At 44.9% G+C, this 71,529-nt stretch overlaps 2 protein-coding genes and 2 pseudogenes across 13 annotated transcripts in view; 2 read left to right on the forward strand and 2 right to left on the reverse strand.

Annotated features, from left to right (window-relative positions):
• Positions 1-835: 835 nt before the first annotated feature.
• On the forward strand, positions 836-55,408 carry FEZ1 (fasciculation and elongation protein zeta 1). 4 transcript variants are annotated; one of them, XM_061592609.1, is made up of 11 exons: positions 836-966; positions 12,043-12,384; positions 16,836-16,935; positions 27,213-27,299; positions 37,954-38,122; positions 40,720-40,743; positions 44,728-44,999; positions 47,243-47,323; positions 50,172-50,247; positions 53,315-53,380; positions 55,076-55,408. In XM_061592609.1, the coding sequence occupies exons 2-11, from the start codon at positions 12,074-12,076 to the stop codon at positions 55,090-55,092; spliced, it is 1,203 nt and encodes a 400-aa protein (XP_061448593.1). In that variant the 5' UTR covers positions 836-966; positions 12,043-12,073; the 3' UTR covers positions 55,093-55,408. The 4 variants fall into 4 exon arrangements, with proteins under 4 accessions (XP_061448593.1, XP_061448594.1, XP_061448595.1 ...); XM_061592610.1 differs by lacking the exon at positions 40,720-40,743; XM_061592611.1 differs by lacking the exon at positions 27,213-27,299.
• LOC133368854 (5S ribosomal RNA) lies at positions 24,408-24,526 on the reverse strand (annotated as a pseudogene).
• LOC133368903 (5S ribosomal RNA) lies at positions 32,079-32,197 on the forward strand (annotated as a pseudogene).
• A 13,154-nt stretch (positions 55,409-68,562) lies between the features above and the next one.
• The window catches only part of PKNOX2 (PBX/knotted 1 homeobox 2), a 467,254-nt gene continuing 464,287 nt past the window's right edge, over positions 68,563-71,529 (reverse strand). For all 9 annotated transcript variants that reach the window (XM_061592847.1, XM_061592840.1, XM_061592843.1 and 6 more), the window contains one exon: positions 68,563-71,529. This exon is cut by the window's right edge and continues 1,226 nt beyond it. The gene's annotated coding sequence lies outside the window, so the exon portion shown is untranslated.

The raw sequence follows: 71,529 nt of genomic DNA on the forward strand, positions 1-71,529 counted from the left end.
CAGAAGTGCAGGTCCCTTCATGGCAGCCATGCCCCCTTTTCCTCTTTCCCTCATCTTCCTTGCTCTCCCTGTCATCTTGTGAGCCCACACTGCACTACAACAGACGTCCCTAGGAGCCAGTCAGCATGGAAGGGGAGACTGTTAGCTACTGAGAAGTGTCTTCTCTGTGGCTGACTCATCTCCTTTAACTCTGATAGGCTCCAATCAGCACGAAAGGACAAGGACCCTTCTTAGTGGCTAACACACTCCCAGCATTTTTTGAAATGTCACCAAGTGTGCGTTGGTCAATGCTACCTGCAGTGTTTTACCTCCTGATCTTTCCTATTCATATACCTCCCAGTCATATGAATGGTGCATTCCCCCAGACTTGGAAAAGTCTCATTAGGAGCAGATGTGGTTTGGCTCTGGCCCTGTTCAGAATATTCTTTTTTGTATTGTGATGACTCCATCTCAGTACAAAAAAAGCAGGCTGTTGGGAATGGGGCACTGTCAGGGTTGGCATAACTGCACAACGACAACACAGCATTTGGATAAAGAGAGCAGGGGTGGGTGGGAAATCTCCCCCCCCATTGGCTGCCCTTGGTGATCTCAGCGAGCATCTTGAGTTAGCCCCCTTTCTCTGAGTGTCTTGCCTCCTGTGTCTTCGGAGAGGGGCCTGGCATCTGGGTGGGAAGCTCACTGTGTTGCCGGAGTCAGGGCCTTGGAGCTCATACATATTGATGAGGGAGGCTGAGCCCACAGCTTGCTCGAGTTCTCTGCAGAGAAGGGAGGCAGCAGAGTGGCTGGCAAGAGCACTGTTCCTGTGCAGGGAGGGAGGGCGGCAGGCGGATAAGGCAGGCAATTGACGCTGCCTGGTTCCCCTAATAAATTTTGGGATATTTCCCTCCTCCCTTCTACTCTCCTTTCTATCACCCAGATCCATCGGATGGGATGCTGAGCTAAGAGGAGAGCTGCTGCCCCACTCAGGTGTGTATTTGTGGACATGAGGGGGTGGATGGGATGGGATTGGGGGTGGGAAGGGATAGTGCTGGCGATGGCTCATGTGCCAGGGCTCCTTTCAGCAGCCGTCTCCTTTTGTCTTGCTGCCAAAAGGCCAGGCTGATGATGATTGGGAGCTTCCCACATTCTGATGCGGGAAGAAATGACAGCTCTGTTGCTTGGGTGGAAGAATGTTGGCAATTGGAAGGGAGAAGGAAATGTACTATTGCATATGTGCGCCCTGCATGGCTGTGTGTGCTGAAGGGGAGAAATCAGAATGATGTGCGTGTGTGTAAAGGTGGTTTTGCCTGTTTGGAAAGAGGAAAAGAGGAAAAGAGGTTTCTGCTTTGTGTGTGTGTATATCTTGATGGCCAGGCTATGTGTAAAGAGCTATGTGTGCAGGTGGGTAATGTGTGCATATGCATAGGAGGCTGCCCGGGACCGTAAGCAAACGGAAATGGGAGATGTGATTGTGGGTATACTTTGCACTAGACAAAGAGGATTGCTTGGGAAGTGGAAATGCAGCCCCCCCGTTGCTGCTGCTGCCGCCGCTGAGGCAATGAGGGTTTTGTTTACGTGGCTGCATGGAGGGGTGGGCTTCTTATGGGATGATGGTCGGCACTGAGGCGGTCAGAGGAGGTGACAGATATATCTAGGCTTCTTGTTTGTAGAATGGTTGTGCGTGTGTGTGTGGGCAATGATGAGCTGCCGTAGTTGTTCCAGCACTGAGAAGAGAGCTGCAGTGCCAGCTGGTGAAATCTTTTTTGTATGTGTGCTTCTGAAAGAGGATGGCAGCGCAGCTGAGAAAGAAGAACAAGTTTGTATGATGTGCAGGGACGGGCCTAGCTGTTGTATTTGTGGTGAGATGGGCAAGGTTGTTCACGTGGGCACCCAGGGGGAGGCGGGTTGGGTATCTGTGCCAAAGGATGCTGGATAAGCAAAGAAGAAAGGCGCATGGGGTATGGCTTTTGTGTTCTCAAAGGCATTTTCTAAAGTCAGCATTTGGAAAGGAGTTCATTCAGTCGCTACGCTGCTTGGCTGGCTTATAAAGCAAGGTGACCTCATGTGCACTGTTGTCCTGGGCACGTTGTTGCTGTGATGGGCCCTGGGGAGACCTGTGGTTGCGCAATGAGAGCACGCTTGGCCAAGGTGGTCTGTGGATGACAGGACAATGTAGCACAAAGGACCTGCCTTCCATCCAGACATCTACAAAGCACACGTATTTACAAAATGGCCTAATGGACTGGTGGTGTTGGATGGGAGAAGTGGATTCATATATCACATTCTATGGAGTCGCTCACTGAGAGACTTGGGGCCTGTTTCTCAGTCCCAGCCTTGTAAAATGGGAATAACAGTGATGGACCTTACAGGTTTGTTGTGGCTGGTGGCTCCACATCAGTGGGATAGTGGAATCCACTCTGGGTTTTAGTCCTAACTTTCAAAGAGGTGTCCAAGGTGCTCAACCCCACTGATATCCAACTTCAGCATCTTGGACAGCTCCTTGAAAGTTCAGACTAAAACCCAGAGCGGATTCTACTGTCCCACTGACATGGAACAACCAGCTGCCACTGGTTGCGGCAATCCAAAAGGTGTTGGGGTAACAGTGAGGGGGAGTGCCTGTCACAGATGCACCCCTATTTAACAGGGACAACATCTGTTTCCTCGTAGCAGTCCTCCTGGAAATTCACTGTCCCTGTTTTGTCCTAGTTATTTTTACCTTTTTGGGATTGCTGAAGTCTACATTGTTAGAAGTATACTTCTTCAGGGTCCAGCTCCTTCCCCAGAGCCTCTAGAAGTTACATTTCCAAGTGGAGGAGTGGAATCATAAATAGCATGCACATTTATTTATTTATTTAATATCCCACCCTTCCTCGTAGAAGGAGCCACGTGAACACTAAGGCACGAATGTAGAACGCCAATAACGATTCGACTGTCCTGCAGTTGCTGAGGTATATCTTGAACTGTTGTAGGATCATGGATATATTCCCCAACCCTTAGTATATCTTTAACCGACAAATTTAAGAATTTAAGAAACAAGTAACTTCTTGGCTTTTTACTTGATGGAAGATGGGCAATGGCAGGAAGAATTCATGCAGAATAAAGTTGGCAGAGTAGAGCCTTCTGCATTGTGAAATTGGGGGGAGGGAGTGCATCTAGGTGTGAGGAGAAGTAGGAAGTTAAAAGCAGTGGCGGCTGGTGCCCTTTGGGACTGGTGGGGCGGAAGGCAGGGAGCCCAACAGTAGGCAGAGCCAGAGTCAATGACAGGAAAGCCAACGAATTCTCGTTATGTCGCCATCCCCTTCCCTGCTGGGTTCTATAAGGGCAACATTGAAACCGAGGACGAGGAAGCTGACCAGCAGCACCTGCCCCTGGGCAACGCCCCACTTGCCCTAACGGGCCAGCCCCTACTGGTTAAAAGCATGTCCCGGTTGGAGGGGAAGGACGATGCCCGGTCCTTCACAGCTGGGGATGAATTTTGCTCATCGTTGGTTGTGAGGGAGTCCTGCCTGATGATGACATTTGAGGTCTGCATGGAATTTTCTTCCAGGTCACTTTAGCTAGCTATCCTGAGGAGGTTGGATGGGCTTGTTCGTTTATTTATTTATTTATTGCATTTGTATACTGCCCCATAGCTGAAGCTCTCTGGGCGGTTTACAACAATTAAAAACATTAAAAGCAAATACACAAATTTAAAAACACATTTTTAAAAAGCAATTTAAAAACACATGCTAAAATGCCTGGGAGAAGAGGAAAGTCTTGACCTGGCACCGAAAAGATAACAGTGTTGGCGCCAGGCGCACCTCGTCAAGAACATCATTCCATAATTTGGGGGCCACCACTGAGAAGGCCCTCTCCCTTGTTGCCAGCTTCCCAGCTTCCCTTGTGTTGCCTTTCTTTGTAGCAGCATGTGAACTGGCCCACTTGTAGGAGTCATCTGGGATAGTTTTTGTGATTAGCAGCGTCCCACAGAGCGCTGGCTCTCTAACTGTGACTTAAGGAGCAAAGGAGGTTGCCTCACACTGAGCTGGAGCATTGGTCCACCCAGTTCAGTTTTGTCGACAGCGACTGGCAGCGATTCTCTAGGGATGCAAGCAGGGGGCTGAACCTGAGGCCTTCTGCACGCAAAGCAAGATGCTCTACCGCTGAGCTCAGGCTCTTCCGTCACAAAACACGGCGTGACCACGTTATAGGTTTGTCGATGAGAGGTCAAATGGTTGGGCTGCTGGGAAGCCTGTCTTTGGAGCAAGGAACCGGACCAGTGCTGGCTTCAAACGTGTTGGAAGGGGGAGCTTGGGCAAGAGGCCCTCAACGGGTCCCCATCCCACACTGTTGCTTGTCTTCCCCTAGCAGACTTACCTCCTCTTTGCCAGCTGCTTTTTCTTGCTATTTCTGCCATCTGGTTGCTTGCCAGGAGACAGATGGTGAAGCCAGGAATTAGCAATGTTGAGGAAGAGGAGCAGCAAGTCCAGGCAGGTGCCTGGCCATGCTGGTGACTGAGTTGGACTAGATCTCTGGTGGGGAACTGGGGGCTGAATGCGGCCCTCCAGGCCTCTCTATCTGGCCCTCGGAACCTAGGCCATAACCCTTCTGCCCAAGCTGCTTCCCTCATCGGCCCTGCTTTGCACCCCAAGTGTTTTTGCCTGGCTCGGATGTGTTGTTGAACTCTGATGATCGGTTCCTTGCCCGGATGGCGGATAGAAGATGTGTGTGTGTGTAGAAACCAGCCTACTGTACAAAGGTGACATCTACATTTCTTGCTCCTCCCACTTTTGCCTCTGGCCCTGGCCACCACTGGCATGCGGCACTTGGGAGGTTGCTCAGAGGGGAATACGGCTCTGTGGCTAAAAAAGGTTCCCCACCCATGGCTAGATGGTGGCTTGTTCTTGGCTTGGTGAACTGCACTTCTCAGGATACTAAGAAGTACATAGGTCTCTCTGTTGGGAGGATGCTGGTGATCATGAATCTGGAGAAGATGAGGGCCACATGCATGCCATACCTTTATTCTGCTACGATTCCACTTTAAACAGTCATGGATTCCCCCGGAAAATCCTGGGAAGGGTAGTTTATGAAGGGTGCTGTGAGGTGCTAGGAGACCTGCATTCTTCTCACAGAACAATAGTTGTCTGAGTGGTTTAACAGTCAGTCCCTCTTCCGAGAGAACTCTGGGAACTGTAGCTCTGTGAGGGGAAGAGAGGTCTCCTAACAACTCTCAGCATTCTTCACAAACTACACTTCCCAGGATTCTTTGGGGGAAGCCATGATTGTTTAAAGTGGAGTAATAGTGGAATAAACTTATGGTGTGAATGTGGCTGAAACAAAGCAAAGACATCAGAAGCCCCTCAGACAGAAAAGCAGAGATCTGTGCCTTCACCAAAAAGTATGATGGAAAGGTTGTGTGTGTTTGGATCTTGTCCATGTCGAAAAGCAGGTGGCGGTTGAGTATGGAAATATTTTCTGGTTCCCTGTTATCCTTTGACTTCTACCTTCAGCTGCTTCTGTCACATTGTGTTTGGCCAAAGGGAATTTGAGTCTGCATGTGAAATGAAGCAAGGGCATTGGAAGCTCTGCTACTGCTGTGTTGCCTGCCCGGAAGCCGCAGGTCCCCTTTGAATTGGAGGTCATTCCTGCTACTGGAGAGGGAATTCAAGATGAACGTAGATGAAATTAAAAATCAAGGGCTAGAAAGATCAGTGGCCCACGGTGGGGAAGGAGCCAGGAATGTTTGGCCTGCATGCATAACAGAAATGGACAAACGAAAGCTCTCTCCCCCCCCCCCCAGTTTGTTGGGAGGAGCTGTGTGAAAGAATTCAGGACTTGAAGAATAAAAGCTGTTGGTGGAAAGTGAAGCGCAGCTATTGTTGGCACAGTGTGGCAGGTGGGCTGGGGAGGGAACAGGACATGGAACAGCAGGGGGGTTATGGCTTAGGATGCAGGTGCCCTGGCAGAGCTGTGCCTCTTGTCATAATAATAAAGTTTAATAAAATAATAGTTCACTCCAGCCCTAACGAATATTAGGCTGTAGCCCTAGGCATCCTTCCCTGGAGGTAAGTCTCATTGGATTCACAGGAACTTGCCTCTAAGTAGACAGGATTTATTATGCACATAGTTTACAGAGTTTTATGACAAAGTGGTCTACAAATCTCCCTAATGGTGGTGGCTGTTGGCTCTGATGTCAGCAGGGCAGTGGAATCTGCTCCGGGTTTTAGTCCTAACGTTTGAGGAGCTGTCCGAGGTGACATGCAATTTCAGCATCTTGGACAGCTCCTTGAAAGTTTGGACTAAAAGCCTGAGTGGATTCCTCTGCCCCACTGACATGGAGCCATCAGTCGCCACTACTCCCTAAATTAAATAAAAATGCGATTGCATTGTCAGGCTGGCAAAGGTGAGTAGATCTATCCTAGTATGATTACAAGATTTTGTATCATGTAGAGACTTTTTACCCTGTTCTTCAGCCCTGGAAAGATTCCCAGGGCAGCTGACGACAAATCAGTGCAAATGCCAGAGTCCCCGTCCTCAAGCTTACAGTCCAAAAAGACATGACACAAATGGAAAAGGGATGAGGAGGCAAAAGGAAAACAAGCAAACGTCGGCACCAAATTCTTCATGAAACAGGCTACTTATAATAACCAACTAGGATGGAAATGGGCTGCTTATAGATCAAAAAATGGACCTTGTTGGTGCCTCTGAGAAATATTCTGGCGACTCATATCTTTCTGGAAATGCTGTTCTCCTTCACAAGGCCATAGCTCAGTGGTTGAGCATCTCCTTTGCATGCAGAAGGTCCTCAGTTCAATCCCCGGCATCTCCAAATAGGACTGAGAATGTCCCCCATCTGAAATCCTGGAGAGCTGCTGCTGCCAATCAGTGTAGGCAGTACTGAGCTAGATGGACCAACAGTCTGACGTGGTATAAGGCAGCTGCCAACGTACTTCTTCACACATCATGTACTTTCCTCACATCTCCCTCTCTTTTTCTCTACTAGAACGAGGAGTCAGCCAACTGAATACTGTAGTGGGAGATTCGGGACAGACTAAAGGAAGGGTCATGGCTCAGTGGTAGAACATTTGCTTTGCATGTAGAAGGTCCCAGGTTCAATCCCCAGCATTTCCTGGTAGGAATGGGAATATCCCCTGTTTGAAACCCGGTAGAGCAACTGCCAGTCAGTGTAGGCAGTATTGAGCTAGGTGGGCCATTGGTGTGACACGGTATAAGGTACCTTCCTGTGTTGGTTCTGAAAACCTCTGTGACAGTAGGACAGAGATCTAGCCCAGCTAGGGAGAGCTGCAGTGAGTGGAGATGGCAGTCCCTTGCTGTCCACTCTTACTTTTCTACTTTGCAGGGTGAGTGGAACCCTTTCACATATATGCATTAGCTCTGTTTAACTGCACATACGCCAAAGTCCCTCTATTTACCAGGGACACCATTTGTTTTTGGATTCTTATCCCTAATAAAATACAGTTCCTTTTGGTGTGATTTTGGGGAATTGTAGTTTTCAATCCCTTTTAACCAAGTCTCTAGTCCAGGGATGGGGAACCTCTGGCACTCCAGATGTTGTTGGACTTCAGTTCCCATCAGCCCCAGCCAGCTTGGCCAATGGCCAGGGATGATGGGAGTCATAGACCTGCAACATCTGGAGTGTCACAAGTTCCCCATCTCTGCTGTAGCAGTTAAAACCTGGCTGGTGGATGGATGCACCTTGCTTCTAGGATCAGAGAAAGCTACCTTATACCAGGAGGGGTTATTTGCACATCTAACCCAGTATTGTCTGCTCTGACAGGCAGCTGCTCTCGTGGGTCTCAGGCAGGGAGGTTTCCTATGCCCTGCTAAGCGAGGAGAACAGTTTATGCATCTGATGAACTTAGCTCTAGTCCACAAAGGCTTCTGTTACAATAAATCACATTGTCTTTAAGGTGCCAAAAGACACTTTGCTTTGCAAGTTATGACTCGCTATAAATGAATGTTTATTACTGCAAGTGTACCATAGGAAGCTGCCACATGCCAGGTCAGACAAATGTGTCCATCTCGCCCAATACTGCCTGCTCTAACTGGCATCACCAGGGTTTCAGGCAGGGGTCTTCCCCATCGCCTGCTAACTGACCCTTTTTAAACTGGAGGTGCCAGAATTTGAGAACCCAGGATCTTTTGCATGCAGAGTGGGTTCTTTGCTATTGAGCTATGTTGCACCAGTGCATGCATGCATGGATATAGGATGTGTACTGCTTCCCTTCCATCCTCACCACCATTGCTAGAAAGATCTTTCTGGAGCATAAACAAGTGTCCCCATTTCCAACTGTGAAATGTTGGTGGATATACCATTGAGCCCCGGAGCGTGGTCTAAAATGTGCTTGAACATGATGTCATTCCTTAAGGTGGGGATGGAGAACATTTCTTTTCTGTTGAGAGCTGCATTCCATCGGGATGGGGTAACCTGTCAAGGGCCAGACTTGAGCAGAGAGTGGGCAGGACTCAAGTCAGAAGTGGGAGAAGACAGAGCCCAAAGTGAGTGGGTCACCAATTTCTCTTCCCCACTTCCTCCCTGCCCAGAAAGGACAGAACTCTGAACATTTATTATTATTATTATTATTATTATTATTATTATTATATCCCACCCTTATTTCCAGGAGGAATAAAGAAGCCCAGGAGGGCAAAATGTATCAACAAAACAATTTAACAAAGAAAAGCATTCTGAAAAACAGTTTAAAACATTCTAAAACACAGTTACAGTGAAAAGTATTCTCTCATCTGTGATCTTTGGATTGCCAGGAATGGTCCTCTTCAGCCATTAAATGCCTGGGTAAATAGGAATGCTTTCATATTTCTTCTGAAAGTCAGTAGTGATTGTAGAGAGCTTACTCTCCCTTCTCCTTCCCTCACTCCATTTGCTTCAGCTTCCCTCTTTCTGTGCCTCCAGACTCCCTCTGCATGAAATTGGGCTGCAGATCCTCCACCTCTGGGAGAAATTTGATTCAGTTTGCATTTAAAGGCAAATCGATCAAATCCACACTTTCTGAAACAAGATGAGCACTGGAATACAGCCATCATTCAAAATTAGCATTTTTTGCAATTCTCCAGCTGGTGCTTACAAAAATGCATACATTGGGGGAGGGGGGAAGTGCATAAACATGAATATATTAGTGAGAACAACATACAAATTCCTTGCAAAAATATATACATAAGATAAAACTGCAGACAAAAATGTGTTTAGTAGAAGAAATTCACTGAAGAATTGTCATGAGGATTAAAAAAAAGGCAGATTGCTGTAGAACTGAATTTCCGTTTGGAAAAATGGAGACTGGAGAAGACCGAAATGGGCAGATCTTTCCATCCCTAACCCCTGGTCTAAGGCCTTGTGTGGTAGTGGGATACTAGTACTTAGGAAGTCTGTGTATACACCCCTCTGAGCTATGTATAATAAAGCAGTGGTTCCCAAACGTTTCCCCCCATGGACCACTTGAAAGTTGCTGAGGGTCTTGGCAGACCACTTAATTTTTCTGCCTGTTGTAGCAATTGCAGTTTATTATGCTAGATGTGGTATGCTTTTTAATTGCTGTATGAATTTTAATTTTTAATCCTTTTATTTCTTACATATCCTATTTTATTGCATCCCGTAGAATTCAAATTGTGATACCACAAAATATAATGTATGAAATAAAAGAAGAAATTAAAATACAGTGAAGAAATCAGTGTAAATGTTCAATATGATGGACGTGCTGTTTCTTGTCTTCATCTACAAATCCACAGACATGCCGTGCACCACCTGAATGAAGCTCATGGATCACTGGTTGTCCATGGACCACAGTTTGGGGACCCCTGTAATAAAACATTTGCTAATGCAAATTAGCCAGGCTTCCAGGGAAGCTTAAAGTACTTTAAAATGATCTGCAGATCCCCCAGAAACAGCAGCAACAGTTGTCTCTTTGTGCTGCACAGAGTTGTCACAGAAACAGATCAACAGTCAAATGATTCCTCACATTTGTAATGGCTGCTGTGACAATGAAGAAAATTTAACCTAGAAGAAGAGCAACAGGGCTAGATGGAACCAGCAGGCAAATGGGCACCTTCCTTTTTAGACTGGATGAAGCCTGTGGGCTATAGAGCTTTGGCTGCATCTCATGTGTGGCTGTTGTAATGAACTCACTGTGTAGGTTGTAATATCCAAAGTGCTTAATAACAGCATACTTTGGAAACTGAGTTGGTTCAGCCTGAGGAAAAGACACAGACACACACACACACACAACTGTAACAAATTGAAGTAGATTGGAAGCACGCTGAGTTGCTGCTGGCGGAAGAGCCTTTATGGACCATGTTTGTTTTTATTTTTTTATTTTAACCGCAAGCGTTGTGCAGTTATGACTCAGTTGTTGTTTTATGGACCAGGTGTCTTTTGTTGTGGGGGACATCACATTTCCCCATGGCTCAGACTGATACTATCCTGTTGCTGGGACAATGCAGTGTGTGCCTCCAGATTGTGAATCAGTGACGCACGCTGCATGTCCCTTTTTGCTTTCTTTTTTTTAAAATGGGCTCCCCCAGTTAGGAATGGACAAAGCTGTCAATTTCAGTTTCTCTCAATTTGAGCTTTTTCCAAACTTAATTACAGTCTGCTGCATTTCTGTGCTATTTTAACACTACTTTTAGCTTTTTTGCATGTAGCATGTTTGTAAATGGCCTTGAGACGTATGCAAGAGGCAATAAATAATATTTATTTATTATTTTATTTATATCCAGCCCTTCCTCCTAGCAGGAGCCCAGGGTGGCATAATAGTTTGCCCTTCATTGTTCCTCTTTCTCCATTTTGCTCAGGATCTATTATGGGGAGATAAGCTGGACCATTTATGCTCCCCTTTTGCTCAGTACCCCCGTTTCTCTATATTATTGGGTAGTTTCATATTTAAACTCAGGGATCTAATTGGGTGGCTTCACTGTTACTATTTTGTTGACGGTACTTGATGGACCTGGCTATTTATTTACTTACCTGTCTGCTGCTACAGGTCTATACCCCCCAATAACTGAAGGTCTCGGGGCAGTTTACACTAAAGGTAAACACCATAAAGCAGAACAAATACCTAAAATCTAAAAAAAATAGCACAATACAAAACCAGAATAAAACTGACAATGAAGGATAACTGCAGTTTAAAAGATCAAAGGAATCTTAAAACACTTTCTCCAAAGCCTGTGGGAACAGAAAGATCTTCAGCTGGAATGGAAAAGATGACAGAATTGATGCCAGACAAACCTCTTTTGGGATGGAGGGTGAGGAGAAGCATTCCATGACTGGGGTGTCCCATTGAAAAGACTCTCTCAAGTAGACACCTCCTCATTTGAGAAATCCTCATTTAATGGAGGATAAGGCTATTCGTGGCTACTAGCTATGATAGCTATGTTTTCCTTCCATTGCTGGAGGCATGGACATGACTAACTTAGGTCCATTAATTTAAATGGGTCTACTCTGAGTAAGTCTTAGAACCCAATGCCACTTGCTGGGAATCACAAGTGGAGAGAGTGCTGTTGCTGTCACGTCCTGCTTTCGGGCATCCTATAGGCATCTGGCGGGTCACTGTGAGAAAGGGATGCTGGACTAGATGGGCAATTGGAATTGGCCTGATTCACCAGGGTCTTCCTATATTCTTACAATGAGGACACCCAGAGGAGAGCCTCAGAGGGTAACCTTAGAGTTCAGGCAGGTATGTATGGGAGGAGATCTCTTTCAAGTCAGCTGGCCATTGAGGGCCTTAATGATCTCAGTGGCACTCACTCCCATTGCTAGTGGAATTCCTTGTGTGCTTTTTGACCCTCTGGGTCTTCTTCCATTGGCTCCTACTGTTTTCATCAGAGGAGGTGCATTCACCAACACAACAACAGGGAGTCAAGGCCCTCCTTATTTGCTGATGTTGCAGAAATGATTTGTCCTGCAATGTTCTACCACAGAGTAACTTTGTGCTAAGGCTGACAGTGCTGACAGTATGGTGACACATCTCCAATGCGACAAGTAGGACTGTAGGATTCTTCTTGCACAGTTGATGGTATGTTGCCATTGGCTCATTAATGTTCTTTGTTTTCCAGACGTCACCTCCCTTCCATTAGGCAACCTACAATGGAAGCCCCTCTGGTAAGCCTGGATGAAGAGTTTGAAGACCTGAGGCCATGCTACATAGAAGACAGGGAAGAGAAATCTCATTATTTTTATGGCTCCTCTCCTCGGCATTTGGAAGACCCCTCCCTTTCTGAGCTTGAGAACTTCTCCTCTGAGATCATCAGCTTCAAGTCCATGGAAGATTTGGTCAATGAATTTGATGAGAAGCTCAATGTCTGCTTTCGGAATTACAATGCCAAAACGGAGAACTTGGCCCCTGTGAAAAACCACCTCCAGATACAAGAAGAGGAGGAAAATTTGCAGGATGAGGAGTAAGTAGATTAAGGGTCAGTTGCAAAAAGTGAAGGTCATATACAGAAGTATACAGTTATACCTCAGAATGAAGTACATGCATTCCTGGACATTACTTCTTTAACAGAAACTTTGGTGCCAGAGGTAGGAATAACATGGAAAGAATAGGGATAGGTTCCTACACCCGCTCATAGATAATGGAGCAGCTTCAACAGGGGTGTCTAAGGTGCCTACCATTCACTCCCTTTCCTTCCCTCTTCCCTCCTTCTATTCTTCTGAATGTATTGGATCCTTCTGGGAGAAAGCAAGAGATCTCTTTAATGCAAAGCAAACATACAGCTTGTCCATTTCACCCTAGCAAAGCAAAGGCAAAGGCTTGAAAGTTTATCCATAACAAAGCAAAGACACAGGCTGGTCAGTTTCACGTTAAAGCAAAGGTAGAGTCATGTCAGTTTATTGATAGCAAAGCAACCACACAGGCTGGTCAGTTTCACCTTAAAGCAAAGGCACAGGGCGGAAAGTTTAGGTCCATAGCAAAGCAAAGCTGATCAATTTACCGTTAAAAAAGCCTTCATTAAAAGGAGCTTTGTTCCTGGAGGATTCATTAACTGACATATTACTGTATAGTTTCAGCAGTAAGCTGCCCTTTATACACCTCTGCTAATTCCCTATTCCTCCAGGGTGAACTCTAGGGAGAAACTCTGAGTTTTCTGCAGAAATTGGAGTTGCACAACACTAATTGGCCAGCCTTTGTGTCAGTCACAAAGCCTCTCCTTCTGTTCTCAGCAGAGCTGTGCAAAGCGTGGATTGGTTGGCTCTTGTCTCAGTCACAAAGCCGGATCACGCCCTACACGGAGCAGATGTGTAAGTGTATAAGCAAACTTTTAAAGAAGGAAAAAGACAATGTCATACAACAGGGAAGAGGAAACATTTTGCTGCTGAGGAACATGTGCCCTCCAGGGAAAATCTGCGGAGGGCCACATATGGCAGTGGGCAGGGCCAGATCCCAAAGTGGGCAAGCTAACCCATTTGTATCTCTCTGTGCCACCCCTTTTCTTCATTTCTTCCTCTCCTTGCCACCCACATTAAATTAGGTTATTGACCTTGGCCATATTAATTAATTAATTAAAAGAACGTCTAATCTGCATTTAGGTCACGCTTTTATAGAAAACATTTGAAAACACATAAATGGGTGCACTTAAAATGAAATAAAATGTTTATAAAGATATTTGCAGAGCTTGGAAAAGTTACTTTTTTGAACTACAACTCCCATCAGCCCCAGCCAGCATGGCCACTGGATTGGACTGATGGGAGTTGTAGTTCAACAAAAGTAACCTTTCCAAGCTCTGGATATTTGCATGTCCCTTTCAATGCAAATACAAATTAAACTACCCATTCAGGAAATAAAAGGGCCAGTTGCAGCTGTGGTGGTGAGGAAGATCCTCCCAACACCGACCCTATAGCTTCTACAGAGCTGTGATGGGGCAGGGCGGCGGTGCAGTGGGCATTGTGCAGATGCAGTGGTGGGGGCACCAGACTAGCTCTGCTGGTGTGTCTGTGTAGACTTGTCCTCCCTGTCCTAGCCACATCCAGGTCAACTTCAGTCTTGCCAGTGTCGAGAAGAAGGCTCTGCACCAGCACATTGGCCGCTATTGAAAAGACAAAGAGCACTAACATGAAGACCGGTAGTAGCTGCGGCAAGGTCCTGAAATGGGGCATTTCAGGGGTGGAGCAAGGCTGGACAGAGATCTGCAAGATCCTAAGCCAGCCCACTTGCTGGAGAAGGACTCAGCATGGCACCTTTGCTGAGCCAGCCTTGAGTTGGCATGGCAAAACAGAAAGAATGCCTCCCCCTCCACTCTGACTGGAGCCAGCTAAGGTTCTGGATGGGGCTTTGGTTTTTATTATAGTTTATGTTTATTTCAGCTCTTTACATACCGCTTCATCATCAACGTTTCTAAGCGGTGTACAATGAGATCACAAAAAGCATACAGTGGACAAAATCAGTTAAAGTGAACCATGAAAACAGGAAACTGACTTCAAATACCTGCTGAAATAGAGAGAACGTCATCAACTGTTGCCTGAAGTCCAACAGGGAGAGGGCCTGTCCGGGGCTGGTGTCAGGCATGACTGGGCCCTTGGGTACCCGCCTGCCCTGGGCCTACAGCATCTTATGGCCGAACACCTCTGCCTGATACAGGTGGCATGGGGCTTAAATAAGCCCACCTGCCCCACCTAACTTTTGCATCAGTGCTCACACCTGTGCACGGCACACACACGCCCACCATCATTCAAGATGGCGGCAGGGGTGTCAAACCTTTAGGGATGCCCCCACTGCAATCTTGGGTGATGGTAGACATGGGCACACAGCACATGGGGCGTTCACACTGATGCAACAGGTAGAAGGGGTGGGCAGGCTTATTTAAGCCATATGCAACCTGCATGGGGGCCTGGGGTCCCTGCAAGCTCCCACTTTGCAATCCACAGCAGCCTTGGGTCGCTGAGTCACTGAGAGGGAGCCTAAGCAGGGGTCCCCTCAGGGCTGCAGGGGCCCTTGGCCAGGGTCTAACCTGGCCACCCACTGGCACCTGTCTGATCTCAGCCAGGAGGGAGTTCCACACAAATGGGCCCACAATACTGAATGCACGGTTTCTGAATGCATGGTTTCAAGATATGAGCCTTGCATCTGAGCCACGGAGGACTACTAACAGAGAATCTTCTGAAGACTCCCTGATTGGGTAGGGATATAAGGGATCAGGCAGTCCTTAAGGTATCCTGGACCCAAGTTGTTACAGGCTTTGTGAATTAATGCAAGAACATTGAACATGGGTTGGGCAGCCAGTGTGAGCTTTTAAGCACTGGTTATGTGCTGGTGGTAGTCTGTCCCTACCAATAGTCTTTTTTTTGGGGGGGGGGAGATGAGTAAGTGGCCGCCCTATTCTGGACAGGCTTTAGTGTCTGCCACCTTCCATTCAATAGTACATGCGGAAATCTCTTTATAGATTATCAGTGACACAGCATGCGTTCCAGCTTTCAAACTTCAAGGTTGGTGCTTTCCTATATTCCTCACCCACCCCCCAACACCAGCAGGTGAGCATTCCCTGAAATGGCCTGGTTCAGACCTAACAATCTTGAGCTAATAAGTCATGGTTCATTAGAATGGGATGGTTACACCTGAAACAGGCCTTTATCGAAGTCGTCCATAGGTGGTTCGCATCGCTCCTGCTTCAGGAAAGAGAGGGGGGCTAGTTCTATGGAGACTATTTCCATGGGCGTAAAGCAGTGGCTGCTGGTGGCTCCATGTCAGTGGGGCAGTGGAATCTGCTCTGGATTTTAGTCTGAACTTTCAAGGAGCTGTCCAAGGTGCTTCAGCTCCTTGAAAGTTTCAACTAAGACCCTGAGAAGATTTCACTGCCCTACTTACATGGAGCCACAAGCCACCACTGGCACAAAGTTCCTTGGGGCAACATGCGCTGCAATCCAGTGCTCTGGTCAAATCAACAATTTCCCCATTGATTTCTCTTGGAGTGGGATCCCTCTTACAGTGTTATCGGACAACAAGGTATTTTGTAAAACCGAGTTTTAGAAAAATGTGAGGTTCTGCTGACATATTAGTAAATAATTAGTAATTATTTACTATTTATATTAGTAAACAATTAGTAAACAATATGTCAGGAAGGGGAGAACCATTTCTGGGATTAAGCCAAGGGGGGGACCCCTCTGCCAGCTGCAAGGAACGAAACAGGGAAGAAAAAAGATAATGGAAATCTGGGCCTTGACTTGTAAAACAAAGGGAAATGTATGCTTCCTTCCATGAAAGACGCCCTGGGTTTACTGTGGTTGTCCAAACACTGAAGAAAGTTTTTGAAATTTTGTTGTTAAGCAATTGGGATTTGGAAACTCTGGTTGATCTCATGCAAACCACCCAGAGATCTACCAGATCTAATCTGTCTTCTGGCCATCCTTGGTGCAATATGACCCTTCTGTGCATGGAAGACACCTTTTTCAAGCAGAAGGGCACCTGACAAGCCCTATTCAGCATAGATCTATTAAGTGAATGAACATGACTATAGGTTCATTAATTTCAGTGGTTCTTCTCTGAGTAGCAGTTCACTGGATACAACTCATTATTTTTTAGACTGACGACTTTTTGTTTGTTTGTTCATGGTAAAGCTGTGAACTCAAACCGCTCCTGTCCTTAAATGTTTTTGGACTTCATCTGAGCAAAGCGGGTCTAGAATTCAGTTCGAATCAACTATAGCACAGTATTCAGCTTGGACTCTGGAGATGGCTTTGTTGTTTGCGACTGGGGCCATTTAGCCGAACTGGATGTGGCAGCTTCATCATTCCCATTTTCGTCACGCTCTCTTTTGAACTCTGCCTGCTGAGCAAATTGCCCTGCAGGATGCACCCCTGTTGTCAAGGCAGCTTTCCTCCATTAACAACCTCTTGCTTTTTTTTTTTCTCCCAGGGTTTGGGATGCTCTTACAGACAACTACATCCCATCCATCACCGAGGACTGGAGGGATCCTAACATCGAGGTGCTAAACGGCAACGTCTCCGACACAGAGGTACTTGCCTGGATTTATGTCCTCCCCCTCCCTTTCCCCTCCATGAATCATAAGATGAAAGAATCATTGGCAAACTTGAGTGGAAGCACGTTTTTTTAAACATTAAGACGCTGCATTAATGCGTGCAAAATAAATGTACCAACCCGCTGCTGTTCCAGGAAGCAGGACTAATAGAATACGAGAGCAAAGCTCTTGTCGGGCAGCTGAACAGATCTCCCAGCAACCCTTGAACTGAGGTGGTCGCCCCCTCAGTCATGGGTGAGGCATGTATAATGAGAGAAAGAGTGAATGGAGCAGCCTGATGTGAATGTGCAAAGGGAGGCATTGTCCTCTAGGCTGTTGTTTGCCCTGAGACTGACATTGACGATGTTTGTGCCGCCTTCTACCCTGACACATTTGGAACAATAGCTTGGCCAGCCTTCTGAACAATGGTGACTGTGGTGGCTAAAGGATACACACATGGCAGAGCACTGCAAAGGATCAGTGCTCTTTTGGAGGGTTGTTGGAAGCCTAGAGGTAGGCTGCTCTCGTTTAGGCCACTGTGAAGCAGGGAGGGGTTCTGTTGCCTTTTCCTCCCCATAAATCTCTTCAGCTGATGGGGGTGGGGTGGGGTGGGATAGGATGTTTCCAGACAAATACGTCAGAAATAAGATTCACTGTAAGGCTCTGGTCTATGTTAAGGCAGAGCATGCTGAGATAAGAAACACCGATTGCCTTCGCAGCTAGTGATTTTCTGGAATGAAGGACAAACTTTTAACCCTCTAACGGAATGGAAGTTTCTGGAGACAGATAAATGGGGGGATTTAGGAATAAAGGAATCTGCCTTGCATCAAGTTAAATGATTGGTCCTTCTAGCTCAGTACTGTCTGCACTGACTGGCAGTAGCTCTCCAGGGTTTCAGGGAGGAGTCTCTCCCAGTCTTACTGGGAGATGCTGGGGACTGAACCTGGACCCTTCTGCATGCAAAGCAGATGCTCTGCCACTGAGCAGCAGCCCTTCCCCATGGGCATCATCTATCAGTTCAGGACGAGACTTTGATACTGAACAGGAGGATTTAGAACAGTGATGGAAAGTGTGGTATCCAGAAGATCCTAATGACTACCATCTGCAAGTGGTGTATTAACCAGCCACTGGATTCACTTTGTTGTGAAACTCCTACGCATCCCAGCTGAAATTAAACAGCAGAACTATTTCACCTTCATCCCTGCCAGCCAGCGTGTGTGTGTGTGTGTGTTGGCTTTGTGGGCTGACTCATGGAAAAGTGCAGCTTCCATCCCTACCTCGTTATCCTGCTCACTCAACAATAACTTATCAGGCCTGAAATTATTAGTGGATTAGCTGGTGTGAAGAGCTAACTTAATCAGGACAGGAAACATGAAGAACAGATGGCCAAAGAGATGTTCTTTTCAGTGGGCAGTGGAAGCCTGCAGGTGACCCAGAATTCCGCCCTGCTGTATACAGGCGTACAATACAGGGCTTTTAGGAAGCTCTTAGTGGCCATCGTCACTGTCCTCTGTGTGGCTTTCAGAGCTTTGGATAATGCCTTGAAAAGGAGAAAAGAATGGCTTGTCATTGATGTTCTGAAGTTCAGTCCTCAGATGATGGCACTTTCATATATATTAAAGCCAGTGTTCAGTTAGTTTAGAATTCATTAAGTTGTAGCTCAGTGTTCCCTGAGAGGTTGCCCTGTAGGATACACATCCAGGATTCCAGTGGTGTGAAGTAGCTATAGCTCAGTGGTAGAGCACATGCTTTGTATAGAGAAAGTACTAGGTTCAGTTCCTGACACTGCCAGGTAAAAGGAACAGGTAGCAGGTGATAAGTAACACCTGTCTCTGCCTGAGACCCTGGAGAGCTGTTATCCTGGGCACAAGTTGTTAAGGGCCGTATAAATTAATAGAAGAACCTTGATCTTGGCCCGGTGACATTGAATTAATGACCTCCTGATCCTTCTTTAAATGAATGAAATTACGTGCCTGAAATTAGGGAGCTCTTTTGAGCAAAAAGAAGGTGTTTTTTTCAGGCTACACCAAGCCTTATGTTGAACCACGGCCAGCCCTACTATTAGGCAGAATGAGACAGCTCAATAGGCAGCAGATGCTGAGGGAGCACAGATTGGCAGCAAGGTAGTGGAGGACAATGCTGTGTGATGTGGTGGAAGATGCTGTCCCATTGCCAGTGCTGAAATGATATTTGACTGCCACTCCAGTCAAGTTTTGGAGGTGGAATAGGATGGAGCGCCGTCTTGCCCTTTGCCTCAGACAGCAAATTTCCTTGGACCAGCCCTATGTTGGACTTTGCCTGCAAAACTAGTGCCAATAGTCAGTCTTTAACGTAGGTACCACCCTTTTCCAGACTTAGAACCCACCATTATCACTACTTTGCAACAGGGAGCCAACTTTTCATTTGTTTTCATCATGTGCCTATCTTTCTCCCTTCATTATAGCCCTGTTCACATGCCTATATCTGTGGATAACCGCTTGAGTAACCTTTCATTTAGACTACTAAAGTGCATTATTTACAGAGATATATAGGGGGCAAAAGATGATGCCCAATGCTAGTCCTACTTATGAATAGACTCACTTAAGTCAATGGACATGACTAACTTAGGATCATCAAGCTGCTTTTAGCCCAGGGGGAAAAGCTTTGCCCCTGCAGAAAGATTTTTACTTCTCCCCGTCCGCTCACAATCCCAGTGGAAATTGGTTTCTCCCACAGTGGCTATTAACTGTAAATAAGACAGCTTCAAGTAATGCACCAGGTTTGGAATGAAGTAGTTCATTTTCATGAAGTCCACTGAATTAGTTCAAGGATCTCTGAACTACGCCTGAAAGTAGTTCTCTGAGTGAATTGCACATGAATTATGTTTTTTTTAGGGTACAACTTTGAATAATTTCTAGTTCATCTTCAAGTTCATTCCCTTACATGTATTTTTTTTACTCTTTAGACTCTTTGTGCCTTTTACCTGAAAGATCATAATTGTTGAGAAAAATAAATTAAACAGTTCAAATCCTACTGTGTGTGTGCTTTGATGTTTTCTTAGGGCAAATCCACACCATACTTTTAAAGCACATCCAATGCATATTTAAAGCACATGATTTTCTCCAAAGAATCCTGGAAACTGTGGTTTTCTCCTCACAGAGCTACAAATTTCTAGCACCCTTAACAGTTTCTATGATTCTTTGGGGGAAGTTGCATGCTTTTAGTGTGCATTGGATGTGCTTTAAATATATGGTGACTTAGACTTCTTTAGTATATTTTATACTTTATCCCAGCAGTCTGTAACATTCTGAATGCTGGAAAAAAACACCAAGATTCATTTGAATGAAGTTGAATTGAACTGTGAATTGAACATGAACTCAAGTAGTTCACTTTCTAAGGGGACAGATGCAAAGTGAAATTAGTTCCTTTTGGGGCATGTTGAGCTTGAACCAGAACTAGTTCCTTTTCAAACTGAATTTCCCAAGATCTGATGATGCATCCAGCACAATGTCTATTCTTCTTTGGGCCCTTAGATTGTCTCCAAAGGTTAAGGCATCATACAAATCTGCTAGCCACATTTGCCTGCTGAAAGCTGAGAAGAATGCAGTCTTAAGCAAACCTTGAATAACCCTTGCTGTGATGTAATTTCTTCTGCCTGAGGTGCCTTGCATTGGAGCCAGAACCTGCTGACCTTGAAAGTAGCTGAACGGGCATAAGCACTCTTCAAGACCAACACAAATAAGAATAGAATGTCTTTCAGCCAGAAATACTAGATGTACATGAAATGGTATTACTCGGAGAAGAGCTTTTTATGAAATAGATTTTTAAGTTCCCTGGGGAAAAAAATTCCAGAGAAACCCCTTTACCCTCATGGTCAAGTGTTAAGGCTATACATTTGTCAATGGAAAAGTCTCAAGCAAGTGTGCCATTGCTTTTCGGGGCTGATTCAGATGGCGAGCATTAAGGGGAAGGCCTGCATCTCAGTGGCAGAGCACATACTTTGTATGCAGAAATTCCCAGGTTCAGTCCCTAGCATCTCTGAGTAAGGCTGGGGAAAACTCCTGCCTGAAATCTTGGAGAGCCTCACCTGATCAGTGTACACAAAGGTTGGAAAACCTGGGGCCCTCTAGATGTCTCTCTCCCTTGCTCTTTTATTTGTGGAGATATACAGTAGCGTCCTTCCACTCAGCAGTTCATTGGGGACTCAGCGTCAAACTAGGACCTGTGGGACTGGGTTTCGAATTTCTACTCAGCCATGAAGCTCTCAGGGTGACCTTGGGCTAGTCACAGTCATTCAGCCTAGCCTACCTCACAGGGCTGTTGTGAGGATAAAATGGGCAAGGGGAAAGCCATGTTTGTATGCCACCTTGAGCTCCTTGGAAGAAAGGTGGGATATAAATGTAATAATGTTAAAAACAAATACAAGTTTTATTGCTGTCCAATATTATTTTCAAATTTAATGTGGATTTACCATTTCCATGGAAAATCCAGTAAGCAGGGACATTGGAGAATTGGTGATGTTCACTTATTTATCCCGTGTCTAGAACAGAAATCAGTCCAGTGAATACAATTAGCCGTTGTTGCTTTCAGTCTGTAAATGCTGCATTAATTGATTATTTCCCCCCATTTGCATTGCATTTCCTTTGCACTGAAATGAATGGGGTGGCATGATGTAATGACAATGTAATTTGTATAGTTTTGTGACAGTGAGAGGAATAACGTAGTTTGCGGCAGAAGACAAACTGCAGTGGAATGGCAACAGTGCTGCCTGTGATGAATACAGGGTGGAACAGAAAATGATGTCTTACATCTCTGCTGATAAGTCTCACACATACACAACTGGCAAAAAAGGGTAGATCCAGATGAAATGGGGAGAAAGTATGGGTGGCATTTTAATGAGAATGGTGTTATGTGCATGCTCTGAAAAACCTACATGCATGAGCAGCACTCAGTCCACTGTAAAACACTCATAAAAGTGCTGCCTTGGGCTCCTACTGGGAGAAAGTGTGGGATATAAATCTAATAAGCAAGCAAACAAACACAAATAAGGAAGTGCTCATGAACAAAAAAGGTGTGGAGGCAGGATTCCACCCAATTGCCCACTGAGAACTTGCTCCTGAGCTGTCCCATGTTCTGGCGCATGAGTACGAGGGGTCAGAGGCAAAGTGGGTGGTGCAACAGATGGAACTATTACCTTGGTATTGCAAGTTTCAATCCAGCCTCACAAAAACCAGTGGTTTCAGCAGTCTGCCCTTGCATCTCTCCACCCTCCATCAAGGCAAGTAAGAGGCATTATTACAGTCCAAAGACTCATTCCGGCCAAACAAAAGCACTTGAAGAGGGCATAGAGCAGGGCCAGTGAGGGGTGTGGTCTGGGGAAAGACCTGAGGGCCAGAAAGAGAGGTCTGGAAGTAGTGATGACTGGTGGCTCCATGTCAGTGGGGCAGTGGAATCTGCTCCGGGTTTTAGTCCATACTTTCAACCTATAGGTTTCAATACCTTGGACAGCTCCTTGAAAGTTTGAATTAAACCCCAGAGCAGATTCCAGTGCCCCACTGACATGGAGCCACCAGCTACCATTGCCTGCAGGGTGGCTGTATGTAGCCCCTGGGCTTGAATTTCCCACCCTTGATTTAGGATAGATCATGGCCAGGGCTCTCTGATTTAGGATGAATCATGTTTTGGGCTCCTGGACAAGAGACTCCCCCTGGGAAGAAATCTGCCCCTTTCCTAGCAGGATCTGGAGCTGGAGGAGGGGAAGCGTAGCAGTTTCCTCAATCATCCGTAGGCTCCCAGGCCATGATCATTGTATGCATGGGGCCATTTGCTGGGTAAAGAGCAAAGAGGATGGTTAGTATCCAATAAATAAGACCTTCCTTCTGGAAGAAAACCATATTGTAGGCACCAATGTTTTCTTCTCTTGTAAAGAAAAAACCTGAATCAGGGCTGGCTCCAAGTTTGTGGGGTCTCTTGGCAAAGTAGTGGTTCCCCACCTAAGTGGCCCTACCTGATGGTGGTGACAGCATACAGCAGTACAGCAATTAGCACTGGGAGGCTGGGATCTGCTATGTTCATTTCCCATTATGTCTTGGAGTGATGTTAGGTTGTTGGAAATTGACATGGTGGCACCAAGTCACCCAATGAGATTGCTCAGGACAGTTGTCATCATAACGGTGGACCCTGCCAACATGTCAGGTCCCTGCCAACTGCCCAAGGAGGCTGTGTGCTGGTGCCAGTAAAGCAGGTGCATGGCAAGCACCGTGGAGTCTGGAAGTAGCACAGGTGGTGCTTTTGTAAGAATTAATAGTGACTCTGGAAAGGTAGATCCCGAGACACTCCTCTGCACCCTTTCACAACCTCTGCAGCGGTGATCTCTTCCTGCTGATGTAGTGCATGTTATGCTATCTCAGCTCAAGAGAAGAGATAATGTCAGTAACATCAGCCAGTGCAGCAGTTCAGTCAAATAAACTGCTGGAGCTAGTGAAACTGTGAGACAAGCAAATATTAATTGCCTTCCCAAATAAAAGTGAAACAGGAAGGGTGGATGTCCTGGCTTTTACAAGCTTGATGCTGAGTGTCAATCTCTAGGTCACCAGAACTGATCCCTTCAGACCCCTCCCCACATTTCTGGCGACAACCTATCCCAACTAAGCTGCCTCACTGTGCTCCTTGCTGGGCTTCCTTTCAGAGGTGGACAAGTAGTAGTGTTGTCTTTGAACAGGAGCTAAGGTTGGCTTCCATCCACAGTGGCCACCCACCATTTTAATTTACCCATAATGCAATGCCCCAGCCTATAGATCTATGAAATTCAGAGTTTGGAAAAGTTACTTTTTTGAACTACAACTCCCATCAGCCCCAGCCAGCATGGCCACTGGATTGGGCTGATGGGAGCTATAGTTCAAAAAAGTAACTTTTCCAAGCTCTGTGAAAATCCTGGCCAGAGTTCTGGTGAGGAGAGTGCTGCAGCAGCAGAGGAGAAAATGTGCCCACACTGGGAGATGGCTGTTGTGGGGTGGAGACTCATCAGTGGCATTGTTCCAAGGACCCCCTGAATCTGGTACCAGTCCTGCTAATATTTATTTATTTATTAAATTTCTATTCAGCCCTTCCTCCCAATAGGAGCCCAGGGCATCAAACAAAACCACAAAAACCACACTAAAACACCATAAAAACAAACTTTAAATATATACTAAAACAAAGCAACTTTAAAAAACATGTTAAAACATCTTTAAAAATATCTTTTTTTAAAAAAAGCTTTAAAAACATCTTAGAAAGCAATTCCAACACAGATGCAGACTGGGATAAGGTCTCTATTTAAAAGGCTTGTTGAAAGAGAAAGGTCTTCAGTAGGAGCAGAAAAGATAACAGAGATGGCACCTGTCAAATATGTTGTTATATCCCTTCAAGTCAATTATGACTTATGGCAACCCTATGAATCTTTTTTTCATGGTAAAAGGTTTTCAGAGGTGGTTTACCATTGCCTTCCTCTAAGCCTATGGCACTCAGTATTCCCAGGCGGTCTTCCATCCAAGTACTAACCAAGCCTGACCCTGCTTAGCTTCTGAGATCAGACAAGACTGGGTGTGTTCAGGGTAGTATGGGAGCAGACATCTAATATTTAAGGGGAGGGAATTCCAAAGGGGAATTGCCACTACACTAAAGGTCCACATTTCCTGCTCAGGGGAGACTGATGGCTCTGATGTCAGTGGGGCAGTGAATCTGCTCTGTGTTTTAGTCTGAATTTTCAAGGAGCTTTCCAAGGTGCTGAATTTATTTTGGGAATAGTTTGGAGTAAAAGCTGGAGTGGATTCATTGCCTCACTGACATTGGAGCCACCAGGGCCTGCATCTGTTCTCTAGTCAGGGCCGGTGCTAAAGGGCGGCCAGGTCGGGCCCCTGAGGGGGCCCTTGATAGAGTGGGGGAGGAGTAGCACTCCGCTTCTGCGACCCATGGCAGAGTACTGCCATGGATCACAGAGAGAGAGCTTCCCAGCCACCCGCCCATTCCCTGGCTCCACCTACCTGTCTCTCCTGTCTTTTGTGGCTGCTTGGGCTGTGTGCACAGGGCTGCCATTAACCAAGATGGCATCTGAGGTTTCCCTAAGGTGCTGATGCCCCTGACGTCATCTTGGTTGATGGCAGGGACGTGCGTGCATAGCACGCATGCGTGCCATCAACCAAGATGGCGGCGGAGGCTTCAGCCCTTCAGGGAAACCTCAGCCACCATCTTGGTTAATGGCAGCCCAGCGCGCACGGCTGCAAAAGACAGGAGAGACAGATACATGGGGTGTGCCTGGCCCTGGCCCTGTCTCTAGTGACTGATATTCAGAGCATACTGCCTCTGGTACTGGAGATACTATAGCCTCATGACAAATTTGTCTTTTAATGTGTCCAGGTCAGTGGTCATCACTACATCTCATGGTAGCAAATCCTATAGTTACACACAAAATGTTGATTGATCCATCAACCTTTACAAAACTAGTTACTCCATAATCTGTTGAGTGTTGAGCGTTTTAGACCTAGTAGCAATAATAATATTTTAAAATTAGGCAACTTTTCAAATAACAATAGGACTATTTCCATTTAAGCACATTTTTCAAAAGAACTGCATCAGCTCTATCAGGAAATCATTCTAAAATGGGGTACAACAACCTGTCCTTCCATCATCATAGAGGAAATGGCCATTGACCCTAGCCAGAAAACAGTGCTCTCCAGTACTTTGGTACAGATACATTGCTGAAATAAGGGGTGCATTCATTGCTTGGGCATGGGGATTTAATCCTAAAACAACAGGGGAGCAGGAATGTTTTGACAAGGTGATCGTACACTGTCAACATCCAGAATTTCTGCTTGATTAGAAATTTAGCATGCAAGCTGTTCTGAATCCTAGTTGAACTGTTTGCTGTGTGAAGACTCAGCTGCTTGGTGCTGATGGGAGCACCACAGAAAGGAGATAGGACTGTGTTAGCGGTGGGCCTGCTGGCATCTGTCCAAAAGTGACAGATGGTTTTGCTGGCCCTGAAACTAAACACACCCGAGCAACACTTCCTACGACTGCTCGTTTCCATATCCTTCTGGGCTGTTGCAGAGCATTGCCGACAATCTGGTGGTTGTCTTGATCAACTCCCGAGGTTTCTTCTGTGAGGTCCTGTTTTACTTATAAACATATTTGTATACTGCTATTTCATTTAAAGAAACATCAAAGTGGTTTATAACAAATAAAAACCATCACAAATACAGTAAAAACAAGGTCAACTATAGCAGACATCTTCTTAACTGCCTACATAAGCTTGGTGGAACAGAAAGGTTTTCAGCAGGCATTTAAAAGTTAAAGTGGAAGGCGCCTGCTGAATCTCTGTTGGCAGAGCCTTCCAGAGAACCGGGCTGATGGCACTGAAGGCTCACTTTCATGTCGATGTTCAGTCAGCCTTGCCAAATCAGGAGACGATCAGTGCCTCTCCTGCAGGTGACCTCCGTGGCTGAACTGGAATATAAGGGTTCAGGAGGTCCCTAAGGTCCTTTGGACCCAAATTGTTCAGGGCTTTGTAAATTAATAGAAGGACCTTGAACCTGGTTTGGTAGTAGATGGATAGCCAGTGCAGATGTTTTAACAGCAGTGTCACAAGTCGTTGGCCATGTGTCCCCATCAGCAATCTGACCTCCTTGTTTTGCACCAGCTGAAACTTCTGAACCAGGCCCAAGAGCAGCCCCACTTTGAGCACATCGCAGGAATCCAGCCTTGAGGTTACCAGTACATGGACTACAGTGGTCGTACTATAGTTTTAGTGAATGATCCCCCCAGAGCTTGGAAAAGTTACTTTTTTGAACTACAACTCCCATCAGCCCCAGCCAGCATGGCCACTGGATTGGGCTGATGGGAGTTGTAGTTCAAAAAAAGTAACTTTTCCAAGCTCTGCCCTTTCCTCCAAACACTTTCTTCTCCCTGATCCTTGGGGCGAAGAGTAAGTAAATGAAACATTTAAGCTGCATGAAGTGCTAGTGTTGTATCTCGGGTGCTGGGAATTGTAGTTCTGTGGGGGTAAACTAGAGTTCCCAGGGTTATTTGGAGGAAGCCATATGCTTTAAACGTATGGTGTGGATGCAGCCTTTATGGAACATGATGGATCCTTTTCATTGCTTCTTAGAACTTTATAAAAAAAAAAGACAGACAATCTGGGTAGTCCATGTGAAAAATATTAGCATGACCAAAAAAATTAAAACAAATTTAACCTGAGTGGGGCCCGCCCATACCTGCTACTGAATCAGCATGCGGTTTGGGTTTTTTTCCCCCTTCAGATCCACGAGAAGGAAGAGGAAGAGCTTAACGAGAAGAGTGAAAATGATTCTGGTATTAACGAGGAACCTCTACTCACAGCAGACCAGGTACATGATCTTCCCTTGGCCTTTCCTATGTGAAAGGAAATCCTAAGGAGATTCCTTCCTTCTACCACCTTACTAGAAAACCTGTCTGGTTGTCTGCAACATGCGCAGCCTTTTCCAAAGAGGGGAGTTTGTCCTTTACGGGACCAGCTCCTTCCCTTGGTCAGCAAATTTGCCGGAAGGAATTGCTCACCACAGCCCTTGGAGAGCAGCTGGAGATTTAGGGACCTCTGGGGTGCCAACTTTACCCTGCATTCCTTGCATCAGATGCAGAGCAAACATAACAGATGTGCAGGATCATCATTGTTTATGTTGCTTGTCTCACTTTACGGTGTTGTTGTTTGTGCCCCCCCCATTGCAATCACTGGTGGATGTAGCCAGGAGCAGCCAGCGTAAGGTTGTGCTGAGCGTCTGCCCTCCCAACAGTGGTGTTGCTGCTGCCTACTGGGCGGTATGAGTTGGGGCAGGGTGGTAGCGAGGTGGGGGCTGCGGGGGTGCACTAGCAGGAGCACTGAAGCACAGGGGCAGCTCTGACTTTGCTGCCATCCTGCTGTGACCCCGCACTGTCCAAGTAAGTGGCAGTGATGCAGGTGGCTTTGGGGTGGTGCATGACAACGCGAGTCGGTTCTGGTCGGCATGTCTTGTCCATAGGATGTTTGCCACGCTTCCAGGTTTTGATGTGGTTTTGGCAGTACCGTAATGGCAAATTCAGAAGCACAGAGTCCCTTCCTGATAATCACAGCCACACTCCCTCCCCTCCTTTTTTGCTGCTGGGTTGAGAATGAGATCCTTGTTAGTGCCTTCTCCCACAACAACACACACCCCTAGGAGCCAATAAGCATGAAAGGGGAGAGGGTTAGTTACTGAGAAGAATCTTCTCAGTGGCTGACTCAGCTCCTTTCACTCTGATTGGCTCAAATAAGCAGGAAAGGACAAGGAAGCATGTTAGAAGACACTTAGTGGCTAACACACAGGCTCATAGGATGCTGGAGATAGAGGGACCTGGCTGGAACCCAGTTCTGCAAAAAAAAAAAGGTCTAAGCCCCCCCACTGCTGAGACCCTGGATGACTACTCCCCTGGGTTTTGGAGATGGTGCCTGCAAAAGGGAAGCCCATTTAGATAATTTCTTGGACTGCTGCTGGCAGGAGTATTCACTGACTGCTGGGGACTCACTTGGAGCTGTGACAAGAGTGAGTTCCATAGCAACCCAGGAAGCTGCCCTCTACTGAATCAGACCACTGATCCATCTAGCCCAGTGGCTGTCCAGGATTCAGGCAGGTTTCTCTCCCAGCCCTGCCTGGAGACGCCGGGGATTGAACCTGGGACCTTCTGCATGCAAAGCAGAGGCTCTACCACTGAGCTACGGCCCTTCCCCCAAGCAATGTACCTGGAATGACACTACATCATGCAATGGTGCTGTTCTAGGAACATCTTTTTTTGAGGGGGTGGGGTGATGACATATAGGAGCTCACAGGCCGGCCCTACCGTTAGGCAGAGTGAAGCAGCCATCTCAGGCAGCAGATGCTGGGGAGGGGGGCAGCAAAATGTGAAGAGGAGGAGTCGTGAGATGTTGAGGACAGAGTTGTGCAGGTCCCATATTGTGCCCTACACCGGCTACGCTAGCCTGTGGCCCTTGGGAACATAGGAGCCATAGGAGCACACCAGACGCTACCTTATACCAAGTCAGACCTTGGTCCATCTCCGGATTTTAGTCCAAGCTTTCAAGGAACTGTTGGAGATTTCCTTGAAAGCTCAGACTAAAACCTGGAGTGGATTCACTGCCCCACTGAATTCGGAGCCATCAGTCTCTACTGCATCTAGTTCAGTATTGTTGACTGGCAGGGGTTCTCCAGGGTTACAGGAAGGAAGTTTCACCCTGGAGATGCCAGGGATTAAACCTGGGACCTGAGCTATAACCCTCCAGTCCAGCTTGATTCTGTGCATGTCACGGCAGGACACCATCTTTGCCTCAGGCAGCAAAATCTATTGTGTTGACCCAGAGGAGCCCTCAAAGCAGCAAAAGAAACATTTTTTGAAAGGACAAAGTTCCCTCCTGCAATGCTCCTGGCAAGCCTCTGCTCCTAAATGTAAGTGAGAATCCCGCCCCCCGAAACTGGCTTGGTGGTTTTCACCCCCCTTCTTTCATCCCCACCGACCACAATTTGGGAGAAAAAATTCCTTCCAAAAATCTTTAGCTCAATGTAAGTTAAAATGTGTTGCTGTTTCTGGTGTCTTCTCTCTGTGGTGTTGGGAAACTGGAATGATGAATTCTGGGGCAACATGTGAGAATTTGTACGTGGGCGGAAACAGCCTCAGCAGCATTGCTGACGCAACCTTGCTATAGGATGAGAGGACCGACTGAAGAGCTTCTAAAAATAAACATGGACTTGACTGTAGCGCAACAGTGTTTTTGTTTTTTTGCCGTGGCATGAATGTGACATCAGTAATATATGCACAAAAATGCCTTGTCTTTTTTGAAGATAAGATGAACACAATCCCTGCCCTAAATCATCATCAGCAACAACAACAACATTTTATTGTGGTTAACCAACCATTATAGAGTACACAAGTGGAAAAATACATAATCACAAAATCAAAAGAGCAAAGGTGAGGGTTTAAGAGCTAACAATCACTGAATATCTAAAGAGATATTACTACATTCAAAAATATTGCTACCTGTTCAGTAATAAAGTTATTGGATCCCTCAAGGAAAATGCTCAGAAGAGTCTCTAGGGATTGATCTGGAAATAAGAGGGTAGATTATATGTTCTCTGATCCCTTGATAAAATCTACAGTAAAAAACACACGGGAAACTATTTCAAGTTCCAGTTGATTACATGGACATCACCTATTTGTAATAGGAACTTTAGCAAATCTGACATGTTTGAAGGTAAAATTTTAAAAACGTGCCAGCAGAACAGCTCTTCTATACTTAGGTATTGTTAAAAAATGTAAGGATGGCATACATTGATTAGAGGCAGACCGAGTCAGGCCTAGTGAGCGTGATGAAAAAGGTCCATTGGATAAGGCATGTCGCTCTTGGTCATTTCTATCTTTTTTCTCTGTTTAACGATGGATTTAGCTTCCACTGGGTCCAAGGACCAGAGAAAAGGGGACATGCCAGCAGTCCTCATTTTACCAATTAGCTCTCTTTTCCAAGTAGATGTAAAAGAATCAAGTAGCACCTCATAAACCAGAGACATTGGAGAAGGGGAAGAACAGATTCTAAGCCAAAAATGAATAGAATACATCTTCAGATTGTATCAATCTTTTGCCCTAAATCACAACCTATCCTGGAAGCTTGCAGAGGGATGGGCCATGACTCATTGGCAGAGTTTCCGCTTTGCACGCAAGATCCCCAGGTTCCAAGTCATGGCACCTCTAGGTAAGGCCAGTAGCCGCTGGTGGCTCCATGTCAGTGGGGCAGTGGAATCCACTCCAGGTTTCCATCTGAACTTTCAAGGAGCTGTCCAGAGTGCTGAAGCTTGACAGTTCAGACTAAAACCCGGAGCAGATTCCATTGCTCCACTGACATGGCTCCACCAGTCACCATTGGATAGGGCTAGGAAAGACCTCTGTCTGAACCACTGGAGAGCCACTGCCAGTCAGTGCCCTCCAGATGTTGCTGAACTACAGCTCTGATCAGTCTTGACTGTCGTCCATGCTGTCTGGGGCTGATGGGAGTTGTAGTTCAGCAAGATCTGGAGGCCCACAGGTCAGCCATCCCCGGTGCAGAATGTGCTGAGCTAGATGGACCAGTCGTGTGACCCAGTAAAAGACAGCTTCCTATGCGCCACATATTTTTGAAAAGAGGAAGTTGAATCATTGAGAGATCTTTGCTATTCTTCTGGCCTCGAAGTTCTGTCTTGGGAAGCTTCGACAGACTCTCAGCATGCAGAATTGAAGATGGTAGTTTGCCTTTGCTTTTGTCTCTCAGGTTTTGGAGTGAGCGAGTCGATCATTAATATCGGGAGACTATTTGGTACTGAGCAGCTTTTTGCTGCACCTATGAATTTCTGTTCGTTTCCATGGCAATAATGCTCAGTTTATTGAGTGGCTGCAGTGCCCCAACATTCCAAGTGGCATTTTCTGCAAGGCGTGCAGGAGATTTATTTATTTTTGAAAGATGGCGGTCTTGTCAAAAATCCAAGACGCTCATCTCTTTTCCATGGAAGGCATTCACTGCACACACACTATACCTTTAAAGCACTCCTCAAAGAATCCTGGGAGCTGTAGTTTGTTAAGGGTGCTGGGAATTGTAGCCCTGTGGGTGGGTCAACTACAGTGTCTAGGAATATTTTGAGGGGGATGTGCTTTAAAAGTATAGTGCAGGGGTTCCCAAAGTCTGTGGATGGTCTGTGGCATGTCTGTGGATTTGTGTTTGAAGATGGGAGATGGCACATATGTTGCACTGAATATTCATATTGATTTTTAATTGTATTTTTATAGCTTCTTATTTATTTATTATTAAATTTATTATTAAATTTATATCCTGCCCTTCCTCCCAGTGGGAGCCCAGGGTGACAAACAAAAACACAAAAACATCTTAAAAACAGGCTTTAAAATATGTTAAAACAAAACCTCTTAAAAACATATTAAAAAGGCTTAAAAACATCTTTTACTTCTTATATTGCATTTTTATTGTGCTGCAGTTTGAACTCCATGGAATTGCAATTGCTAGAGCAGGCAGAAAAAAAGCCCATAATGTGGTCTGCCAAGACCCCCAGCAATGTTCAGGTGGTCAGTGGGGGAAAGGTTTGAGAACCACTAGTATAGTGTGTGCCTATGGCCATACTACCCTGAACATGCCTGATCTCGTCTGATATCGGAAGCTAAGCAGGAGCAGGCCTGGTTAATAATTGGATGGGAGACCGCCAGGGAATACCGGGTGCCGTAGGCTTAGAGGAATGAAAAAATGAGATGGACTGCCTTCACGTCGATTCCGAATATATATATATATATATATAAAGATTCATAGGGTCAACATAAGTCGTAATCGACTTGAAGGCATATAACAACAAAGTATAGTCTGTACTCAGCCTTAAACTCTCTAATTCATTTTGGGAAGGGTGAGAATCCACTTGTGGTCGATGCTGTCACACTGTCATAATTTTGAAGCACAGCTATAGCTTTCCCCACTAAGGTCTGGGTAGGATTGCTATGTGTAGGCCTTGAGACCCAACCGCCTAACCCCTGGGTATCAAGAGATACCCCCAGTAGTGTAGTGGCAAATTCTGAAGTGCAAGGTCCCTTCATGATAGTCACACCATGCCCCTCCCAGCCACGCCCCCAGGATTCACCATCTCTTCAGCAATTACAGAATCATAGAACCAGAATAAAACTGCTATGTGCATAGGGTCCCACACCCATCTCTCTCTCTCTCTTTCTCTCTGCGGGCTAAGCATTGCCTGGAAACATTTTGATATTAAGAATTCTGAAATGAAGCCAAGTGTGGGACTAGGATTTGGGAGACCAAGGTACTTTGCCATGAAGCTACTTACCCTAGGAGCCAATCAGCATGAAAGGGGAGGTATGTTTTAGCTACTGAGAAGAGTCTTCTCAGTGACTGACTCATCTCCTTTCGTTCTAATTGTCTCCAGTCAGCATCAGAGGACAAGGAAGCATGTTGTTAGCCAAATGAGAAGACTCTTCTCAGTAAGTTCATCTCAGAAGTTCAGCTGTATTATTTTCATATGTATAAATCTCCTAGCATATATTTGGATAAGCACCTGCACCATACATTTAAGGCACATTAAGAGCTCATGGCTCCCCCCCAAAAATCCAGGGAACTGTAGTTTGTTAAGGATGCTAGGAAGTGTAGCTACAGCTTCCAGGATTCTTTGGGGGAAGCATATGATTTAAATGTACTTTAAATGCATGGTGTAGATGTATTTCCCCCCCCCCCCTTATTCCTGTTTTCTTTGGCATAATTTCAAAAAAGTATCCTTGAAAATTGTAAACTTGTCTGCAGACAGCGAATTGATTCTAATTCTTTTCTGATTTTTGTACTGTAAATTAGTCTTTTGCAATGATTTTTTAAAAGGAGGATAATTGAGATTCTGGATTCCAGACAGATGAGGCAGGGAACAATGTGATTTCAGCTTATGATCAGTTTTACTTGAGGTTCAGCATCAGCACTTGGCATTCTTGGGCAGCTGTCAGGGCCCCAGCAGGGCCCATCAGCCTTGACATCTGTCCTGGGACCCTGGCTTACTTGGTGGTGGTAGTGGCAGGCAACCATTTTACTTTCCCATAGTGACCTGGAGTGATGCTACAAGGTGACAGCGTGGGAACTTAAAATGTCCATCTGCAGCTGCCACCACCAGGTAACCCCGTCTGGGAGCCCACAAAATTAGAGAAGACTCACCAGCCAATACTTTGCTGAAGGCCTGCTCAAACCTGAAGCCAGTCCTGATTTTATTATCTGTTGTCTAGGCCAGCCTTTCCCAACCTTTGGGTCCCCAGACATTGCTGGACTAGAGTTACCCTCATTCCTGACCACTGGCCATGCTGGCTGGGGCTGAAGGAGTTGCAGTCCAGCAACATCTGGGATCCCAAAGGTTGGGAAAGGCCGGTCTAGGCAAAACTGCAGTGGACTCTGAGATCCTTGGGGCAATGTGCCTAACCAGCTACAGATTAACATCCCAAAGACTGGCAAACACCATGAACACATATCTGAACAACACCAGCTAGGCTGCCTACATATCACTGACCACATTCAAAGCACATTCCCACCCCAAAGAATCCTGGGAACCAGTGGCGTCACTAGCGGGAGTGCGGGGTGGTGCAGACCTCCGGCGCGTGCCCTCCCAGGGGCATGGACGAGGTGGCTGGGCTTGTGTGCGTGCGCCTGGGCGCGCGCACTCGAGTCCAGCCACCCTGTCTATGCCCCTGGGAGGGCACGCGCCGGAGGGGCACCCAGCCGCAGAAGGCCTGGGAACGCCGGCGTGCCTCCCTCGCCCTGCCGACGCTGCTCCTGCTCTCGTCCGCCCGCCCGCCTCCGAGGAGGAATCGGCGCAGCCTTGCCGGGCAACGGCACGGGGCGGGGTGGCTCTGGGTGTCACCCCCCTCATGGTGACACCCGGGTGCGGGCCGCACCCTCCGCACCCCGGTAGGGACATCCCTGCTGGGAACTGTCGTTTTAACCCTCACAGAGCTACAGTTCCCAGCACCTTTAACAAGCTACCTGTATCAGGATTGTTGGCGGGGGCATGCTTTCAGTGTGTTTTACATGTATGCAGCCCTGGTCAGTGATGAAACTATAAGGATAAACAACCACAACAACTCAAACTGGACTATGACGATTCAAATGTGTGGCTTGTTTGAACTTTGTGTAAATAGTTATCTAACGGTGGCCAGGCATGCTTCTTTGTTTTGAAATAACAGCAGGAGCCAGTGCTGACCAAACGTATTGGGGCAAACAACAAGTGTGTTGGGATGACTTGTCTCTGGTTGTCTGTGTCAGAGCTTGTGGTCTGGAGGCAAGCAAGAATGGGAAGTCCAACAATGTGCTGCTCAGACAGAGGAGCCAGGCTAGATTCAGCAGGATGCAGGCTAGAACAGGACCAGGTGTGGAATCTTGTGTGGCCTGATCTCTGCTAACGTGGCTGCTGCAGCACCATCCTCTGGCCACCTGAAGAGGTGTCACTGCAGCACTCCCAAGGGGAGCCTATCAGCAAGCTACTATAATGAAGTTGGAGCAGCCTTTGCTGAACTGGTGTCTTCCAGATGTTGTTGGATGGGAGCTGTAGTCCAACAACATCAGCAGGGCACCAAGGTTGGTGGAAGGCTGATGTGGAGCGCTAAGTTCCTCCCTGGTTCAGTACCCCTTGCACCTTACCATCTGCTCCTTTTAACAGTGGCTTCCCTATTAGGATTGTGTAGTATGTCTTAACACATTTTCTGCAGCTGAATTAGCACAAGCTCTCTTCAAGCGAAGGAAAACAAATGGAAGCATGGCAACGCCTGGGATTGTGCCAGCCTGTGTTGCTATTTCTTAGTGTGGTGACTAGTAAGGCTAGCTCTGTTCAGAAATGTAGTTGAGGAAAATACAACCCCGAGCATCTCATTGTGAACACAGCAATGGGCAATTCTGAGATGAAATTAATGAGAGATTTGTACCAAACCCTAGAATCTTTATTTTCGTGGATGGAACATGTGAGATTATCATTGGTAAAAGTGTTATTTCACAACAAAGAAGCAGGAATGGGGAACCTGTGACCCTCTAGATGTTGCTGGACACCAACTCCCATCCTCCCTAGCCAACATGACCAATGATTGTGAGTTGGAATTCAGCAACATCTAGAAGCTCACAGGTTCTCCACCTCTGCTGTATAATACTGGGCAGAGTTAGGAGAGGAGTTGTAGAGTACCTGTCATGGTTCCCCCCCCAATAATCCTGGGAACTGTAGTTTTTTACAGGTGCTGAAAGTTGTTAGGAGACCCCTCACAGAGCCGTAATTCCCAGTACCCTTCACAAACTACTGTTCCCAAGATTCTTTGGGGGAAGCCATCAGTGTTCAAGTGGCATAAGAGTGCTTTGAGTGTAACAGTGTGGCTGTGACCTTAATCTTATTTTAGAATATCAGTGTAATATGGCTGTTCCTCCAGAATGTATAATCTACCATCACAGGAATAATGCGGTGTGACTCTGAAAACTGAATATGTTTCCATTGCTAATGAGAAGGCATAGCCAGCCTGCATATTTCTGGGCTAGAGACAGGATTTCCAGATGCTCTTGAATCCTTCCATCTCTTCTGTTTTGCAGTTGATTGACCAATGTCTAGCACACTGTTTTTGGAGTAATGACCAGAAGTAGGGAAATGTGCCCTATTCTAACATTAATGTGCAATTTACAGCAATGTAAGTGTGGTGTAGTGGTTAAGGTGCTGGACTATGACCTGGGAGACCAGGGTTCAAATCCCCACACAGCCATGAAGCTCACTGGGTGACCTTGGGCCAGGCACTGCCTCTCAGCCTCAGAGGAAGGCAATGGTAAATCACCTCTGAATACCGCTTACCATGAAAATCCTATTCATAGGGTCGCCATAAGTCAGGAGCGACTTGAAGGCAGGCCAGGCCAGGCAAAAACAGTATTACACTTTGCCTAGATTTGTTCCCATTGGCCAATGGGGTAGATCAGGGGTGGGGGAACTGTGGCCCTCCAGATGTTGCTGGACTCCAGCTCCCATAATTCCTGACCATTGGCCATGCTGTCTGGGGCTGATGGGAGATGGAGTCCAACAACAGCTGGAGGTTGACAGGGTCCCCACTCCAGGTGTTGATGATGTAGAGTAGATGCATATTGCAATATAAATTGCTTGCATCAAGTGCTCAGTACCAGTGCCTTAAAGCTGTTTTGTGCAATCCTTTAAAGCAATGTGGCCCTGCAATACTGTTGGACTCCAATTCCCATCAGCCCCAGCTAGCATGGCCAATGGCCAGGGATGATGGGAGTTGTAATCCAGCATCATCTGGAGAGTCACAGGTTCCCCAGCCATGCTTTAAAGAACCATTGGTGATATTTTATTCTGTGTTATGGGATGTCAGTAATGTAATGTAAGGATTGGAAGTGCAGGGTCCCTTCATGATAATCACAGCCATGCCCCTCCCTCTTTTTTGCTGCTGGGTTGAGAATGAGATCCTTGTAAATGCCTTCTCCCCCAACAACAGACGTCCTGAGGAGCCAATAAGCACAAAAGAGGAGAGTGTTAGCTACTCAAAAGGGTCTTCTCAGTGACTGATTCACCTCCTTTCACTCTGTTTGGTTCCAATCAGCAGGAAAGGACAAGGAAACATGTTAGAAGACTCTTCTCAATGGCTAACACACTCCCCTTTCATGCTGATTGGCTCATAGGATGCTGGGCACATAGGGACTCTGCTGGGACCCTGCTCCCAAAAAAGTAAGGGGACTAAGACCCCCTGAGACCCTGGATGACTACACCACTGTTCAGAGGCAGTATGCTTCTGAAAACCAGTTGCTGGTAGCTGCAGGAAGGGAGTTTGCACTCAGGTCCTGCTTTTGGGCTTTGCATAGGCATCTGGTTGGCCACTGTGAGAACAGGATGCTGGGCTAGATGGGCCATTGGACTGATCCAGCAGGCTCTTCTTATGTTCTTAATCCTGGACTCCAAAGTCTTCCTCTGTGTCTGAACATCTGTAATCTTAAAGTGATTGTTGTCATGTATTCTCCATTTTAGAAAGATTAAAGCAATTTTCTAAAAGTGAGCCAGAAGGGATCTTGAAATGTTTTTAGGTGTTTTCAATCTCTTATCATAACAAACCATTATTATAAACTATAAATGGCCTTGAGTGATTTGGACAGAAAGGTGGCATGTAAATGTAGTAAATAAATTTGTCTGAACATGAGGTTCATTTATTGTATTGGTGTATTCGCACCTAAGTCATTCAATTTTTATCAACAGTCGTGATAAAACAGAACTGAAAGGTCCCCATAGGATACTTTTGCCTAGAATATTCAACAGGTACACGGGGAAAAACATCCTTATTGAGAAAAAATAAATAAATGTCAGTTAACATTCCATTTTGTCTTGGAAAGCAAAATGTAGCATTTCCATAGTAACATTTGAATTTCTTTCTTTTTCAAAAAAAGCAGTGAAGGCAGACTTAATTCTTAAGCTGTTGTTTTTTTTGCAGGTAATTGAAGAAATTGAAGAGATGATGGAGAATTCACCAGACCCTGAAGAGGAAGAAGATATTTTGGAGGAAGAGGATGGTGGAGAGACAAGCAGCCAGGCCGACTCGGTCCTTCTACAAGAGATGCAGGCTTTGACACAAACCCTCAACAACAATTGGTCCTATGAAGGTGAGGACATTTGGAGAGGGCAGGAAGAATGGGACCTTTGTTCTGGGCTCTAAGGTCCAAAGAAGGTGATTTTGCTGCTTTCTTAGGGACAAAGTGCCAGCAAGGGGGACCCCAATCTGAATTGGAATTCTCGTATGAGGAGGTAAGGGGGCTTTGACCCTTTGACCCTCACTGTGGTCCTGATTCGGATTGCCCCCTCTCACACTCCTGGCAATTTACATTGAGCGAAAGCTCCCATTAGCTTCAATGGCAGGGTTTGTTTGTTTGTTTTAAAAAACAACAACATGGATGCAACTGAGACCTTAGCATGGGGGAAAGGGTTAAAGACTTCCTACCCTCCATGCTTAGGTCCTGATCCAGATTGGCAATTTGTGTAGCCTCCCCTAAAATTAAAGGCAAACTGGGTCATCTAACGTCTAGTTTGGCCCTCAGAGCCACTTTATACATCCAGTGATAAAGCTTTTCCTAGACTGAACCATGGGGGCTCTTCACCCCGGTGCCTTTTCACTGATCAAAATCAACCCCCTGCCCAACCCTACAGTGTCCACTGCGGGGGGAGGGGAAGACAAATATCCATATTGGATAGGTCTTTTTATTCCCAGGGCTATTAGCAGCGTTGGGAGACCAGTTTTGATGGTGGAAATAGTATGAAGGGTTAAACCCTCCTACTCCAGCAAAGTGACCCTCCCCAGACCCATTTTCACTCCTAGCTGCTTTTAAGCTTTGAAACAAAACTGGGACCTACGGATGAGCGAATCTGCCCATGTCGGTTTCTCTTGGTTTCTCATTTTTTCAATTCTAAATTTGGGTGTTTTTTTTTTAAAAGTCAGCACAAACATTCATCAGCATTTTAGTGGAATTTCTCCTAATATACACCTTTTTGTATGTAATTTTGCCTAATGTGCACATTTTCGCCAAGTGATTTTCCCTAATAAAAAGCATTTTTGCATGTTGTTTTCACAAATATATACATTTTTATACACACTTTACCTTAGCATATGCAATTTTTTACACATCACCTGGCTGGCTAACTGCACTGCGAAATTCAGAGATATGTGAACTTTGAAGGATGCCTGTGTTTCGGTTTGCGTATTTGTTTTGGAAAGTGGAAATTAGGTCAATTGACCTTTAAGCACAAACTGAATTGAATTTCTCCACCTTCCATACTGGGAGCTGACCACTCTGTTTCACCAGAAGGCAGGACTAGATCCAGGGGGTGGAAACTGCAGGGAAGCAGTTTTCATCCAGGAGAAACTTCATAATGGTCAGAGCTTCTCAGCAGTGGAGCAAAGGTTGTGGGCTCTCTTTTGTTGGATGTGTTTAAGCAGCCTAGATCAGCCTTTCCCAACCAGTGTGCCTCCAGATGTTGTTGGACCACAATTCCCATCTTTCCTGACCATTGGCAATGCTGGCTGAGGCTGATGGGAGTTGTGGTCCAACAGCATCTGGAGGCACACTGGTTGGGAAAGGCTGGCCTAGACGGTCATCAGGAATGCTGCAGCTGCAAGATTCCTTCACTGAGCAATGGGTTGGGCTAGGTGGCACCCAACATCCCTTCCAACCCCATGAGTCTATGGGAGACCTGATAATAGATCTCTCACTGGTGTTCTATGTTGGAATATATGGGGTTCAACTCCAACTTGTGGGTTGAGGCTGCATGGGGCTAAAGGCGTAGCTAGAGAGGAGGCTTCTTGGTTGCTAGGCTATACCTGTCCTTTGATCTCCTGCTGTCTCTTCCTTCTTGCTAGACTGATATGCAAAGAATGTTGATCCCTGTTCCTTCCCGCCTTCCACCAGTTTTCTTTCTCTCGAGAGGGGAGCAGACATCTTTCCTTTGTCTCTCCCTCTCAACCAGCATGTGGGCTAGCACTGGGACCAGTGCCCGCTGCTCCAGCATAGCTAGTTAGCTAGATATAGAACTCTTTCCTATCAAGTATGTACTTCCAGAATAAAGTAGTTATTTCTTATTTTAAAGCTTAAAGTCTGTCTGACTAATTTACAGGGAAGGTAGAATCTTAGCAAAGATTCAAACACACACACATAAGCTCGCTGAAAACTCTCCGTTCCACTATGCAACTCTGCAGGGTCCTACAGGACATTGGGCCCAACTTCCTATATTCTACTCAAATCACTGACTGGTAGGGCAGAAGGCAGAGAGGCTAGCAGTAGGTGGAGCCAGAGCCAATGATGGGCAGGGCCAACTCATTCTAGTTTTGTCCTCATCTTCCTCCTTCCTGAGTTCTACAAGGGCAACACTGACACTAAGGAGGAAGAAGCCTTCAGCCAGTGACAAGCTTTTGACCGATTGTAAGTAAGGAAGTAGGCAATGGGAGGTGACTCAGGGCGGACTGTGCTTGGTGGGGCAGTGCCCCATTTCCCCTAATAGACCAGCCCCCACTGCAGTGAGCAATGCTCAGTAATACAAGCCATTGAGCAGGATGTGATTCTCTGCAGTGTTGTGGGATGTTCTCATAGCAGGCTCGTTCTTGTGGAATCTCAGAACTGTATACAAGTGATGATTTTTTGGGGGTTTTTTTTAGTGTGAACTCAAATGTCCAGTTTATGCCGTGCTTTAACATTGATTTATTTATTTATAGGATGCCCCTTCCTTAGACCCTGGGGTGAGTTACAGTTTTTTAAAACACACACACACACAATGCCCAGGTGAAATAACAGAGTCGATGAAAACACCTGCCAAAGCCTCAAATCCAATGTCGACAAGTCCTGAAAAGCTAAGCTAATTAAAAAAGGCCTTGCAGTGGTTCTGGAAGAGTTCTTGTCTTGGACAGCTTCACTCACAAAGGGAGACAAATGCATGTTTTTAAAGGATGTATGGTAGGCTAATGGTAGGGAGCCCTAACTCCTCCCTTGGTCCCCTGGGTGCATGAACACATCTTTTACATCAGGGTTCATACTTTCCAAAACATGCTCTTGTCCCCTTCATGCATGAATGGTTTTAGTACATGCATCACACATGCATGCTTAAAGCAGAACATACTAATGAGACCTTCAGATTTGGACAAACCTCTAGCAGACCGGATTCACATTGTAGTGGACCAGCTCCAAGGATACTTGTGTGTATCCTTTTGCTATCTAAAACAAATTAAATCACCAGGAGGGCATCCTTTATAGACCTGAGAGATTGTGATGAGACATATGATAAAGGCTTGCATCACCTACCAGCTTGTCTCCCATTCATGTGACAAGAGGGCTTTGTTTATGGTAGTTGTTATGTGCCTGGGTGCAATTAAAGTGTTTTTGACCTTGAAAATCAGGGATGAGGAACCTGTGACCCCCACATGTTGTTGGACTTCAGCTTCCATCAGCCCCTATTAGCCTGGTCAATGGTCAGGGATGATGGGAGTTGTAGTCAACAACATCTGGATGGCCATAGGTTCCCCATCCCTGTCTAAAGCCTTAACACCTTGGGATGAGCATATCTGAAGGACACTTTTCTCCCATATAAAGTTGCCTGTTTGTTGAGGTCATCTGTGGAGGGCGTGCACTGGGGTGCATCCAATGTTAGTCCAACTCAGAGCAGACCCATTGAAATGAATGGACATGACTAAGTTAGGTACATTGATTTCAGTATGTCTACTGTGAGTAGGACTTAGTTGGATATTTATTTATTTATTACATTTATATCCCACTTTTCCTCCAAGGAACTCGAGATGGTGCAGGTTTCCCCCTCCCCATTTTATCCTCCCAACAACCCTGTGAGGTAAGCTGAGAGACAGTGACTGGCCCAAGGTCAACCAGTGAGCTTCATGGCCGAGTGGGGATTTGAACCCTGGTCTCCCAAGTCATAGTCCAACACCCTAATCTTTACACCAGACTGGCTCTATATCATTGATATCACCCTCTGGGTTCCCCCATCTTCTGATGCAAGATGGGTAGCCAACGGGGACATGGTCTTTTCTGCCATGGCATATTTATGGAATATTCACCCCATCTGGCACCATCTTTAATTTAGTTTAGGCACTCAGTGAAAACTGCCTTAATTTACCAACATTCTTGGTGGCCTTTACTTTCTTAATCTGGACTCTGGTTTAGGAATATAGGAAGCTCCCATATGCCAGGTCAGACTATATATCCATCTTCCCCAGTATTGTCTGCTCTGACTAGCAGCAGCAGCTTTCAGGCAAAGATGCCCCACCCTCATCAATACCTGATATTTTTAAACGGGCGATGCCCAGATCCTTCCACATGCGCTCTACTACTGAGCTACCGTCCTTTCCCATTTGTTGAATTGTGTTATCTGTATTTCTACGTTGGGTTGAATAATATCAATTTATGTGAGCTATCTCTTGAATGTACATGTAATAGAAAGGTGTGGAATGTAAATCTTTTGAAGAACAATGATATGTCATCTAGAAAGCCATCCTGGGTTGTATTCAACTAGGTCCTACTCAGAGGAAACCCACTGATATTAATGAACCTAAGTTAGTCATGTCCATTAACTTCAGTGGGTCTACTCTGAGTAAGGTTAGCACTGAATACCATCCTGTCTTCAGCTGATCCAGAAGTTAGGAAGAAGGGGGGCGGGAAATCTATTTGATCACTGGTGCCAATTTTGTTTGTGCCAATAACCAGAGCTTGGAAAAGTTACTTTTTTGAACTACAACTTCCATCAGCCCAATCCAGTGGCCATGCTGGCTGGGGCTGATGGGAGTTGTAGTCTAAAAAACTAACTTTTCCAAGCTCTGCCAATAACACATGAAGTACGTCCATGTTCTTTCCAGAGTTCTGCACTGGCCTTCCAATCTGTCTTTAGTCTCTCTCTGAGTTGCCCTACCTGATCAGTCCTCCTCATGTGGCCAGGTGCCCCAGAAGTTTGCCTGTGCCCTCTATATTCTCACCCTCTCCACCATAGACACTAGCATACTTTGCTGCTCTTAGGACACACGTTGGGAGGATCACTGGGCTAATTTGGATAGTTTCAACTATCAAGCAAAAGCTCTGTTTAGCCCTGATCCAAATAACCAAGGCATCAGGTGATCACTGCCATTACCCCATGACAAATCTGTGGCCTAAACCCAACTTTAGTCAATCCTTCTATTTCCGATCTTCAGGTGTGAATGCTGTTCCAAATTGTAGTGCACAACCCATGCACAACAGGGAGGCATCAGCTAGCTCAGGGGCATCCTAAAGTTTCTAGAAGTACAAAAGATATGGGGGTGGAGTGAGGGGGGATAACCTCCAAAACAGTCCAATGAGGCCTGAGTATTTTTAATGGACATGGAATCATGACTGACCAACGGGGTGGGATGGGGACAGAAAACCAGATGGGGGGAAATGGAATGGAGTATTCTGGTAGAGGGCATGGCTGACTGGTTGGCTGGAACACTGAACAGCAACACTCTGCACACACTGCAGTGTTTTGTTGTAGGTCCCACACTTGTTTTATTCTAACCAGAGTAAGGCCAGCTGCAGATCGGCCACACAACAGGGCTGCAATGTATAATAAATAGATTGGATCAAGTAATCTATTCTGAAAACTTTTAAGCAACTAAAAAGGTGCCTCCAACCAGTCAGCAATTGACAGTGCAATCGATTTAAAATGTCTTTAATCAGGTTGCAACCCTACCTTCTGAAGCCTTGCTTTGAGGCTAGAAAATCTGACTCTATAAAATGCAAAATAATTAGGGCTGCAGCGTTTACTCAGTATATTGGGTATTACCCAGTGCAATACTGTGCATGTCTACTTAGAAGTAAGTCCCAGTGTGTTAAAGGGAGCTTACTCCCAGGTTAAATGGATATAGGAGTGCAGCCTTAGACAAACTGATTCATTTTTTGATTCACTAGTTAAGTGGGCAGTCCATTTAAATTATTAAATTATTTAAAAACAATTTAAATACATTTAAAAACTGTAGGTGGCAAGCACTTTTTTAGAAGAGTTGTTCCCTCCTGTCTGAATGAATGCGGGGAGGAATGCCTGTTCTAACATGCTGCCCACTGTGCTTTGTATGTGTATGCTTTTTTCATCAGAAATATTCTTTTTTTATTATCTGCATATGTATCCATATTAAATCCGTTGATTTACTAATATTCCTAGAACTACGCTGCAATCCTATACAGACTTATCTAGGAATAAGACCCTAAACTCAGTGGGGCTTCCTTCTGAGCAGACATGGAATGCACCATGGATTTCTTTGTATGACAACCCTAGAAATAATGCTTAGCGTTAATAATATTTAGCATTTATATAGTGCTTTGTGAGTGTTGAAAATAATGCTTAGCATTTATAAAGCGTTTTGTGTGCAAAACAAGGCTTCACATTAACACTTAGCATTTATAGAGCATTTTGTGAGTGTTCAAAATAGTGCCTAGCACTTATAACACTTTGCATTTATATAGTGCTTTGTGAGTGTTCAAATTAACACTTAGCATTTATATAGCACTTTGTGAGCAAAAATAATGCTTAGCATTAATAATACTTAGCATTTACATGGCAGTTTGAAATAATGCTTAGCACTTATATGGCACTTTCTGAATGTACAAACGACTTTGCCGAGATTATCTCAGTAAATCTTTCCAACCTCCTTTGCCAATATGGTCCAGCTGATGTGCTAACGTGCAGGTTTGCCTCTTCCCATTCTCCAAAGGCTTGGGGGACATGTCCATCTCAGAGCTTTCAGAGCTCCTGGATCGAGTAGAAGTGGCTATCCGGGACTACTCGGAGGAGCTGGTGCAGCAGCTGGCTCGTCGGGATGAGCTGGAGTTCGAGAAGGAGGTCAAGAACTCCTTCATCACGGTGCTGATTGAGGTCCAGAACAAGCAGAAAGAGCACAGAGAACTGATGAAGCGGAGGCGGAAAGAGAAAGGGCTGAGCCTGCAGAGTGGCCGAATAGAAAGGGCAACCCAAATGCCTCTCAAGGTGGGTGAGGTTTTCCCCCAAAAGGTTTAAAATGGAAGAAGGCAACCTTTTGTCTGCCGAGGGCCACATTCCCTTGGGAATAGGCAGTTGGGGGCCGCATGCTGATGGTGTAGCCAGCAGTGAGTGTGACCAAAGTCAAAAGTGAGTGAGCTCACCTATTTCCCTCTCTTTCTGCCACCCCCTCTCCTTCCCCTTTTCTGCCACTCCTTTTCTCTTTCTGCCACCCTCTTTTCCCCTTTTCTCTTTCTCTCCCCCCCACTTTGTCCCTGCCCAGTAGACTGCAGAGACAGGCAGATTGCTCTTGCCAGCCATGTTAATGGAGAGCTTTCAGAAGGCTTTTGAAATTAGGACCATGGGTGTTGCGGGTTTTCCACTCCTTTCAAAAAGGAGAGAGCTGGGCTTGATTCAGAAGCAGAGACAGTGTTTTTTCTTTCCTCTTCCTATGGTTGTCATCGGTGTTAGGCTCTTTGGTGGACATTTGCACTTGAGTTCTCTTTGCAAAGGCAACGTAAAGATGGGAGGCGGGCGTTAGCAGATGCTGCGTAAAATTCCAAACTGATTGTTTACTACCCGTCATTTGATGGTCGTCTGTTTTCAGAATTGATGCAGGAGGAAATCGGCGCTGCCTCCTGGCCAGCCTAGTATTTGCAAAATTACTCCAAGAGAAATTCTTATCCATCTAGACATGTTGGTCTCTTAGCAGATGATGGCAGAGATAGGCTGGCTTCAGGCTCATATGGTCTACTGTTTGGGTTTTTTTTTTAAAGCTAGAATCACTGTGCTTCTCTGATGAACTTCATATCTATGAAAAAGAATATTCAGGCTCTCTTAATAGTTTGAGATTGTAATCCTATGCCCACTTACCTGGGAGTAAGTCTTACTGAAATCAGTGATACTTCTGAGTAGACATATTTAGGATTGTGCTGGTAGGGTTAGGGGAGAAATTCAATTCCGTTCACATTTGAAGGCTGCAAGGCACTTAATTGATCCTGTGTATTCACTCTTGCTCAGTAGTATAAATTGTGCCTTGCAGGATCAGACAGAGGCTTTATTAGTAGGGATGGAAATTTCAGTTCTCTCAGTTTCTCATTTTTCTTCTTATAAATGCAGTTCTCCACATTTCTGCAGCAATTCATAATTAATTCAGCATTTTCGTGTGAATTCATTCCAATAACACCTTTTTTGTATGCAGCTTTGACTAATGTACACATTTTTGCAAGCAATTTATCCTAATATAAAATATTTTTGTCTGTTATTTTCACCAATATATTCATTTTGTGCACACTTCCCCCTAATATATGCATTTTTGTGAACATTGCTTGGTTGGAGAACTAAGTAGCAAAATTCAGATTGGTGTGAAGTTTGAAGGAGGGCCATGTTTTGGTTATCACATTGTTTCAGAAAGTGCGAATTTGATAAATTCGACTTTAAATGGGAACCAAATTGAAATTCTCCCCCATCCCTCCTCCTTAGAGAAGCATCGTTTACAAGAATCTAGGCAACCAGCAGGCTCTCTGACACAGCCTTTCCCCTTAACGTTTCCCTCCATTTCTGGGTTCATAGAGGCTGCCCCTTCAGTCACTGGCACCACCTCATTACTGCTATGCTGTATAGCACATGCATGGGCCCCATTCCTTTACTGCCTGCCTCTTCCCCCTGAGCGCGTGGGCTCTCAGAAGTGGTTGCATGTTGGGATCCCAGGGAGGTCGCTCTTGACAAGTTGAAAACTGCTGCTTTAGGTGGTCAACAGGAAATTGGCCAATGGTCGACCAGTAGGAAATGGTATACCCCAATGTTGGCTTATGGGACTCATCATAACTTCTAACCATTTGGTTGGGAAAGCTTACAATTTGCTTATGTTCACATGGCTGATATGGCTTAGGAGGTGGCCCAACAGAGTAATTGCCTGGCAGCGTTAATGACGAGTATTCTGTAAACCTGTGGCAAGGGGGTCATTAAGCCGTGTGCATCTTATTCAACATCCACAAGTTATGTGATTGCATGTGAAATAAGACAGTGATTTTCAAACAGATATTTTCAAGGTAGCAAAATACAAGGACAGAATGGAGGTGAGTTTAATCAACATGACCTGTCCAAAAGGACAAATGTAGATGATCTACATTGGTTGTGGGAAGTGAGTCATCTGCATTGTGGCACCTACTTAGACAAACCCTGTGGTAGAAACCTATGTAAGGGCAATCTAAGGGCAAGCCCTAAGGTGGTCTGTTTTCTCCACCGTGTAGCGATTCAGCATGGAAGGAATCTCAAATATTCTGCAGACTGGCATCCGGCAGACATTTGGGAACTCAGCAAATGATAAGCAGGTGAGTGTAATGTCTCAGGGGTGGAGGATGTAATTATTTATTTTCTTTAAGTGCATTTCTAAACTGCTTAGTACTTTTTAAGATCACTTCAATGGTGTGTACACTGTGTACAATATACAAACTATATGCATTAAAACAAAAAGGCAACCTCCAACCAATAAAACAGTATAAAAGCAAGTAAAACAGAGATTCAGGGGGTTCATACACATAAATAAGGATCAAATTTTATGTCTCAGGGAAAGCTGGGGCAAAAAGGTAAGTCTTTGCAAGACATCAGAAGCAACTGATGGTTGCTGCTTTACGTATGGCAGAGGGAAGAGCATTCCACAGAAGTAGGGGCAACAGCTGAAAAGGCCTCCCTATGACATTCGATAGCCTCTGGTGCCACAAATACAATTTCTGTAGATGAATCTCAGCCAGGAGTAGCCATCATGGTACCCCCCAGATGTTGTTGGACTACAATTCCTATCAGCCCTGGCCAGCATGGCCAGTGAAGACGGGAACTGTAGTCCAACAACATCTGGAAGGCAGCACTTTAGTTGCTCCTGATCTAAGTGATGACAACGTTACCATTTCCAATGTTCAGACAGTGAGTGCTCTCGCTGTTGTAGCTGTAACAGCATTACCCACGCACGGGAGGGAGCTGTTGGATTTGGCAGACTATGGCTAACTCTGAGGTCTACAGAAGTTTAAACAAAATTTGGAAGGAAATCCTAAGAAAGAGGGTAAAACCCGAAATAGCCCAATGAGGACTGAGCATGCTCTGTGGTCATGGAATGCTGACAGACTGTTGGGGAGCAGAAATGGGATGGAAAACCAGAGGGGAGGGGGAATGGAATGGAGTGGCTGGAGTCCTGAACAGCAGCACCCCATGCTGCAACACTTAGTCCCACTTCTGTCATCAAAAACATTTCCCCTAAAATCTGTAGTGGTTGATGGGATGCGAGGATATTTGCATCAGAGGGTTGGCAGATACCAAAGGGACGCTTTACCCTTTCCATGTCTAATTATTAAGGACCTAAGTAGAGCAGTGCCTTGTATTGTTTTAAGGAAGCCTTTTCTTTTTAAAAAATGAAGGTTTGCCCACCTAAGCTACCCTGTTGGACCACTTGTGCTTCACCTGTTGAACCACTTGTGCTTCTCATCAGAACTTCAGAACATCAGAACTAAAAGAGTACCAACCATACTCTTTTAAGAGTACATGTACTCTTTTTGAGATGGTGCAACGGCATACTCTTTTTACTTATCGAAGCCAAATGTACTCTTTTTGAAATGACAAAATGATGGTAACCCTAATCAGAAGCAACATATTTCTTTTGGGAACTGGCAGCATTTCTTTTTGAATAGTTGTTTTGCGTACCATGTAAACTACGAATATGTTGACGCTTGAAGCTTTAGTCTATTAACTGAGATTAGAGAGGCACTCTACTTGTCGAATTTCAGGCGCATACCTAAAATGTTCTTGTTCCAGCAGGTATTTTAAGGTAGTGTTTGGTTTTATGATGACTTTATTGTCCAAAAGGACAAATGTAGATTATCTACATTGGTTGTGGGAAGTGAGTTTCATTTTATGTATCGCTCGTTTTCATGGATACCGCTTAGAAATGCGAATGATTAAGCCAGCCTTTTCCAACCAGTGTGGCTCCAGATGTTGTCGGACCACAACTCCCATCAGCCTCAGCCAGCATTGCCAATGGTCAGGAAAGATGGGAATTGTGGTCCAACAACATCTGGAGGCACACTGGTTGGGAAAGGCTGGATTAAGCAGTTTACAAATGCTTTAAATAAAATAAATCAATCAACCCAAGCTATAAGAGCTGATTAAAATTTGTGCTGTGGTTCACTTGAGACTTGAAAGTCTTGCTGCTGATGGACTGATTCTATCCTTCTTGGACCCAGTGGCGCCATTAGGGCTGGACTTTGTGGCAGAGGTCCAGGCCCAATCTCAGCAGAATGAGCAGGAGGGGCCCCAAACACAGCAAGGTTGACTTACCACATTGTGAAGTAAATGCACTAAATCACAGAGAGGGGGCCTGTTATGACCAAAACGCACCACTGCCTGGATTCCACAAATAGTAACACACCAGGGCCCCATCTGCACTACACATTTAAAGCATTATCATATCACTTTAAACAGCCATGGCTTCCCTCAAAGAATCCTGGGAACTGTAGTTTGTTAAGGCTGCTGAGAGTTAGAAGATCCGACATTCCCCTCATGGAGTTACAATTCCCAGGGTTCCTTGCGAAGAGGGATTTACTGTTAAAACCACTCTGGGGATTGGAGGTCTGTGAGGGGGGATAGCAGTCTCTCAACAACAATCAGCACCCCTTCACTGACTACAGTTTCCAGGATTCTTTGAGGGAAGCCTTGACTGTTTAAAGTGGTATGACTGCTTTAAATGTATAGTGCAGATAGGATCTAGTGTTTGAAATCTTAGTTGAGAAATGTCAATTGCATGATAAGAACCTAGGAAGATGCCTGCCAGATCAGACCAAAGCATTCTGATCCAGCAATCTGAAGTCAACAAAGATAAGCCAGACACCTATGGGAAGCTGTCAGACAGGGAATAAGGCAGAGCTTGGAAAAGTTACTTTTTTGAACTACAACTCCCATCACCCCAATCCAGTGGCCATGCTGACTGGGGCTGATGGGAGTTGTAGTTCTAAAAAGTAACTTTTCCAAGCTCTGGAATGAGGGCATAGTATTCCTCTGTTGCTTGTCCCCAACACCCTAGAATTCAGAGGTATATGTTGGGGGCAAAAGAAATTGTGGTGGACGCATCTGATTTTTGCTCCTTTCGGAAAGAATGGAAAGTGTGATAAATGCCAGTGTGTCATTCCTTTCCAGTATTTGAACACAGTTATTCCATATGAGAAGAAAGGGTCACCTCCTTCGATTGAAGACTTACAAATGCTCACAAACAGTAAGTTCCTAGTCCTCTGTGTTGTGTGCGTTAGAAACTTCAAGGTCAGTCGAGTCTTCTTAGGGCCAGACTAGGTGAGATGTTAGAGACCCATCATTGGATGTTAAGAGACTCATCATCCGATTTCCCATCTCTTTTTATTTTAAAAGCAGCCATATGGATCTCTGAATTGGATTTAAGGCTATGGTGCTGGGGAAAGGGTATGTGCGTGAATCCTTTCCACTGTGCTGGTTGCCTGATCTAAATCATCCCCAGCCAGTAGATGACAGTGTGGAGCGGCTCTGCAGTTTACCTGGCCTCTCCCTCTGATCAAGTTGCATATGCATTTTGTAAACATTGTTTGGTTGGCAAACTGCATTGCAAAATTCGAGTAAGTGTACTTTTCAAAGGATGGCTGTGTTTTGGTTCTGATAAAGTTTTGCAAAGTGCAGATTTGATAAATTTGGTTTGAGATGCGAACTGAATCGAATTTCTCCTCCATCCCTATGTTCAACATAACTTGTGAGGGCCAAACTAGATGTGACATTAAGCATGTGATTGGCCCTCACAGGCATGGTTTTTGTTCACTAAACAGCAGCAGTGGGGAAACCTGATCTGGATCAATACTATGGTGTGAGTGAGTAGCTCCTGCTGTGGTCACAATCTGGATCACTCTCCCCGTTTTTGCTCTTTGTCCAGGGAGTAAAATTGCCATTAGTTCCAGCGTCAGAAACCACATGATGTACAGTGTGTAGAGAGTGGGCGCAAGCATGATCCCACATTTTCCTCTACATGCATTCGTTGTAATGTGTGAAGAGAGTTTGAATAGTTCAAAATGGGGGACACGTTGGGGAACCTTTTACTGTTCTGAGCTGCATTCCTTGTGGGGTAATCTGTCACGAGCCAGAGACAGCAGTGGGCAAAGCTCTGAATCCAAAGTGGAGCTGAATCCAAAAGTGGGTGGGGCCAGACAGACCCAAAAAGTGGGTGGGATGCCCCCTTCTCTCTCTCTCTCTCTGGCCACATCCACAGCATATATTTAAAGCACTATTATACTACTTTAACTCTCATGGCTCCCCCAAAGAACCCTGGGAACTGTAGTTTGTTAAGGGTGCTGAGAGTTGTTAGGAGACCTCTGTTTCCCTCCCAGAGCTACAACACCCAGAATTCCTTGGGAAGAGGGATTGATTGTACAACCACTCTGGGAATCGTAGTTCTGTGAGGGGAATAGGCATCTCCTAACAACTCTCAGCACCCTTAAGAAATGACAGTTCCCAGGCCCCTTTGGGGGAAGCCATGACTGTTAAAGTGGTATGATAGGGCTTTAAATGTATGGTGCATACATTTCTATCTGTTTTCCAGCCACCCCTTTTCTGTGTTTCTCTTTCTGACTCCAGCCCCCATTTTCCCTTCTAAGCACACAGAAAAAAATAGGTCAAGGCCTGCATCACAGTTCCTCTCCTTTAGAATAGGTGTTAGATCCTCTCAGGTTAATATAATGATAAGACAGGTATTCTTTGTTTTTTAAAATTCTATACATTCCTATTGCCAATTCGTGTTTATTATCAAATCATTCCACTTCCTTTTTTATGGCCACTTGACATCCAAGCTTGTGCTAACCCCCCAAAACACTATGTTCTAGAATACTTTGTCGCTTCAAAAGCTATTTCATAAACATCCAAGTTTGTCGGCTCAAGGATTTAGCTTCTAACTCTGACTGAACAATTTGTGGAACAAAAATGGAAAGGTTGAGATATTGTGACAGGCCCTTGTGCATTCTGGGAGAATCATTCGTCTCCTTTTGAGTCTCCATGGCAACTGTGTTTTGAACTGACGGGAACAAACATGGTCTTAGTTCTCTTGAAAAGATCGAAGATCTATGAATGGCAGTTTTGTGCACAGAGAGAGTTTTGTGCAAGTGACAATCTTGTGTCTTGAGGCAAAGCCTGAGCAAAGAGGTTACCAAGGATAAATCTCTATGTGTGTGTGCGTGTGTTGCCTAATTAACTGGTGTGCAAATCAGACGGTGATTTATTTAGATGAGATCAGTGACTGGTCTGGAAGAAATGCCCTTGAACTGAATAACATTCCAACCAACCTCTCAAAATACTGGCTCTTAAACTGTTGGTATCCAAGTCGCTGCCAACAGAGCAAGAAGTGATGTGACTAACATCTGACATGTATATTTCATTTTTCCACATTCTGGGTAGGGATGGAGGAATCTGCCTATTTCCAGTTTGTGTTACTTTCACCTGTTTTTGCTCATTACTGTTTTCCCTGTTAAACTGTGAATGAAAAACAAATCTTCAAATATATATTTACATATGTATTTAAATGCTTATTTTCTCTCAAAATGCACATTGAAATGCACCTTTTCTTACAAAATATGCATTTTAACTCTTTTAATGGGTCTGAACTGACAAGAATTGTGTAAAAACATGGGTGAATCTGTCACTTATAATGTCTCTCTGTTTCACTTTTTTAAAAATTTATATTAGATTTATATCCTTCCCTTCCTCCAATCTTAAATTCATTTCTGCACATTTCCACATCAGGTTCTCTCTGTTTCAAATCCCCCCCCCAAAATCTTAAATTCAGTTCTGCACATTTCCAGGTAAGTGACTTAAACCTGCAGTCTGTATCAGTTTTCTTCCGATGTCTAACATTGCAGTCACATACACATTTTCCTGAGAGGAAGTCCCACTGAACTCTCTTGAGCAGAGCTTGGAAAGGTAACTTTTTTGAACTACAACTCCCATTAGCCCAATCCAGTGGCCATGCTGGCTGGGGCTGATGGGAGTTGTAGTTTACAAAAGTAACTTTTCCAAGCTCTCCTCTTGAGGCATGGGGTTGTGCTGTAAAAGTCCCTAAAAAGGTGCTAGGCAAAGATGGGTAGGGGGAGCATCTGCACTGTTGTTGGCAGCCAGCCTCCTAAGCTCAGAAAGTGGGGGCACCCAGAGCGGGGCCTCACTTGGTGATGTATACATGAGCAGGTTGATTTGGAAGAGGGTGGTCCTTCAGACTGACATACTTATAATTAGTGTTGTTGTTAATGTTAATATTAATATTTTACCATTTCTTTCCACAGTTCTTTTTGCAATGAAGGAGGACAATGAAAAGGTCCCAACGTTGCTAACTGATTACATTTTAAAAGGTAAGTGTGAATAGGAACCATGGGGAGCTGCTTGAAACTGAGTCAGAGATCATCAGTCCATTCAGGCCAGTATTGTCTGCTCTGACTGGCTGCAGCTCTCAGAGGTCTGGGGCCATGGGAGGCCTTTCTTACCACCTGTCCCCGGATCCTTTTAACTGGACATGCCAGGGATCGAACCTGATATCTTTTGCATGCAAAGCAGATGCCATACCACTGAGCTATGGCCCCTCCACTAAAGATCAGGGACACAGAAACCTGCTTATATCAGGTCAGACCTTACTGAAGTGTGTTGTGTGGGTGCATATTTTTTATGAGTGTGGGGATGCTTTGCTGGGTGCCATCTATCATCATCACACCCCCTACTTCCATTGGCGACGTGCTCTTGGTGGGGCTGCTAGTGGGGTCGGTGCGACACATAGGTAGAAAAATTACCTTGCTGTTTTGTGCAATTTTGTTATATTGGAAAGCTTCTGTCTTAAAAATACTTTTAAAATTGGCAGTGGACACAGTTAAACAAATACCTGTGCGCAGCCCTATAAATGACCACAGGTTTCTGGAAGTCTGGGGTGGGTGGGCTACTGGTGGGGCCCAGCATAACACCCACCTTTAAAAAAAAAATAACCTGCTGTTTTGTGCAAGTCTAGCATGTTGGAAAACTTATATCTTAAAAAAAATCCAAACATTGGCTTTGTGGACAGGTATTCAAACTCAAATTCAAATTTCTTTATTTACGGTCAAAGACCCATATTTCGGATAAAATGCAAAGGAAAGTAATAAAATACATGGTTAAAACTTTTATGCTAGATACAAAGGTTCAGGATAATTAATCAGCTAAACAGACTATATCTTTTGGATTGGCCTTTCGGAGAACAGGGTTGGCTCGTTTGGTTTGAGCTGCATAGATGAATTTGGCCACTGATAGCGTAAGGTTCCTATTTGATCCATTCAATAGCTGTTTCAGCATCATAATTGTGGACAGGTAAACAAACACCTGTGTGGATGCTCACAATGGGCATCAGATTTCCTGAACTCAGAGAGGAAGTAGTAACCAGGGGTGTAGTTGTCCAGGGTCTCGGGGGGGTCTTAGACCCTTTACTTTTTTGGGAGCAGGGTCTCTATGTCTCCAGCATCCTATGAGCCAATTGGAGTGAAAGGAGAGTGTGTTAGCCACTGAGAAGAGTCTTCTAATATGCTGCCTTGCCCTTTCCTGCTGACTGGAGCCAATCAGAGTGAAAGGAGGTAAGTCAGCCAGTGAGACGACTCTTTAAGCAGTTAACACCCCCCGTTTCATGCTTATTGGCTCCTAGGGAGTTCTGTTGTTGTGGGAGAAGACATCAAAGAGGATCTCATTCTGAACCCAGCAGCAAATAATAATAAAAAAAGGTGTGTGGTTGTGACTATAATGCAGGGACTCTGCACTTCTGAATTTGCCAATATACTACTGCTACTAACTGAGGGGAGAGGACAACAACACACAGTGTGAATGGATCCCATCAAGCACTGTCCACTATTGTGATTGGGGAACATTGAGATACTGTAGAGTTCAGTTGAAAGCACTTTCATGTGGATGAACACGCTTAAAAGAGCTCATGGAAAAATGGGATCTGTGTGACACATGCGTGCATTTACACTCTGGTGTGTAGACAGCCCTCTGCTTCCCTTCGTTACGTTATCTTGCTCCTTTTCTTCTTCCAGTTCTTTGTCCGACCTAAGCACCGTCCTCTGACCACCGTGAAGCCAACAGGAGACAACAAGGCCAGTGTGTCATTCCATCACAGGGAGTGCATGATGTAATGTAAACTTTTGAATTGTGTACTTAAAGATGAATAGCATTAACCTGGATTAAACCTGAGCAAAAGTCTTTCCTTTGCTGTCAATTTCTAGTCGTAGTAAACAGTTGAATGCATGAGTGAAGGCAGAAGCTGCTCCTTTCTCTCTCTTGATCACCTCCATCGCGGAAGAGGCAATGCTTCATCATACACCTTGTATTCTCAGCCCATCTTTCCCCCAAGCAGCTGTGAGACTAATTTGAATACTGAAATAAACTTTCATTTAATTAAAAAAAAAGCTGTCGTGCTTCTTGGAGAGTTGGTTTGTTCCTAAAACAAAAACAGAGAAACAAAAGTGCTGGGCTGCTCTAGAGGAAGGAGCTGAGGTCACTTCCAGTTCGTCTGTACATATTTCTGCCTTTCATCGAAGCGTCTCCTAATGTTCTCATGAATGGCATGCATTTTGGGTTGCAAAAGGTACATTGCGAAGCGGTCTCATGATTCACCCTGTGTTGGTAACCTCAAGGCTGGATTACTGCAACAATCTGTCTGTAGGGCTGCCCTTGGGTCTGGTCTGGAAGCTCCAGCTGGTCTGAATGCAGCTGCTAGAGTGCTGTTGGGGGCACATGGCCACCAACATGTGACACTTTTGTTAAAATATCTGCACTGTCTGCCCATCTGCTACCAAGCCAGGTTCAAGATCCCTGTATTAATTTACAAAGCTCTGAACTCAGGTCAGGGCAGATGATTTTAGATCACTGAGATCATCTGTAGGAGCATCGCTGGTTGCTCCTCTGAGCTGGTGAAACTTACCTAACATCTATACAAAACCAAGCCTTTAGTGTGATTAGCCTACTCCTCTGGAATGCTTTTCCAGAAGAAATTCCGCAGGTGCCTCCTGCATTTACTTTCCAATGTTTGCTGAAAGATTTTCTCTGCCACCAGGCTTATGCAGACAATTAGGAAATATTTTCCATAATAGTCAGCTGGTGAACTTTTTAAATTTTGGTGTGATTTTTGTTATAGTATGATAGTTGGGACCTGTTTGATTTTTTAAAATGAAATTGCAATATACAAATATTTTTATATATAAATAAATATGAGGCTCTGCTCATACCGAGTGCATATTTATCATGCTCCCCGTGAGCCCCCTTTGGAAAGCTTTGCCTTGGTTCTGTAACTGGGGCTTATGAACTATTATGGAAGCTACACTGTCATCCTTGGACCCAGAGATCCCCAGGTCAAAGCCTGTGATGGGTAGCCTTAACCAAGCCATCATTTCTGAATCTATCACATGTCATAGGAGTACTGAGAAGATAAACTGCCCTGATAAGCTCTTTGGAGGAAGAGAGGAGGGGGGATACATATTCACTGCTGTATCATTTGTTGTTGTTCCGAGGGTCTCATTCCAATGGTGGTTGGAGTGAAAGGTGGAAGTGGGTGGGGCAAAATGGGTGTGGACAAAGGCAAAGCAATAAATAGAAATAAAATTCCTTCTGGTGGTATAAATAAAAATTAACCATTAAAAACAATGCCCTCCAGTGAAACAAAATAAGACAGTCTTACTAAAAACTAGCAGCAGCATGATTGCTGGTGTCTTTTTGATACCTGCGGACAGGAGCAGAAATCGCAAAACACACAATTCAAAGGAGCCTTGGGACCTCAAAGCAATTGCAGCTGAAGCAGTATGCTTCCAGTCACAGCTGCAAAATAAAGACAGGCAAAGCCGTGAAAAGGCAACTTGCACAAAAGTAACTCAAAACCAGGCCGCTTGCAAAACCCACGGCTGCTTCCTTGGGCTTTGCACGCCTGTTCCCTACTGGGGAGACCCGCCTTTCTGCCCATCATCTGATGTAATGAGTGATATCAGCTGATTGAAAGTGGGCATGGTTTGGGGACAATGGCCTTGTGGGCCAAAACTTGCTTGGGGGCCTGAGGCTCTCCATCCCTGTGCTATTTGATTAAATAAACATCCAGAGCAACTGCAGAAGCAATTGCATGACCCTTTATACGGCCAGGTACAACACAGGTTTACTCAACCCCTCACATGTCACTTTGGTCAGGTGAACTGGTTCTTTGTTTAAATATCAGGCTGCTACTATACTGAACATTTACTCTGGAAAAGCCATACTTTGTTGAGGGTATCTGCATGATACTGTGTTCAAAACATGCCCACCCCATGTTTCCCTTGTTCAGCTGTCATTTTCCCTGCAGAACTCAAAAAGAATCTATCTTTTACAAAACACAATGGAACAGCGGTCTAAGGTCTTCAGGTATGGATGACCCGCCATGCAGCTGCTGTTCAGTAGTTTGCCTGAGCGGTTATGGCCCGTATAGATTGCTCTCTAGACACTTCTTGCTCTATGTTTAATTTCTCCTCTCTAGGAATCAACACATCACTTTAACCATTTCCTTTCTAAGTAGCGTTGCATTTAAACTTGTTTCTTTTCTCCTCCACCTCCAAATTGCATTGGGGGGATCATGATTGGGAGTGCAGTGAGGGAAAAGGATTTAACTCTTAATAGAGATGGGGTTGAGAGGGTTGGAGGTGAGAGTGGGTAGAGAGGTAGGGTTTTGCTGGGAGTATTTGAGGCAAACTTAGTGTAATGTGTGAGGAATTAAAGAATATTAATCTGTAACCACAAGATCCTCCGTGGCGCAGAGTGGTAAGCGGCGGTGATGCAGCCGAAGCTCTGCTCACAGCCGGAGTTCGATTCCAACGGAAGGAGGAAGTTGAATCTCCGGTAAAAGGGGTCGAGGTCCACTCAGCCTTCCATCCATCTGTGGTCGGTAAAATGAGTACCCGGCATATGCTGGGGGGTAAAGAAAGGCCGGGGAAGGAGCCCATATATACGGTCTGCCTAGTAAACGTTGTAAGACATCACCCTAAGAGTCGGAAACAACTCGCACTACAAGTGCGGGGACACCTTCACCTTTTCCTTTAACCACAGGCAAGAGAACCTGGGTTAAAAGTGTTCTTGTTTTCATTCAAATATGTTGTTAAATTAATCTGTTTGGTTTAAAAACATGCTTGGTTTTTGGCCAGTGATCCCAAATGTATAGGGTTGCCATATTCCAGTTTCACAAATTCGGGGCAAGGTAATCTGCATATCATGCAAATTATTTGCTAATTATGCAAAATAAACCTATTAAAGTTTGCATTGTCCAGTTGTTTTGTTTTTGTGCCTTGTAATTACCACCATCAACTGGGGGAGGATGCGAGGTGTTTTTTTTAAAAAAAACCCTTACATTTTCAGCCTTAAATGCCTAGACTCTAATTTCTAACACTATAGAATATTTATTTATCAAGAGGATCTATAGCCTGCCCTTCCACTGCTAAAAACACAGCTCAGGGCAGCTTACAAACATAATCAAAACAATTAAAATGCACAATCAATGTAAAAACAAAATAAAAACACAAAATGGAAACAAACAAAAAACAAGTCAATATAAAATTGCAGCATAAAACAAAAAGCCAGCAAAGCATCAATTAAAGGCAGTTAAAATTAAAATCTTGAGCAAGAGTCTTCCCCCCCTCAAAAAACCCCTCACCTACTTTACTTTCAAAATAACACGACATACAATCACAAAACATAATGCTTTCCTGAAGGGGGATTTCTGCCTAAAAGAAAAATTTTCCAAAGAGACGGTCACAAAACATACAAGTGCACTTAGAGAGCTTTAAAAAACAATCCAAGTATGTTTTGATGTTTACCAGTGCAGTTCTTGAAGAGCTAGGTGCAGGGTCTGCCCCATGAGATTTTGCTGCCTGACACGAATGACAAGATACCTCCCCACCCCATTCCATGTACAGACGTCGAATTATCTGGCTGCTGAATCTCGCTTCAACACTGGTGAAGTGACAGCAGCACCCTCTACCACACCTGAGGTAGCAGGCTTGTTTAGGGGCCCCAGGATAGAACATGCAGCATAATCCTCCAATAGAGGGGAATGACTGCAGCACTCAGGGAGAATAGCCAAGGGACTATTGCTGTTGCCACTCTGCAGCATCTGCTGCCTGAAATGTTGCCTCACTCTGCCTAACAGGAGGGCTGGCCCTGAGTTCTGGAAAAGAAATCTGACTGCCATCTGAATTCCCCATGTTTTTAAAACCTTTTTGGGGAGGAAGGTAATGTGGGAAATGGCTAACTTGAAAATAACCTTTTAACAATGGACTATTTGAGATTCAGGCTATGACGCAAGACCAATATTTCCTTCATTTTCATGTCCGTTCCCTGATTATATTATTAACCCTGTCTGAACGTTAGAAATATTCCTTTCTTGTCTCTTGAAATTATGGTTAGCTCACCAACATCTTTGCTTTCCTTTTAAGCTGAGCCCTCGTTCTGCTGTCTTAATTCTTTAAAGCAAAACAGAGGTGGCAGAGATGTAGATGGGTAAGAAATGAATTGGATTGGAATGGGGTCCATGCCAGGTTCGTGTTAAAATGCCTCCCTCCCCTGCCTGCTATTTTCTTCTGTTTACTTAAACAATGGGTGCTTCCTGTTTATTGAGCTGGTTTGTTTGCCACAAGATTAGATGACAGTTGGCTATTTAAATGAGGATTCATTTTGTTTTCCTGGGCGGTTAGATGATGTTGCATCAAAGCAAGAGTAGCCCCAAACTTCCCAGTGCATTTTCCTGTGACTTTCCTTAGGGCAAGAAGTCAGATCTTTTGGGGAAGCAGGTTTGTGGCACAAGACCTCCTAGTCAACTATAGTTGCACAACCTGAATTTGGCAGTATGTGATTGAATCCCCTCTGAAAATAGTGAAAGTCTGGAAGTGCCCAGTGATCATCGCAACTATAGACTGAATGAATAAAAGTGACCCTAATGGGGGGAGGTTACCAATGGAAGTTGTTAATGTGCCACCTCCCAGTTCCATTCCTTGCCCAGAATGCCTTCACTAGCCCCTTTACGGTACATCATCTGCCAAATCTATTGATAGCTTTGGTGACCCACCACTCTGCAGCTCAGTCCATAGGCCCTGGCTCATCCTTTGGGGACTGTAATTGTCAGTTAAGACAAAAACGTGTTGAATTTATTGGTGATTTTGTTCTCTTTGTTCCTCACTGAAGACTGTTTTTGACCTTTTTTTCTGTCGCTGTTTCCCCCAAAGGAAATGGATCTGTGGTCATGGTGTCTCTCAAGCTCTCCATGTGGAATTCTTATTGGATAAATACTATTGCATTAACAGAACCTACAGTACTTTGGTAAAATCATATTGTCTTGTAACACCATGAGACTGTAGTGGGGCTATTTTTACCATCGCTTTGGGTCGTGTTATCTTTCCTCTCTGTTTCTTTTACGTGCTTTGCATTTAAAATACAAAATTAAAAAAGAAAAAGAAAAAAAAAGTAGGGCTTTGCAAAGACAGCGTGTGATTTGTGCAACAGTTAAAAGCTTGATAAAAACACAAAGGATGACGTCCATAAAGCTAGAGGAGTTGCGTGGGGGAAGGCGAATTATACAATTATTAGCTTTCTGACCTGGGCAATTAACTCCTGCTGTGGATCTAATGCATCTCTGCTTGCATTTGCCACAAGACAGGCAACTCTGCAGTGACCTTCCAGTCACTGATTCCTGCTGACTGCCACTACAAAAAAAAATTGAACTGAAATACTAAAAACAACAACAGCCAAATCCTGACATCAGTCAGTGTGGGATTTGGGGTGCTCAGAAATAGGAATGGAAGGACCTGTCCATTTTTGTTCTCTCCATTTCTCATTTCTCCTGTCTTAAATTTTCTCCATATTTCTGCAGCAATTTGCATCTTTCTTACAAGTCCTGTTGCGCCCATGCCCTGCTTGTGCGCTTCCCCGAGACATCTGATTGGCTACTGTGAGAACTAGTGCAAAACCCAGCAGCCAGACTGCTGACGAGGACCAGCCGGTCGGAACATATAACACCTGTCCTGGCCTGTTTGCACTGGCTACCCATTTGCTTCCGAGCCAGATTCAAGGTGCTGGTTTTGACCTATAAAGCCTTACACGGTGTGGGACCGCAGTATCTTGTGGAACGCCTCTCCCGCTATGAACTGACCCGGTCACTTCGCTCAGCATCTAAGGCCCTCCTCCGGGTACCAACCCATCAGGAAGCCCGGAGGACAGTTACTCGATCTAGGGCCTTCTCTGTAGTGGCCCCTGAACTTTGGAACAGCCTCCCCGAAGAAGTACGCCTGGCGCCGACGCTTCTATCTTTTCAGCGCCAGGTTAAGACCTGGCTATGCTCCCAGGCATTTTAAGCGTTTAATGTTATAATTTTAATTTTTTTTGTTTGCTGCTTATTTATTGTGATATTCTGTATTTTAATCTTTTTGTACACCGCCCAGAGAGCTATTCGCTATGGGCGGTTTAAAAATGAAACAAATAAATAAAAATAAATAAATAAACAGAGTGATGGACTAGGCAGGCCTTTGGCTTGATCTGTAGGGCTCTTCTTATGTTCCTATCTAGTCCAGCATCCTGTTTCCTCACAGTGGCCAACCAGATGCCTGTAGGAAGCAAAATGTACCACGAAGAAGCATTATGAAGAAAACGGAGCATGTGCACACAAGAGGGTCCATAACTAACACAAATGTTAATCATTGTATTTTGCTTCAGTTCATTTATGTCCCACCTTTCTTCCAAGGTGGGGTATACAGGGGGACCCCCGGCAGTCTTACCATCCTAGAACTGACCAGACTCAGACCTGCTCAGCTTCTGCAAGACAGATGCATCATGTGCCCGCAGAATGTGTCTTGACAAGACGTATAGCCCAATTGCAGCTGCCTGGAGTTTTCAAAGAAAGGACATTAATGTAGGCTTGTTTCCCCAGCAGCCTCTTATTTTGACGCTTGTTTTGGAAAACATTTCTGATGATCTGGGTCTTATATAAGCTCCTTCCAGACAGGCTGAAAAAACACCCACATCAAAGGTTCCAGGAAGGAAGCGGACTTGGTTTCTTCTCATACAGAACCACACACAGAAAGGAAAATTTCACATTAGCATCCAGTCCCAAATCCCTCACCTGTAGCTTATGGTTTGCTCTGGTGTGATAAATGTGCGTTTAGACTTGTGCACAATCCGCAAGAGGTTACAGAATGGAACTTTTGTTGTTTGGCAAGGACAGCGTAACACCCGAACAAATGAAGAATGCCTCATACCTTTCAAATAAAAGCCCTGTTCATATGACCATATCTATAGATATCCGATGATATCCAACTAATCTATACTCAGAGTAAACTCAATGAAATCAATGGATTTAAGGGCCTCAAGTCCATTGATTTTAAGGGTCTATCCTGAGAATGACTAATATTGAATATCACCTTTTTAGTGGTTAACTTAGCACATCAATATCTTGCTTTTCAACGACAGTCCTCAAAGCAGCTGACAGCATCAATAAAAAAATGACGACGGATGCACCAAGGACCACCTGCTTCAAACAAAACAAAGCAAAACCAAAAGAAAACAATCAGAAAAACTAGGCGGAAGGGCCATAGCTCAGTCATAGAACATCTGCTTTGCATTCAGAAGGTCACAGATTCAATCCCTTACATCTACAGGTAGGGTTGGAAATGGCTCCTGTCAAACTCGGGAGAGTCACTGTCAGTCTAGGCAATCCTGAGCACCAATGATCTGTCTCAGTATACGGCACCCAAGGGCCCTTCCATCTCCCTTCCATCAAGGGCCGGCTCTACCATGTGGAAGCTGCCTCAGGTGGCAGAGGCTGTGAGGAAGGCAAAGCCATGTGTGTGTCACATGGCTTGTTCTGCAGCTCCTTAACTAACTTGTTGTCCTCAGATGCGGTGGGTGAAATGATTCCATTGCCACTGTTGAATACGGTTCGACTGCCAATCATTTGGCTTCCATATATGGAACTGGGAGGGGGGCATATTGGCCATCGGCTGAGACAGCAAAATGTCATGGCTGGTCCTGCTTCATAGGAAACATATTATTTTAGTAGAAAAGTCGGCTATAAATATTAAATCTAATTGAAGCTGATCATTTTGGCCATTGGGGGCAGCCATAGGAACAATCATGGCACCCTAGGAAAATTGGAATCTCTTATACTGAGTCAGACCATTGGCCCATCTGCCTCCGTGTTGTCTACCCTGACTGGCAGCAGCTGTCCAGGGTTTGAGACAGGAGTCCCTACCAGTTCTACCTGGCGATGCCAGGGATTGAATCTGGGACCTTCTGCACGCACAGCGGATGCGCTCCCACTGAGCTACGACTCATCCCATTTCTTCTGCTGTTGGAGGGTTACTTCTGGGGAGGCACAGTCCTCTACCCCTCTCTAAACAGCAATTGGACTGGGAAAAGAGCAAAACACAAACTGTATCAGTGCTGACTGCAAAATGATTCTTATTATGAAAAGAAATAGCAATTCCTTTTTTTCTGCTTTTTGAAGGAGGGCTGCATCTCAGAAGCAGACCGGATAGACTCTGGCAATTAGTAATGCAAGGAGATGAAATGCATGGATTAAAAGCTGCTCACCAAAGAGGAGACTCTGCTAGGCAGAAATCTTGTAGTTTTGCATGGTTGAGCTCCCTGTGGTGATGAGAAAAGTGATGGTTGCCATTTCTTTGTGTGTTAGATAGTGCCCCCCTTAGTTGCCACTGCAATGTGATCAAGGTTATAAGCATCTTTGCCAGCCGTGCAAGGTACATTCTATGTTGCTGATTAGGGTACTGTCTGGAAGATGTTCTGAAGACGCCAGTATCCCTGTCGAAGAGTCACCATGCATATTCATACCAGCTTCAAAGCGGCAAATATGCAAATTGGCAGCAGAGTTGCTGGCTGGTTTTTAATTAGCATCACCAGCTGTAGATCCCAACAAAGTTGCGCACTGAGTGCTTGCTATTCTTGCTGAATCCCCCCTCCCCCAAAAGTTCCCTTTTTATTCTACAAAGGCAAAACGTGAGCCTATGGAGGAGGATGCAGACAGCAAGCGCCACCACATGGTCTGGTTGTGAGTAAGCAGGCAGATGTGCTTGGAGGAATCAAGACTGAGCGGGGTGGACCAGCCTCCACAGCAATCCACTGCATTACTAGTGTAAAAGGTTTGGCTGTTCTTGCTAAGAGTAACAGAACTACCCGCATCAGTACAAAGCTAATCAGAACTCCCACAGCACAAGAGCATCAGATGTACAGGGACCCATAATACCCACTGTACACCATCGTCAGGAAGTCAGGCTATTGGGAGGCTCACGTCACGAATACCCAATGGCATCTTATGAATTTGCCACTACTCAGTGCACCTTGTGCAATAGAAAAATAAGAGGGGCGAAAATATGTTTTGGCCAACCATCAAATCCAATCTAATACCCTGAAGAAAGAATCCAAAACACTCCTACTTTGCAGGAAGGGTTTTATTAAATATTCTGGATGTAGCCAGGAAAAGGCTGATACAGAGAGGGAATCATCTCTGTGGACAAAACTGATGCAGGAGATGCCTAAAAAGCTTCCCGAAGTTTGTTTTATTGGAAAACAGCTTGAGAAGCTGTAGGAATGGGGGAGAAATTAATTTCAGTTTGCATTTTATTTATTTATTTTATATTCTCTTAGTGGAAGCCCAGGGCGGCAAACAAAAACACTAAAAGCACTTGAAAACGTCTTGAAAACAAAAGGCTTTAAAACGTATTAAAAGAAAACATCTTTAAAAACACATTAAAACAAACCATATTAAAAACATCTTTAAAAAACAACTTTAAAAACATCCTAAAAAGCAATTCTGGCACAGACACAGACTAGGATAAGGCCTCTAATTAATAGACCTGTTGAAAGAGGAAGGTGCCAATAGGTGCCAAAAAGATAACAGAGATGGTGTCTGTCTATTTAAGGAGTGGGAATTCCAAAGGGTAGGTGCCACTACACTAAAGGTCCACTTCCTATGTTGCATGGAACGCACCTCCTGATAAGAGGGTATCTACAGGAGGCCCTCAACTGCAGAGCACAGTGATCAACTGGGTATATAAGGGGTAAGGCAATCTTTCAGGAATCAGGTAACCATAGCTCAATGCAGGGGTGGGGAACCACTAGCCTGCAGCCAAAAAAGTGGGCTTGCCAGGCTTCCCCATTTGGCCTGCAAGGCTATTCTACCCAACTCATGCCCACCAGCCCCATACCTGATGTCATATGTGATATCTGGTGTGAGACAGGTAGAGATACAGCTGCAGAAAGCAGGATTGAACTCCCTGTGCATCCTGCTTTGACAATATCTCCCCCACCCCCTTGGGCCAACTTTGACTGGTGGGAGGGATCAATCACCTGTCAATCACAATATGCCATTTTGACAGCAGATGCTTGCCAAGTGGGTGGTCCTGTCCACCTGTCAAAGTTGGCCGGCAGGGTGGGGGACATAAAGATCTCACCCACCAGGACAAAAAAATGTTCTCCGCCTCTGGTTAAGTGCTATATGAATAAGTCTTGGGCTCATATGCACCCTCTCTCCTCCTTCTCCTCTGGCATAACCACAGGAGATCAGAAGCTTCTGATACATATACATTTTCAACTGACTGTACTCTGTCATTTCATCTGAACTGGGACAAAATGTGGTTAGTTTGTCCCAAAGCCAACTTCAAACTGGAGTGTCAGATTATGGCTTGTTGGGATAAACCACAGATAAAACAATGCCAGGTTCAGCTCCCTGCCACGAGTTGACAATGGAAGCAGATGCTTCTGAGCTTCCCTTTGTGGCCATTCACATAGCCCCAAACTACAGTTAAGGATTAAGTCTGAACCAGACCATTGTTTTCAACCTTCTGACCCAATGATGAACATCCAGCACCCGTGTTAGAGGAGTGGAGAACTTGTGGCCCTCCTGATGTTGCATTTCCCAGTGGCCAGGTGTCTGGGATGATGGGGGCTGGGGTTCATCAAAATTAACAAGGCCATGAGTTCCTCTGTTTGAGCAACATAATTTGTAAATGTTTGCTTGGACAGCCTGAAATGGTTGTGCAGACTTACAGGTGTGTTTCTTCTCTCCAGACACATTAATGGGCCCCTTTTCTGTTCTGACATGCAAAGAGTCACAATGGCCTCTTCTAATGTGAGTCTTTCGCTTGAGTCTCCCCAATGTATGCACAGAACACAATTTTCGAATGCATTGGATGCCCCAGTAATTTCAATGCAGACAGCAGACACACATACACTGTACATGTTGGGTGTTACCTCAATGGCTTGGGACCACATAATTCAAAGGACTGCCTTCTTCCCTAGGGCCACATCCACGTCATACATCGAAAACACTATGATACCACTTTAACGGACATGGCTTCCACAAAGAATCCTGGGAATTGTAGTTAGTTATGGATCCTGAGCGTCATTAGGAGACCCCTATTCCCCTCATGAAGCTACAATCTCAGAGTGGTTTAACAGTCCATCCCTTGTCCCAGGGAATTCTGGGTATTGTAGCTTTTTCAGGGGAATAGGGGTCTCCTAACAACTCTCAGGACCCTTAATAAATGACACTCCCCAGGATTCTTTGGGGGAAGCTGTGACTGTCTAGAGTGGTATAAGACTGCTTTAAATGTATAGTGTGGCCTGTGACTCTGCCCACCCACTGGGTTAATCATTGGAGACATTTTCCTGCCTGAGGCAAAGGACAAGATGATGCCCCTAGCCCTTTCCACATGTAGAAGGAGACCATCCTGAGAGCTGAATCTCACTGCAGCACTGATGAAAGGTAGGAATGAAAGGATTTGTCAGTTTCGGTTCTTTTAATGTCTCATTTAATTTTTTTTTTATTTCTGCAGCAATTTGCAGTTAGTTTTTTCAAAAATTCTCATGTTAATACTTCAGCATTTTAGTGCGAATTTCTCCTAATAAACACCTTTTTGTATGTGGTTTTGACTACTGTACACAATTTTGCAAGCAGTTTCCCCTCATATAAAGCACTTGTGTACATTTTCACTCATATCCATTTTTTATGCACACTTTCCCCTAATATTTGCATTGTATACATTATTTGGTTGGAGAACCGCATCATAAAATTTGGATAAGTGCAAATTTTGAAGGATGGCTGTGTTTCAGCTCTCAGATTGTTTCAGCTGATGTGAATGTGATAGAGTCACCTTTACATGGGAACTGATTCAGATTTTGCCCCCATCCTTAGTGATGGGACAGCCTCCTCCACCTCAGCCAAGGGCACCAAGCTAGCCTCGGGAATACAGTCCTGCCCTTTAGCACCTTGCACTGTTCCCCATTGTGTCGGAGGTCTAAGCTCTCATCCCGTCGCCATGCAACCCCTCTCCCTTTGGCATCTGACATATACAGTTTTTTAGTTGTATAGACACAGGGGTGTGTGTGGGAAATGCTGCTACTACCCGTACCTAAGCCAGAACACCAGTACAATTTTCATCAGGTGAAAAAAACCTGTGCGTCTAAAGGGCGGGAGTGCACTGCATGCTGGGATGCCTGTCACTTGAGCAGCTGCAGCTAGTGAAAAACTACCACAATTTTCTGGGTTCCCAGGCTTGCAAACAGATTATTTCTGGTATTGTTTGTCATGAAAATTAGTGCTAAACTTGCTCCATATTCCACAAGAATTCCAGAACTGCTTGTACGTCGTGCGACACATAGAATATAATGCACAAATTACAGGTAAGAAATTGTCAGAATAATGGAACAAAATGCAGTGTGAAAGCAGCCCCAGTGATGTTTGGTGTGAAGAGAGGAGTGGCTTCTAAGTACACAAGATACTGTGATCCTATTTCTGTCTCTGAAACAGTGGAAGGTATGTGTGCAGAAAAAAATGTTCATGAAGGTCTTCTTCATCCCTTCAAACAAGTGGGGGCATCTCTTACACCCATAATAAAATTGTTGCTGTAGAATTAATTATCTACATGCCACAAAAGACCACATTCCAATGCACTACTTATGGTCAGTCATCATGATAAACCATGGCTTATCATGATGGGAATGATCCTGTGTGAGCGTTCAGCTTGTGCCCCCCTCCCTTGCACCAGAGGAGGAGACTGAGAGTTTTCACTTTCATTTTTTTTATTAACTGCAGGTTAGTGTCACATCTGAACCCTAAACTGTGGTTAATCTTAACTATGGTTTGTTGAAACAAGCCAACTTCATAACCTATAGGTTATGAAGTTGGCATGTTTCAAACAAACAAACATAGTTAAGATTAACCATAGCTTGCTGGGCTCAGATGACATGACAAGCCATCGTTAAAAAATAGAAGGGAATGCTTCTAAACTCCCTGTGGCAGAGGTGAGGGAGGAAAGGCAAGAGGAAAGGTCATGAGCCATTAACTGAAATGACCATTGAGAATGGAAATCTGATGCATCCTTTGGATACCACATGTTGTGGCAAGATAACATAGGGGTCCTTCTTGTGGACTTGGGTCTCTATTCTTTATTCCTCATCCTTTTTAATAACAAGAGCATGTAAATAAACACAATAAAATACAGCTGGAAAACCTCATCTGGTAGCACTTTATAATAAATGGACATGAATTAATACTAAATTACAATGAATTTTCTATGAAATTACATATTACATTCATGCCATATCAGTATCCAAAAATGGGGGCTTTTCGGCCCACTGATATTCCAATACATTCCCAAGGAATTATCCTCAATTCAACCCTTAATGTAAAGTGATTGATCAAACCTCTCACCTCCTCAAAGAGCCAAAAGCAAACCGAAAACTGTGCTTCGTGATGGAGGAGGAAAGACCTGGAAGAGACAAATAAAGCTTGAACGCATAATTAAAACCTTAAAATGGGTAAAACATTTTGTCTTGGAAGTTCATGATTTGTTTGGCTGACGCATTGAGGAAAGGTGTGCAGACCATTTGCAAGGGGGTGCATGTGACCGTGTGTACATGTGCAGAGTTTTATTTTTTTGCTGACAAGGAAGACGAACCCCAAAGGGGGAAACCCTTCTGTCCCACTTCACTTTGGCAAAGTGAGCCTCATCATCATGACAGCATCAAAAGACAAAAAGCAAACAAACACAGATTGACTAGATAATACAGATTATAAATAAGATTATTGGGGTCTCACATCTCTATTGAAATGTTAAACATCAGCTCCCCCCTCGAAAAATACATTCATGTCAGGAAAATCTGACCACCTGCTAATCGAAAGGGCCACAAACTGTTGTTCACAAGCTGATAAGATAATCCAGTAGGGGGCTTTTGGTTGTTTTTGTGCACTGGTGACGTTTTCCTGAGCCCAATGTCCAAAACAAAATTAATAATCATTAAATGGATACAAGGAGCAATAATGTTGAGGAGTTTTCTCCTGGAGCCCTCTCTCATGCAGTAGGAGTAGGAGAATTAAAAGACTGCGCAAGAGGGAGACTCTGGAGAAGGACATCCCTCCTATATCAGTTCTAGGGTGGCTTCAAATGACCATTTTGAAAAACTCACCATTGGAGAGCTTGCTGTGTGCAGCCCCCGACCACCTGGCGGAGCAACTGTTACCTTTTTGACAATCTGGGGAAAAGGAGCGTTGCAAGGACCAAAGATTACAAAGGACAGGCCCGGCGCATAATCGGGCACTTGCTGAGGTCTGCGTCCTAGTTGGGGGTTTGCAGCCAATCCTGGGAGCTTCCTGCCCTGGTTAAGTCTTCGTCCTTGCTGTTGCTGATGATTCATTTGCCCTCTCCAGAGAACGAGAAAACCAGTAGCCCCTGTATGCCTTCCTGTCTCTGTGGGAGATGGTGCAGCTAGGGCCCAAGGTGATAAAGGCAGGCAAACGAGCAATGGCGGGTGTGGTGAGGAGCTTGGGTAGGGGCCAAACTGAGATCATTCTGCCCAAGGGCCCTCCAAAACCTGAAGCCATCACTGATCAGTTTTCTATGTGGTTGGAGTCAACATATTGTTCCTTTAGCAGCTACCCGGAGGTTTCTGGTCGTTCTGATATAGGAGTGGTGCCTTCTGGATATAGCTTGACTCCAGTTCCCATCAGCCAAGCCAGCATGGTCAATAGTCAGAGACAGGGATAGAAAGATCTCTCAGTTTCGGTTTTCTCAGTTCCTCATTTTTGCAATTCTCATTTCTGCAGCAATTTGCAGGCTTTTTGTTGTTTTTAATAATCCTCATGAAAATTCTCCAGCATTTTAGTGTGATTTTCTCTTAATAAACACATTTCTGTAGGTAGTTTTCACTAATGTACACATTTCTGCAAGCAATGTCCCCTAATATAATGCATTGTTGTTATTTTCATGGATAAATTCACTTTTATCCCCATTTCCCACCTAATATATGCATTTTTATAAGCAATATTTGGTTGGAAGACTGCATTGCACAATTTGGATAAGTGTGAATGTTGCAGGATGGCTGGGTTTCGGTTCTCATGTTGTTTTGAAATTTCTCCCCATGTCTAGCCAGGGATGATGGGAATTGTAGCCTAACAACATTTGGAAGGCACCATGTTGGCTACTCCTGGTCTAGGTTGATTTGCATTATGCACCCTCCCCTTTTAAATATATGTTCAAATGTTATTGTCATGCGCATAGAATTAACAGACACATCATTTCCTGGTGCAGGAGTGTCCATGCTCCCTGGAAGGAACGTGCAGCTGCTATATGTCTTTCTGTGGTAGAGGCATCACAGGGGCTAGGTCTATGCACAAATGCCTTTGCTGGTCCTAAAACTGCACCTGCTATTTGAGGAGCATACATGCATGCATGAACTCTCTGTGTGCTTAGGCTGGAGGTGGCATGACCATAGATGCAGAATAATGCACCTCCATCAGATAAGGTGAACTAAACCGTTACATTTCTAGGAATGTGTGTTTGGATTTTTTTTTTTAAAAAAAAGCTTTTTATTGACTTTACACTTTTCGTTTGTGAGTTTTATGGGGCAAAAAATAGATTTAGAGGGGGGGGGAAAGCACTCTTAAGGCTAGTTTTTATGCCATGGCTGCCACTTGGAAACTGATTCACCGCAACAAGGTGAAATGTTCATGTGGTGGATTCCTCTCCTCCTGCCACCCCCTCGGGCTACAAATGGCTTCAAAAAAAGATGCTCACAGCAGGATGGAAAACATAGGACAATCCACTTGGTGAGCTGTTGTATGTGTACTACTGGCTCAGCATACAATGAGAGTAGCTGCATGGAGGGACTTAAAGAAAATGGCACCAGGAGGCTGCAGTGTCTGTTCTGGACTGAATGAGTGATGGTGGTCAATGGGGGAAAGATGTTCTTCATCTAATCCTGATCCTGAATGTATAAAACTCATCCAGTTGAATATTGTGACTTGGAGACCTTCTCGTTTGGAGGTTCTGGGGGTGGCAGAGCCACAGGTCATAAAAAGTGACAGGTGATGAGCTCCAGGGAAATGAGGTTTGGAAAAGGGATTTTCACTCGCCATCTGAATAACAATTCCACTAATATCCATAAACTAAGCCAGCAGTGACCTTTTGCTTGGCCTCTG

The sequence above is a fragment of the Rhineura floridana genome, chromosome 12 (genome assembly GCF_030035675.1).
Source record: "Rhineura floridana isolate rRhiFlo1 chromosome 12, rRhiFlo1.hap2, whole genome shotgun sequence".
Taxonomy (NCBI): Eukaryota; Metazoa; Chordata; class Lepidosauria; order Squamata; family Rhineuridae; genus Rhineura; species Rhineura floridana.

Coding starts and splice junctions, on each gene's coding strand:
- FEZ1 (XM_061592609.1), top strand. CDS start 12,074: ATGGAAGCCCCTCTGGTAAGCCTGGATGAAGAGTTTGAAGACCTGAGG. Junction 27,300..37,953: donor CTCTACTCACAGCAGACCAG/GTACATGATCTT, acceptor TTTTTTTTGCAG/GTAATTGAAGAAATTGAAGA. Junction 45,000..47,242: donor CAACCCAAATGCCTCTCAAG/GTGGGTGAGGTT, acceptor TCCACCGTGTAG/CGATTCAGCATGGAAGGAAT.